Source organism: Dreissena polymorpha, chromosome 5 (genome assembly GCF_020536995.1).
Source record: "Dreissena polymorpha isolate Duluth1 chromosome 5, UMN_Dpol_1.0, whole genome shotgun sequence".
NCBI lineage: Eukaryota > Metazoa > Mollusca > Bivalvia > Myida > Dreissenidae > Dreissena > Dreissena polymorpha.
The window spans coordinates 18,346,696-18,418,784 of record NC_068359.1 but is presented as its reverse complement, the minus strand read 5'-3'; the positions used below and the strand labels follow the sequence as shown (position 1 = coordinate 18,418,784).

Genomic DNA, 72,089 nt, shown 5'->3' with positions numbered 1-72,089 from the left:
TTTACGCATAGTGTGAATTTTGACTTTCATGTCAATTGGTTTTGCTTGCATTTCCTCAGCGGTGTCCGTCAATGAACATTAATAATTTATTTTCGAATATCTCATTTAGACTTGCTTAGAACCGAAACGCCTAGAGGCAGTTGGTCAACGACCCAGATGTCCCAGATGGGACCACAGGACAAGGAGAGATGAATATCTCATTAGTTGTGTCGTATATTTTCTTGTACGGCATACAACCAGTTTTTATTTTAATACGTCGATATCCTTAACTATATTGCATATTAACGTAATTGTTCAAGACATGTCTTTTTTTAATTTAAGAACTGGAACAAAAAGTCGGTTTCATAATTCTGAAAAGAATAATACTGCCAAAATATTTTCACTGTTATATTTTTCAAAACATTTCTCGGCTTTACTGATTATGAATAATTGATGACTCGTGTCAAGTTTTCTTAATTAAAACATTGTTTTGGAACATGAAATGCAAACCAGAGCATGGAAACTATAATATGATACCAAATGCATTAACTACTAGACCTTAAGTAATGATGCTCATCAAGCAGCACACATTCGTTACGGTCGAATAGTTGTTTGTTTGGCTTCTAAACGATACATAAGGTTGTCGTGTTTGTGTAAGTGTATTTGAGATAAGGTTCAAAACCCTTAATGCTAGAAAAGCTAATGTAATTGGTTAACATCGTATCCAAACAATGTTAAGCTTTTCCAACGCTTATCAATAAGTGAAGTAAAAGAAGAAAAAGCAATAATAAAATGGTTTATTTGTACTCGAAGCGTTAACACAAAAACTTTCCGGCATAATCATAACAGTATAGTTGAACAATAACATAACAGCAAAGTAAGGTTTGAACAACTGTAGATTAATTTAAATAACAGAAACATACATAAAATGTCAATATGCGGCTCCTTATCTTTAAATATTTTACATAAAGAACTGTAGTTGTTCATTAAATATTAAAGAACAGTATCTACATGTTAAATTTGTAAGTTGAATATAATTATTGCATATATATATAAAAATTCCGATACATTGAATGACGTGGTGAACTAAATAAAGCTTTGACGTAGATTGTTAACTGAGTTTTGACGTAGATTGTTAACTGTGTTTTCAACGAATTGTAAAAATATAACGTTATAAGTTATAACTACGAAACAATATGTATTTCTGTTCCTGAAAAATAACGAATATTTTTATTTTTCATTATTTATCTTAGGCTATTAGACATTTTTTCTTATATGATTATACCGTATGTTAACTTGCATGCTATTTCTACGCAAAGGGCGTTCTTAATGAAGCGCTCAGGTAATGACATAATTGCATTAAGGAACTGTGCTGTATCGTTTAATCGCATTTTTCAAACAATGCGATAAGGCGTAACACTTATACGGATTTAGGTGAAATAAAACTATTAAAGATATAGACATTGAAGATAAAACGTGAAACTTTGTTTGCTTCAAATACTCTTCTTATTAATCGAAGCCCTTTACTTACGTAGAGTAAAACCTTTCCGAACGGTCTTGCAAATACCACCATACAGAATAAACTAGGGAATAAACGTAATGCAACATGAGCGAAACTCGGATAACAACCATGACATTTAAACTTTAATCTATGTATATTGGGCTTTCAATCCTCACTCGCAGCTTCAGATACATCTGTTTTAAATTCCAATATTCAGAAAGATTGAATCAGTCATCTGAATAATTTAAAAAATAGAAGTAAAATGTGTGTCTTTCTAACATTTAGACAGTTTGTTGATGTTTTTGTTAATTGTCGAAATAAATCTAGATCACAACAAATCTTAGATAGCCGAAAATACATTTAGTAAAATTCCAATAATACCGCTGGACAACACCGGCCGCAATACAGCACTACACGTTTAATTGTAATTTAAGAATCTGTCTAGTTGAAAATTGTCTAAGATCATGAAGATCTTTCAAGCAATTAAAGCTTTCGAATACTCCAAGTAAATGTAGAAATGAACACTTATCCTCTATGTTGTGACAATCAATACATGTGACGTGATGATTTATAAGTCAACTAATTGTGCGACCATCGCCTCATTTGTCCATTAACATTCATTTAGGTTTTAATTATTGTTTATTAGACATAAATATAAAAGAGTAAATTCATTGGCTTGGAGTGTTGATGCATGCAGAAAAATCCAATATGACAAGCGTTTGATTCGACAAATACGACACCAAAAAATAAACACAACCGTTCTCACAGTCTGTAATTATCCTTCCAAATACGAATTCACGTTACTACATATAATCTTTCAAACATCATCCAACTGGTTGTATATTTTTATACTGTTTCATGTTGTTTTCACTGAAATTAATGTTTCAAATCAGTAACAACTTGTTTTCCGTGTCTTTCATTTCATCTTTCGACGTTGTAAGGATCCAATTGTAAGGTCGCTCGACGGGCATAAGATGATATGTATTTTTCAAGTTGGTTTTGTATTTCTGTATTTAATAATAAACACATTCCGATTCGTACTCTTGTAGTTATGTTTTTGGAAATTGTTTTTGGCATGTGCTAACTATAGCATGAACACAACACCATCGCCTAAAATTATGCTCTTCCAAAATATATTTTGACCTTATTGATTACGATTAAACCAAATAACTACCTAGCTGATAATTTACAATTATTAAATATATTTTTTAATGAGTTGCAAAACACGTATGGCAAGACAATAGTATAATATACTAAAAGTCGAATAACGAAAATAAGCGAGGTGAGATTTATGTCGGGCAAGCATACGCCAATTTGTGGCTTTGCTTCACTTCATTCTTGATGACCATTTTGTTTGCCATTCAAACCTATGCAATGAATTCGCTACTTAACAAATTGTGTTACGTAACACGATTCCTCAACCAATTTACATGTCAATTGTTTCAATCGATTACGATGATGGCTCTATTTTTGGTAGATTCAGAGAACCTGATGCTCCATTGGATAAGATTTCCTCATGCTTGTTTATTGTTTCGGGATGCACGGCGGATATTGTTTTTTGTTTAGTAGACACAAGAACGTAAAAGACGTTTTTGCGGTACCAGTTTTGATTAAATGTGCCAATACGGAAACTGAAATCTGAGAAAGGCTGTATTGATTGGACAACCAGGTTCGAAAATAAGTTCCTGTTATTCCATAAAGGATACATGTTTATGATTCATATTTCCTTTCGTTCCATTTCTGATATCAATGGACATCCGGAACGTATAATTTTTCGATCAATCTCGTCAACGATAGAAAATACTCTATGAACACAAATCAATGATCGAGTAGTATTTATTATGCCAATGACAATTCTTGTAAGGTAAGATGAATTCATACGTTAACTCACAAATAATAAGTTTTATAATCATATGACTGTTTTATTTTGAATTGATCCTATTTTATTAATATTTCTATTACATTATCAACTTCACTTACATCAACTTTTAAGTGGGGTAAATATATTCCAGGTAAGTAAACATATGATTAAAAAGGCAATTCCCGATTCTCAAAGAAGAACCTTAATGACATTCAAATCATAGCAAGTCAGATAGGTGATGTATTTTTTTTCTATTATTTTTGTTGTGATAAATCCATTATTTATGTCGTATTATGTTTGATAATACTATAAAATTCATACTATAAACACGTAGAAGCGAATTGGTAATCGAGTTATTAATTGCATAGTACATATTTAATACAGGGTTAAAACTATTTTTCGCTAATATGATGAGTGGCATATAATGAACTTTATCTGACACGCTTAACTATTAGCCCAAGTCGAACAGGACATGTGACCGCTTTTGATACGGCCAAATGTGAATTGTATGTGCTCACTGAAAACAGATCCTAGTTACATTATATACCGTAGGCCTTTGGCAAACATTCAAGTATGGACAAGAAAATATGGTAAGGGTTACTATGGCAAACAATACAAATCTAGAAACTATCAGGTTATGAATTATTGTTCGGAAGGAACTACTACATACCATCAGCTATGAACATTCTAAGATTAAAACTGGCATAGCCGCCATGACGCGATCAATGTAAAAATTTGGTGTTGAAAACCGGTTCAAGGGCTATTAAAACACACACATACACCGTAATTAATAAGAAACAACACGAGCTCAGAACTAATTGTGTAGATAGAATATTAAAACATGTATGAAAAACATGACGCTTGAATCGAAGCCTGCACACATATATAAAGTGTACTTGTGTCAGGAATCAATAAAACTAGTTTTTGAAGTTATTAGTATACAAATAAATGTGACACGTCAATAGCAAATATTAAACTATCAAAATAAGTCATGCATTTAAAGAAAACTGTCAATACAAATAGAAATAAAAATACTGTAAATATGTTTTATCAACATAACATAGCTCTTCTGCTTTCAGTCTCTGAAGGACGGAATATAACAACATCGATGTTATGTACGGAAGTACAACTCAAATTGATAAGCCAGGTAAACTAAGCATGCGGTTAATAAATTGACATTTTATAATTATTCATCATTTGATCGTTAAGTATGAAAAAAAAGAAATCGATTTTCGCATTAATTTGTAATATTAATGTACTACATGTATATTCAGACAAATTCGCTGAACTACTGTACCGATTTACTTGTCTCAAATTGCTAATAATTATCTTAATTCGATATTGAGGTTACCGAGATCGTTTAAAGAGAAATGTACAGCCTTACACATTGGATAAGGAATGACACATTTGAACTATAAAGATTGACTTAACAGCGAGTTATTTTATTTAATACGTACGTCTTTTCTTCGCAAAGTGCATGTTGTCTAAAGTTGTAGTGTAAATATATTAATATTATTTCCGTTACGTGTCTTATACAAGCGTCAATAACAAAGTATAAACGTGATGATTGATGGTTATGTACTGAAGACGGGAGAACATATACGTATTCAGCCAAATACGTAAGTGGTTTCTACACTCGTTTGATATGTGATTTATTTACTTGCCGATCAAAGTGCAGGCAAAAAAAGTCAATACCCATGAGACAAACATTTTAGTAGGAAACAAAAAACGTGGATTTCATAAGTTGACAACACACGCATCATAGCTATTGGGACTATGGTAGTCTGGGCGAGGAGATAAACCTGAATGATGAGTATAGAAAAATCAGAGCGCTGAGTTGAGTGTGCTACTTTATCAATTTTTTAAGTGTCATACCGAAATCAATGTCAGTCTAATTTCTCGATAGACATGCTCATGATTTATGAGTATATACGATATTGTAAAAACGTTCTACTACGTCATTTATGCGAAGAGCAATAAGAGTACGGCTTTCGTCCGAAATAAAAGTAATTGCAAATCCTCGACACTCTGACTAGGTAAAACCCGCCGGATCGCAGTTACCCTTTTATATTCATGAAACATCGGATTTATCGTAACGGAAAACGCCTAGCTGCCGGTGTGCGATTGTAACAATTGCCTGACAGCTAATTCCTTTTTTGCCCGAAAAAAAGTCAAACAGACGTAACAATGCCGCATTTTCTTATTTAAGACTGAGACATAACATATACTATATGTTGTAGATTAAGGAAATGTAGAGTGACCAGGTCAATACGTATTGCGAAAATTAAAGCAACAGTATGCGATGGCAATCCATGAAGCATTGCAGTAAAATCCGATGGAATAAATACGATAGCCTATTGACAAATCCTGTGAATGAACCTATATTGGAACCACTGAACCTTAACATCACTGGTTAATAAAAAGGGTAGCTCAAATGAACAATGCCATTCTTTTTCATTAATGATGATATCGAGTTTTGTACACCTTTTAGCTTTAACTGATTGTTGTTCATTATTTTTATTTAGAATGGTGTATAGTCTCTTTGCACCAGATTCTTTTTTCAGTACAAGTTGAAATAATGGGGCAAAAATGATTTGATAATTTGCTCGGTAGTGCGAGATAAATATGTTTTTTTTTCACAAATGTATCAATTGTTCTTGTCACTCCTGTGTAATGAATTAAATTTATGTTCAAATTTTACAATCTATTTAATTCACCAACAGAGATAATGGTGTCATTTTTGATTATATCACTTATACAATGAATTCTAGCTACAGACCAGGGCTTAAAGAAAAACAAACTTTATTTCTTCGCAATATATTTGGATTATAAAAAAGTGGATACTACAATAAATCTTCTGTGTTTACTTCTTATTTACCACAATAGAGTGGGAAGCTTTTTAAAACATCTACCCAAACAGGGTTAGAAATTCTGTTAGATATATTTAAAGCATAATGATAACTGCAATTACAGTGTTTATATCAAAAGAATTCTATCCAATTTCCACTAAAAGATTGAATAGTTTGTAACCATGTTACTTTCAATGCTGGTATAAAAGCATCCGAATTGATCATTTTTTATCCTCCTGACTCTACTCCTTTAATATTGTTGAAGACTTTATTTTACTATGCCCGTCCCAAATAAAGCTCATAATAGAAGATTTTATTGAATTTGAAATAGTATTATGTGGGTTAAGGCAATGATATGAAAAAATGATTGCATATTGAAACACTAAGTTTCTTTTACAATTGCAATCTTTCCAATTGGTGTTAAAATTCTTGTTTTTCAGTTTTTCAGAATATTTTCCATTTTGCCAATTTTTTCATCATAATTGATTTTAACCATTTTTGAAAGGTGAGCATGGAAATTTATTCCTAACTTTTTAAAGCGGTGTTGCATCCAAAATTAGTTTCCATTTTGGGTTTATGGTGTAACAACAATATTTTTAATCCATACAACATTTGTTTTATCAAAATTTACAGTAGGACTTGAAATATTTGAAAAATCCTGTATAACAGTAAGAGTTTTATTAAGGATTGTTCAGTACCCTCTAATAAATTGTAGTATCGTCCGCAAACTGGGACAATTTATGTTCAGTACCATGTATTGTTATACCTTTTATATTTTGTTATCTCTCAATACAAGTGACAAAACTTCAGCGCAGAGGATGAAACTATAACATTAGAGGATCTCATTTTCTGCAGCCCCTTTCAATAGGGTAATAGTTAGATAAGTAACTGCATTGAGAAACAGCTGATTTAGAATCTAAATATAAAAATTGGAACCAACGCTTTATGTCTGAACCGAAATGTAACAAAGATATTGTATTTTGTACAAACGACCATGACCAAGAATCGAACGCCTTTTTAAAGTCTATTAGGAGAAGTAAACCTGTGATCTCAGTTTTAGTACATAATGTCATAAATTAACCTTTTATTTTCCTCAGGGTATCTCCCTTTAATGAAACCAGTCTGGTCGTTATGAATTAAATTATCCTTGAATACTTTACATCTGTGAGCTATTACTCCAGAGGCAATTTTATGAACAGTATTTATAAGAGTAATTGGGCACAAATTCTGTATAAACAGCTTAGATTTATCACCTTTTGGAATACAGGTGACGATACCTTGTGTTTGTGTAATAGATAAACTTCCACAATAAAAAGCTTCATGTAAGGATCTGACAACAAAAGTACCAATTCTTTTCCAAAACATTTTATAAAAATCTGCATTGAAGCCCGGACTGCCTGGGCTTTTGTTATTTGACATATTTTTTTAACAATGTTGAAGCTTCTTCTACAGTTATGATACCTTCGATTTAAATTTTGGACGGTTTATTTCTTGTACATAGCTATTAAAGTCTTCACTACTTCATTCATTGTTTTGCTTATAAACAGACTGATCGTAAGCTGCTATTGTATCAATGATAAAAATTTGGTCGGTTATTTCACTACCTTCTTCATTTTTTTAATTTATGTATTGTTTTGGCTATTGCATTAGGTTTTTCTAGGCTGCAGAAATATTAAGATGGCTTTACACCTTGTAATGTCCATTGAAATTTGGATCTGAGCATATACCTTCTTTTAAAGATGCATTCTGAATATTATCGTTTTCTTTATTCACATGCAATCATACAATCATAGTGAAAATATATTTGTACTATGATCACGAGTGAATAAAGTCGATGTTCAATCGAATCCAACACTATTTATTTTTATGTTATGCTAACAAATATTTTTTTGTATTCTTGCTGAAATAGTGACGTTGCAACGACATGAAAACGACGTCATTGCACCGTATAACAGCGAACATTATCGATACTTTTCACTTTTAATGTTCATAGTTTGGAACAGTTAATCAGTTTTAATTCACTTATATAATAACGATAAGGCATACAAGTTGGTTTCTAAACCTGTTTTTTTTTCTCCAACAAATAATTATTTATCTCTCCAAATGTAGTACCAATGCGATACCTTATTATCGTGTTATGTTTGCTGTTTCGTTTGAAGTAATAAGTGCGCTTCACAAAGTAAACCCGCTAGTTATTGTGTGCCCTTTTAATATGGAAATGAAATTGTAATAATTAATAAATAACTGATAAAAAAATCAGTGTATATGCTAGCATTATCTTGGTAAACTGCAGTGGCTACATTATACAACTGCTGCGAATACAATGTTTCATATTCTGACCATATGTTTATGCTTATTCAAATACTGGAATGCTAATTTTGTTGTTCGTTTTTAGTTTTATGTTTCAGACGGAGACAGGAACCTGAAGAGATAGAGCATGAGAGAACATATGTTTGTTTCAGTACATGCACGTTTTTTATTCATGAATAACGCAACAAATTTAAGGTTTAATGCAACAAATTTAAGTATTTTTCGCTAGGTTACACAAAGAATTGAGTCGATACATTGCCAGTTTCAATCAATTGGGACCATAATCTGATTATGTTGCCCTTTAATGTTAAGACGTTTGTACTTAATACATTTAGATATATGCTATATTGTGTCTTCTTTTGATATTGGATTCATAATTACGTATTGACCCGTTAATAGAATGCTCTATATTGGCCATTATTTTGCCTTCACATTCGCATTTATAAATGATTGTTATTCATATATTTATAAATACCGGTTAAGGAAATACACACTCGTCGATCTTGATTTGCAATTGAGGAATGCAATTTGTATTTCAAAAGTTATAAACAAGAATATAATTACATTTCATTAATCGAATTTGTTTATAGTTCTGTCTCTTTGTATATTTTGTGTATCAACGTAATAATCATTATCTTTTTAATATACAGAAATACGTTACTTGAATATTATTTTGACATGCTATTCCAGATTTTAACAAACTTTGGATACATTTTAATGATTGAACAGAATAGTTTTGATTTCATCGATCACATAAATATGCAGAACTGTCGTGTTGTTGTTCTTTCAAAGTCAATCTAAATTCTGTGAATTGATTTGTTTCTTGTAGACGAAACATGATATTCAATTCCTTTCGGTAAAACACATTCAACTTAGTTCTATTCTGACACATAAGTATACTGATGTATTTGCTTACTTTAATTAAAATTTATTTAATAGATTCAGTTACAACATGAAATATAAACTGGCACAGTTTGATCATTGTTATTGTTTTGAATAACATATCAGCAATTCTGGATGTATAAAATACATTATTATATAATTATATTATATAATTGTCTTATCTTAATATACGCATCTGTTGCATAATCAATTATTAAAAAGAAAAGAGGTATCTTTTTAGGTACCGCATGCAACCACAAGAATTAAATTCATTCATTAGTCAGAAAACTTTACCGTTTGCTGTTTTATTATCAATCCTCGAAATCCTCGAAACTCTACTGCATGACATATCTGTCATAACCAGTTCTCGGTCGGTCAAACCAGAAAATAAATACCTTAATAACCCTTTATATACAATGTTAATTGAAATTGCTTTATCAACACTTTGTACAATTTGTAACTGTATTGCTGTAATTTCGATATCTGATATGATTGTGTTTTTAAATATCACACTTGTTTTATTTTGAGATAAAGTATAGTTGTTTAACTTCCAAAAACATAACGAACGAAGCGTCGATTAATCGCGGAACAATTAACATTACTACTGTCATAACATGTGTATTCATGAGAGATTATAACTGATTAATATTGTTGTTTATCGACTTACTAACGATGCCTAGTCAGTGTGTTGCTTTCTTTAATTATTAGCATCAAACCCCATTTTCGTTATTAATCGAAACATACACAAATAAACGGAATGCAAGGCATGTGTTTATGGCTCGTCTATTGATTGATAAATTATTTTGTGTGTGGAATACTATTTATGGCTAGTTTTTCAAAAAACGATATGTTTCGAGATTTTAGTTATATATATATATCGTGATAAAGACCAAAGATTCTGTAACAAATCGGAAATAATGCTCAGTAAACCACTTAAATGATCGATGCGCACTATATTCGCTGATTTTCAACGGAAATTGCTTATTTGTTTGATTAATTTCTTTAGCATACATACTAGCTGGAACGGAATACAAGAATTACTCTCTTGTTCTTTGATACATGTAGTAACAGCTATGCGTGTCTTGTATTGACAGACCAGATATGTAAAGCCATACAGTAATTTTACATACGAATTTGAGTAAAATGATAAATTCATTTTGGGTGATATGGACATGTATGGACATACATTAGGTAAACAGAACTATAAATAGACTTACTTTGCGACAATTTTCTTTCCCAACCGTAATTAAATACTATTTATGCAATACATACAAGTTTTTGAATCTTATTTAATAAGTAAACGCATTTAACTGCATTATTTCGTGTTATATATTGCGTTTATAAAGACGTGACATTATGTTTAAAGTAAACATTCTCACCAATACACACATTTTATTAATGTTCCAAGTTAGGAAAACAATGTGGTTGTAAGTAATATATTATAGATATCAGCATATATTTATTGTACCCTTGATAATTGTTACCAGACAGTTGTTTGCACAAAATGAACCATTATCATTCTAAGGAGAGTATTCCAGAGTTCATAAATGATCTGAAAAAGACATGTTGGTAATATTTGATGAATGACTAATATATAGGACCTTTGTTGTTACCCTTTAATTGATGTTGTTACCCATTAAGATAAAATGACGTAAGAAGTAATAAAATACTGAATTAATTTAAAAAAGTGCTATTACAGTATAGATCGCACAAGTGCGGAATTGAGTTTGGCAAGTTTCGAACTGTGGGTCATGGTTTTGAAGTTTCTATGTTAATGAAATTAGACTGATGCCACATAAAAATATATTCAAGGTATTCTCTGAGGTTTCAGATAAGTTATTTGTTAAGTTATTTTGATTAAAGCTTTCCATTGCTCATTAAAATTGAAAACACGTTTAGACGGCTGTTATATTATGTATTACTCATCTTGGGCAAATTTGCTTTATAGAAGACAACTTGTTAAGTTATTAAGTATAAAAGTATTTGTTTATCATGTTAGCCTGGAGCGTGACCAATGTGACCCAATCCGAAAAAGTTGAAACAATTTATCTTCATGTCCCCGTATTAGATGTTACAAACCAATTTAAAAAATGTGGAAATTAGGTTTTACAGTAGATGTTTAAGTTTCCAGTGCTTATTACGGCCTATATGAACCACGTAACCCCTGTAATGTAGTCAGTTTTGATCAATAGTGAAATAAGCTAAACAAACACTACTTATGACCATGTTACTACCCTTAACATCAAATATCAAATCTCTGACCATTGCTGTTGAAGTGGAAAGTAGTTTTTAGTTATTTACTATGTAAGTCTATACAATTGTACCTGCATTCGACATTTGAGCTTAAAACAAAGCAAATACAAATTCGAAACATACATAATAAACAAACAAAACGTTTATGGAAAATTGCTAAACATCCTTAGTATGTTATTTAATATAAATACAAATGAATAATGAACATGAAATATAATTTAAAATGAGTTATGGTTCTCTGGAGGGTACAACATCAGATCATGATGAAAACATTGTAAAGAGTATTAATAGCATTAGCGTCTCCATAGTCATCACACACGTGTATCTCATTTGATCATACTATTTTTATATAATGCATTATAATACCCCGGATATAACTTTTTCGATCGGTTTCCGATTAAACCAGGAGTCGATTCAGACATATTTCCTTTAGATTGTTGGAGAGGAAATTTTCTAAAATCATACGATTCAATCAGTAGCAAAACACGCAAGCAGAACAACAATGCCGATAACAAATAGTTGTTTTACGTAAACATGCCTTATTACCTTATAAGATATGGGTTACAATTTTTCCATTAACAAACATGTAAAAGAGGATAACAATGAGTAATTATCGCAAAACACTTATTGTGTCCTCCTCTCCAGGACACAGCGCATGCAAATAATAATGCTAAATATGAATTAGACAATATGCGTTAACATACATATAGTTGGGCTAGTTTTCAAATTTTGAAAATGTATGTTATTTAACTGTTTTCTCATGAATTTAGCAGGGCAAACATACTTGTGATATATATGCTCCTCATTCGAGGTCTGACATTGGCGATGTATAATGCGCAATTTTGCCGCCCCGATTCCATCCGCGTTTCTCAGACGTGTTCTACCGCGGCGGTTGTTAGCGTTTGTAATACAGCAAAGCGATAACACATCGATATTTATGCACACCATCGCGAAGATACGCGTTTGTCCGCGGCGTTATCGCGGGATATGACGAATCGTGTCGTGCTTAAACAAATGTATTAAAACATTTGATGAATAGGTATTACGGCCTTATAATTAGCAATTATTAGTTTATTTACATTGTAGGTAAATATATGTCTTTAAATAAAACGTATTCAAAATGCATGCATGAAATGAATTTATTGAAAATTGTCAACGACTTTATAATGCGCAAGTTTCAAGATTCAAATGTTTTTTTCGCAACAATCTCAAACATTGATAACGTTTTCTTATTTTTCTTCAGGCAAGTTAATACGACAGTTTACCTAATTACATGTCATTACCTCGTGGAACATTTTACGTTAGCAGCATGATATCCTGTAATTGACGACAAAGACACTGTAGAGGAATGCGTGCATATGTCATGCTCAGCGGTGTGTGCCCTTTCTCCCAACAGCGTACATCGATCTTACTTTAGTAGAGCACGATACTTCTCTGTTCGCAGCCTTGCTCTCGCAAATGTCTCATATATTTACTCGACTGATGGCAGGAGAGTCGTTGGAATACACTTATTGGAATTTGAAAGTAGTCTGCTTAAATATGTAAATTGACAAACAGGACAGTTGAATGTGTATTAGGTTTGCGGGTTTTATGTTTAAATATTTGCTAGTTCTCTCTTAACATTAAAATTGTGTATTGTACATTAATTATATTTTGTTTTCATCTTATGCAATAAGTTAAACAATATTTAAGGGGCATATTGAAGGTTTAAACGGATTTGTCTTTTTTTTAAAAACGTATCGCTGCTAATAACGAATTAATTACATTTTTAAGAAACACTGATAACTATATTTATTGCTATAATTATGAAAAATTGTTCTGAGAATATCTTTAACGGACTCGAAAAGAGTCGAAGTGAAATTTAAATATTTATGAAAATTTTGTTTATGATGAACCGATGTTCGCACTCGTATAAACTATAGTGGGATTAAAGTGTCACAACATTTTCATTTGTGCTTGTAATGCGTTCAAGTTTCGATGGATTTTTTTCACAACGATTGTAAACATAAAACATTTCTACTAACTATAGTTATGCTTGAAAACAGTGGATATTTATAGAGTTTAGACATGTATAATTAAAGACTGGAATACTTTTGATATGCCTCTTCATTATTGCAAAACGAATGTGTATGAGATGACAAAGGTGGTTTTAGTCTCACGACTTGAATATAAATTGTATTTTAATGGAAACCCCTGCTTATGTTCGATACTTATTTGGACTATTATCTAAAGCTCGTTTCCAAAATAATACATCCGCCACCAAAACTATTCCGTACGGTTCCTTTCGAAATGTCGACTACAGGGAAGGCATAGAAGGCTTAGGCATTGATTATGATACAGACCAAATCATTCGGTCTACGTCAACATTGGTTTCAGTCACAAGCTTCGAGATGACAACATCATTACCGACTAAAATATTCAAACAATCAACATCATATTCCTATAATATCAGCGAGCGCACGGATTATTTGTCAACAAAAGCACCGTTTAAACCTGAATCGTATCATCATAGACTTAAAGAAATCATTGACGGACTAACAGCCGATTGTCTTCACGAGCATCATAGACAACCACCACTCAATACAGGTAAACCATATTATAAATGTGTTCGCTCATTTATTGATATCAATTTTGTTCATTTACCGAGAAGGTGATTATTTCATTTAATCAGTAAATACAAGTATTTTACATAATTATTTTTTCAATTTAGCATTGGTTTAACCTACCTGATACATATATGGCTGCATTCAACGCATTGAATTATCAAAATAGACACCATTCTACCTCGAACATTTGTCTAGAATCACGATACATGATTGAAAGCCTGCGTGTTCAGAACTACGAGAATTTATTAGAATAACTATAAAAGTGAATGCAATATGCCTCAGTTGGAAAAACATACAAGTACGTGGTTCTTTATTAATTGCAAGAAATCTATTGTCTGTCGAATGATACACGGCATACGCAATAGAAATTATTTGAAATTTTTAAACAACACACACATACATGAATACAAATGGAGCCATGGTATTATAATTGTCAATGTAAACCAAATAGCGTTTAAACAGGATTAAAGGAGCTAAAACATGACACTTGGCTTAAAATTAGTCACACGACATTTACATTTAAGCATAAATAGACCCTATAGAATCATAACAATTCTTATTAAAATCCAATAAAACAGAATACATTTCAAGTTTATAATATATTGAACTACTGAATGGTTGTTGCAAACCAGAGCAACATTATAGCAACCTTTTAAAGTAAGATACAATACAAATTACACAAGTGTTACCTAAGTCTCATCTTGTATTGAGGGTTTTAAAGAAGAAAGCCAGGTGTGTTTGCAACATATAAATATTTATTTATTATCGGATTTTAAAATGTTTCAGGCATATTGAGCGGTGGGCATCTTGACATTATTTTATTAGCATCTATCGGTATGAAAAATAAAAATGTAAGACTTGTTTTATTATAAGTTAATTGTCATCTCAATTCGTAAGAATTTTCAATAAATACCATACCGATGCTGTTAGTTGTAACAGAGTTTACAAGTTTTATGTCTTTCTATTTAAAGCACATTTATTTAAGTCATCACTAGTTGCAAACAAATCCACAAACAAGTAATAGCATGTCTTGGTATTGTTTTTGACATATTAAGGAAATCGGAGTCCATGGGTTTATATTGTAAATGGAAATATTTGCATATTTCGTCAATTATAACGCGCGTATAATATCACTTATGATGATAAAATCGTTACACTTAAACAATGGTTTCTCCACCGAATCCCAATCGGAAGGGTTTTGTCGAGAACTGTTTGCAAAACGTATAAGCAAATTATCGTCGTTTGCTTGTTAAATCTTAAATGTTAAACAACTACAAATCCTTCATGCGTAAGTTCTTATATAATACACAACAAAAGAATGCTTATTTACTTAGGCTAAACTCAAAAAATCACGGCGGTCAAAAAAGTGTTAAACATTTCAACTCGAGTTGAACGCTCGCATTTTAAATGTCGTATTATTTCAGATTGACAAAGACTCAAAACTAAATTTAATACGCCGGCATAACGCAATTCCAAACACTTAAATCGCAAGTAAATCGCTGTTCTAACAAATTTGCAATAATAAATATAATATCTTATTTTCTAATTTTTCATTTACTGAAGTCGATTTCAAAAAGGTTTTGCCGACGGTTCAAACATCCTCAACTATTAATCAAAGTGAATCACTTGCTAAACATCTTTACTATCACAATGATAAGCCGGAATACCACATTTTAAAAACCTTTTAACTGATACTTATTCACTAGCATTACACATTTTATATGAATTAAAATTTACAGAAGCCAAACGCAAAATGAATCGTCCGCCTTACCAATTTCATGACATTTTACATTGTTATGATGTTCTTTTTTAACATGATCAAGTTGATTATTTAACAAGATCAATGCTCTCATGTATTGTTTGTAAAAAATCAAAAAAGCATTTGGCGTCGTTTGATTAAAATCCGGACATATTTTTATATTTTATCTTCATCAGTGTTATTACATTTTGTTAACATGTTATTTTATTCATTATTGCATTTAAAGAGTGACGTAGAAGTTGCAAAAAATATGTTTTGGAAACATAGATTTTATGTGTACGGCTGTGACTTTGTCACAAAAGGTTTGATATACCGATGTGTATGGTGCACTAAAAATAAAAGAACAAATTGACACACATAATTTTCATATTTTTCAAATACCCCGTTTTCATTAAGTTTGTTTCGGCACAACTACAGTAGTTGTTTTAGTGTCTTATCCAATGATATTAGTAAGTTTAGTGAGAATAAGTTATATGACTCTACAAAAATAAAGCAAACATATGAAATACTTAAATGTCATCCTGCAAAAGAAACTGGAAAATACATATAAGAATGTAACGATTTTTTGCTTTTAATATATACACTGTATCCCAGCGTAAGTTGTTGTATTTATTGTTATAGGGGAGCTGTAAACAGAGTGTAATTATTAAACTATTAAATTATGTCGTACATATATATCGAGTATGTACAACAATTAATTAAAATGTCAAATTAAAATTACAGACAACCATTGTAGAAGTGGTTATTAAATAATATTTAAAACAAAAATGACAAAAAAATACAATCACGCAATAGAAAAATAAAACGTATATACGACACGAAGACGTCTTATTTGCTACTGGTCAAGACGCATCGCCATATTTGCAGACTACCTCTTTTGTTTTGTTCTTCCAGATGTGTAACAAAAACTTATTTACAAAAAATAAAAGATTGCGAACATTTATCGCCACACATGTCCCTAAATTCAATCAAGTACTCGATTATTTTAAAAAGTACTCCCACTATACTGAGCATATAGGTACAATATATCCAACACGCGTTTATGGCAATACAATTAATTTGAAGGTTTTTGACTTTCGAATTGAAGAGAATATTATTTAAAGCGCATTCAAAACAGCAAAGTTTCTTTTAAGTACCAAGTTCTCGCTTTCAAAGAACAATCGAAACATAAATTCAATTTAAATTTGTTTATATATGGCCACATGGTCGTTTTCTAAAAATTACCGAACAGGACACCAAACCCGAAAAATAACACACCCTAACGGCCATTATTATAAATATTTTTTTAAAGGGATCTTTTCACGCTTTGGTAAATTGACAAAATTGAAAAAAGTTGTTTCAGATTCGCAAATTTTCGTTTTAGTTATGATATTTGTGAGGAAACAGTAATACTGAACATTTACCATGGTCTAATATAGCCATTATATGCATCTTTTGACGATTTAAAATCCTAAAAATTATTAAGCGTTGCAACGCGAAACGATTGAATAATTTGGAGAGTTCTGTTTTTGTCGTTAAATTTTGTGAAACTACGAAGATAGCTTATATTAGGTATAAAATACTTCATGTATATGTACTCGGCGGAATAGCTCAGTAGACTAATGCGTTTTTACTTCAGGACTCTGGCAGGACTCCAGGGGTCACTGGTTCGAAACCTGGTCCGGGCAATGTTCTTTTCCTTTTTTTAATTTTATTCTTGATTTTTTACTGGAGCTTTTACGATCCAATGTTTACATTTATCGATATAAAGCATTTAATGAATAAGTTAAAAAATGCCAAAATCTGTGAAAAGGCCCCTTTAATATTCAAAAATAAAATAAAGACAGTGTGTGAAGTGTACAACATCGCGCTTCTGCTCGAATAGCAATAACGAATTGTGATGCTGTGCGTTACATATATTCTTAACCATACATCATAACAATTTTTTTCCATGCTTTTGTGTTAATGATATTCTTGTCTCTTTTGTACCTGCAATTTTGTGAATGGTATTGTGTGCTACGCTCATCAGTTATATTTTTTCTTTAGTAAATTCGGCAACAACAGAACAGAACAGAACAGAATAGTTTATTTTTGACTTAAGCATGTAAAGCTCATCGTCATTAACATTCATATAAATAACAGCATGCGTTGAAGTACACACAAAAACACACATCATTTTAAAGAATAAATAATCTAAATAAACACGAAATAAACATATTTCCAGAACATATTTAGTGAGAATGGAACATGGATGGGTTTAATACACAGTGGTCACACAATGTTATGCATATAGGTTTACAAATATAGGTATAATTACATATTTCCTACCTTATTGTTTTGTAAAAAATGTATTTCTATTTAACACTACATATATATGACATTTTCTCTTATTTTAAAGCATGTTAAACAATACATGGCTAGCTTTCTTAATACAGTTTTGTTTGAGCTATTAAGTAGTTTAATAAACTTGAACATATTTGGTCGGATTCTATAATATTTAGGAATTAATGCATTCCTAACATCATTATAATAAGGACATTTAAGAACAAAGTGAAATTCATTCTCGATGTCATTTATGTTACATAATATACATTTGCGTTGATCTCTGTCAATATTCTGGTGTCTGCCCGTTTCTATGAATAATTTGTAAGAGGACAAACGTAATTTTGCAATAATGTTCCTATGTTTTTTGTTGTCAACAATATCAAGATACGATGATCTTTCAAAAACCGGTTTGAGTTCCTTATATAGGAATATTGAGCTACACGACGTCGCACTGACATCCCAGTTGGTAATATACTGGTCTCGTAATCTGTTTTTGAATAACGGGATAAAGTGATCATTGTTAACAGATTCGGGGAATAGCCATACATCGGTGAAACCGGTTTGGTTAAGAATGTCCCGGCAACAACTTATTTCTTTACATTTAAACAAATAGAAACACATGATGTTTTGGATATTAGGAATTTGACACTTATATTAATAGATTATGTTTCTTACTTCAGGAAACTAGAATAATTAATTATACTTATTGCGTCTCTAATCTTGCAAGATTTATATTTTCATAACGATTTATGCTATATTTGCTTAGTGCAAACTGTAGTGACAGAGTATCAATGAAGTCAAATAACACGGTTGCAGGTCTGACATCGCCATAAGGTTGCTTCATCAACAGGCTCGTAAAAAGCAGCAGGAGTTCCCTGTATACAATACGTATATGTGACAGATTCTTTGACGTGTTTGATGGCTGAAATAAACATGATATGTAAAGCTATTTGGCCAAATAAAGTTTATAGTGTACCGGTTCATGTTAAACAAATTTGTAATGATAAGTTCTTAAATACAGATTCAGTGCTTCACTGTTTTATATTTATATTTCAATTTTATTGTGAGAATATAAAAACACAACAAAAGGAAAAAAAACGGCTTGTATTATCTTCATGTGGTTCTTCATCTAGGATAATTAATCTTTTCCTAAATCAATGTATTAATTGGATGTGCAATCAATTACGCCCGTCCCTTACAAACATTGCTAAGGCAAACCATTGAGAATTAAAACTGATGCATGAGTTCTCAAACCGGAAAAAAACATCATTAGAAAGGATAATAAAACAGCAAAAAACATAACATTACTCAATGTTAACATTTGTTATAGATGACGATATAATTTTCTGTTCATATTATTGTAATGCAATAGCTAAAAAATGTTTGCGTCCAATTGCGGATCAGGCTCATTTCTTATTAAATTCCCCGAAAGTAAGGATTGTAAAGCTTGAGTAATATAAGCCCCGTTAGAAGCTGCAACATACCATTCTATTTTAAATTACTTAAATACTATCAACGGTTATTTCTGCATATACTCATCTAAGGTTCATTGTTTGAAAACTAAGAAAACGTCGACACCACCTAATGCCGTCTTGCAATTAAATAACCTACCAGCCAGTCTTTAAACATATGGCTGTCTTAGCCAAGGCTTGAGATCCGCAAAATTACTTTATTTGCACTCTATATATTATTATTTATGTGTAGCTGTTGGATAGACCAAGAGATTAGTGTCAGATATATCATCGAAGTGAGTTTGATAAATGCCTTAAACAGTGATAATAAATTGCAACTGTACCGAACTAATATAGGATAACAATGAAAATTAAACATTGCCCGATACCTATTGTATAACAATACTTTACCTTTCGAGACCTTGCCGCCGACATATCTTCCGGTCTTGAATCTGAAACAAAGTTTATATAATGCATTTTAGCTCATTCATTACACATTAATGGTAACTAAAGGTCTTATTGAATGGATTGTTGTTGCATGTCATCCTACCAAAATAACTGAATCCGATCATGTTGTAAGATATTGGTTAAGAAAAAAAATCTTCCTAGTTTCAAGTAGAATTAAAACAGATGCGTGTTAACTGAAGGCTTTTTTTAAATGGCTTGGTGTTGCATGTCATCCTTCTAAGATTAAGAATTATGTTTAATTAAACTATTTAAGTAGAAATAAAAACGATACAATAGTCAAAGTAATTAACCTTTTGAATTAATTAGCACACTCAATTTACATGTAGTTCATATTATCTTTATGTTTCGTCGTTTTAAAATTTTAAAGAGATAAAACATACCGATGCGATGAAAACATTTCATGGCAAACATAATCATATTTACACACGTACGCCTTTAAATAAAAATCTATCGACATTTCCTCGGTTAATAAAGTCAAAACGAGTACACATACTTTAAGAGAAGATAGCAATTTTAGAAACTGGATGAGATATGCTAATTTATTCGTTTATTTATTTATATAAAACAACTCCGCCATTTAATAAGCATGCAATTAAAAATCATTTCAATTTCAATATAAATACATAGCGACTGTTTTGAATATTCCACATTGCAAATGGATACGGGTTTGCACTTCTGTATACCGTTAATTGTTAGCTTATACTTTCATAACACACTTGTGTAAGTCACCATCAGAATGTTTAACGTCAGATAAATTATATGTATTTTGAGCAAATCACTCATGCTAAAGATATCTGAATGTAATAACCTATCAGTAGCCATAAAAATCTCTCGTATTTGCCGACAATAATTATTGATTGATGAGTTGAATACGAATGCGATTGCTTTGTCAACACTGATTGGGTTGTTGATTTTTCGACGGAAGAGCTTTGATAATAAACTCAATTAAATGCTGTACTATAACTGTATTTTTTCCCGGAAAACACCGTTTGCTCGAAAACGTTTCCTGAAATATACAGGCATTAATGCTTTAATTAATTAATCAATATTAACAGGACCTATCACGAATATTGCAATTATTTATTTAGTAATGTTTTACATTATACACGCTCTCAGCGTTAAATCATGCATTGTGATTTTCACAATAATAAACGGATAACGTATTTCAAACCTTTCAAATAGTTAAGAAATAACTAATTCAATGCGAATTTAACAATAACAAAAAAGTACGTCCGGTTATCTCAGCATATGAGAGAAACTTCGTGCTTCCGACGCTGCTTAAGCCAATTCCACGTTTGCTCGTATATGTTCGGAAATCGTCGCGGGAAATTCACATGGAATATATTGTGACACAAAAAATAAAAAAGAGAATTTTGTTATCTCGTAAAAGTAATGTTACATTGCCAAATCATGCGTTGAAATGTTGGCTATTGTATAAGGAATGCTGATTTTTACGGGTAACGAAATATTTAACGAAATGTTTTCATTTTGAGTAGTTATGTGACTTTAATTTACAGATATGTACTCAGATTCTTTTAAAACGCACACAAACCTTATGCAAACACTTAATAAATACTAGAAAGGAAGTCCGATTAAATACAGTTTTTTCTGTTACATATTTTGTTGATTTTCGGCAAAGTTGACGAAGTAAGTCAGGCTTCTTTTTAAGATTCTATTCTTGCAGCTTGACATCATGGTCAAAAACAATTTTATAGACACAAACAGCTTCAAACGTTCAATTGTGTAAGTGCTATTTATCATGACAAGTGGAGACAATCCGATTTCGCGGATTGTGTTGGTAAGCGGCACTTCATCAAATATAAAACGACTATGTCTTGAGTTATGACGAAGTTTATTAGATCTTAGATGCATATCAAACTTATCTTGCGATGTTGTCTAAGGCAAATGCTCTTGTGCAGTATGAAGGCTCTTAACCCTTTGCATGCTGGGAAATTTGTCTTCTGCTAAAATGTCGTCTGCTGAATTTTTAAAATAAGCATATTCTTCGATTTTTGTTTCAAAGAATACTATCAGAATAGCAAACAATTTGGATCCTGATGAGACGCTACGTTCTGTGGCGTCTCATCTGGATCCAAACTGTTTGCAAAGGCTTTTAAAATTTGGTTCCAGCAATGAAAGTGTTAACTGATATGAAAAGATATGCACTTTTCAACGATACAACTTCACATAATTTTGAAACGCAAACTCTTGTTCACAATTGTTTTCTGTTTTGTTATATGAATTTAATCATTTTTCAGATATATTTGACTTTCTATTTGTGAAATAAGTGAAGTAACGTGAATTCAGATATTGAAAGTGAAAACGTTTCTGAAAGAGGAAAGTAGCATATATTCTTCCTTTCTTTCTCCTGTTAATAACGAAAAAAGCCATATGCATAGGTTTCTCTGTTTTCTCTCTTTATCTCCGCGTTGAACCCAGTATATTGACAGCCTGGTATTAAAAGTCATATGACATGGTTCTAGGTCTGAAATTAACGTCTTCTTCAATTATAGTAGGCATATATGGCGTCAGAAAGCTTTAGTATACGGAATTCACAATTGGGATGCAAGAGATATTTCTTTTGAAGCGTAAAATGGTTAAAGTGGACAGTCATTCTCACATCGTTCTCGAAATAAGTATTTGTGTGAAAACACATTTTCTAAAATGACACGGAGCACAATTATATAATTTTATCCCATCATCAGACGTGCATTGTCGAAATAAACCACTGTGGAATATGTTTTGCTTTATTTCGGCAATGCTGAAATATAGCTGTCACGCGCGGCGAACTCTTATATCAGTCATGTGCGGAGAATGGTCATATTACTCGGAATCAACTATAAAGAAATCATTTTTAGTAGAATCGAATCAGATTCAACAAAACAAACAATTTGATACCAAGATAAAATATATTTTATACACAAAATGCAACAGACAAAGCAAAAACACATTATTTTACAAATATTAAGTGCGCGTACTCATGCCATCATTATAAACACGTCAAACGACACAAGTCATATTCTTTCCTGCTAAAGCTGCAGTTTTTAAGTATGTTTTTTTAATTATTTCTTTAAATCGGAGACGAAGATGTATGATAAACAGAAAAACAGGTTAGTGCCTGATCTTTTTGTAATATATTAGGCTCGGCACGAATAAAATAATAAAAAAAATTTTGCTAAAAATAACTTTGGGATTTTCCCTGTAGTTCTTTTTTCCTATTCTATTTTTAAAGAAATAATTTACGACTAAGAAAATTGATTGGGTAAATCGAATCCTAGGTCGGTGTCGAATAAAGCGAAGTTTATTTTACATAAATGATATGGTATTTACTGTGTTTGTATAAAAATCCCATGATACTGTTCAGATAGCTTCAGTCTTTTTTTAAATTACCTGCTAATCACTTCATAAAATTTATTTGGTATTTGTCAGTGGTGGATTGATTGAGATATTATCTGAAACTTGAAAATCAATGTAAATTTATATAAACCAAACATAGTGTGACATGAAACTTGGAAACAAATACGCGAGGGATTGCGAGTTGCGCTGTAATGGATGTAAACTTAATTGCACGTGAATTATGTACGGTGATAAATTAATCGTCTACTCAAACCACAATGTTGATCAGCGTTGGTATGTTAAACTAACCAAAATATATGTTTGTAAACCTTGACAATTTAAAAACTACTATCATGATCGCATTACAATTTTAATTACACAGTTATTAAAGAGAAAACACTGCACCACCATGTAGCACCCACTGGTTAAAAGCCGGGATACAGCATGGTGCTATTTCGCGTAGTACACCTGTCATCATCCATTCTGCAGCTCATTCACTAATTAACAAAAATTTGATTGGAAATGAACAGTGTAATGCCCTGATTGGAATATGAATGCTGTAATTGTCTTTATGACAAACCCATTAAAATAGACATGTACTCGTTTGTATTATGCAATGGTATGTAAATGACATATTTAGTTCGAAATAAATCCGATCACATTACTTATCATGTTACTCACATAGTTTCCTGAATGCTCTTCTAATACCAAAATGGATATGAAGGATATCCTAAAACAAATAGCAAATGACATAACGGACGCGTTTTAGTTGAACAAAGTGTTTAGCAATTCACCCTTAAAAAAAAGAACCGTACAGCATGTGATTAAAGCATATCATAGAACCACATGCATATTTACATAAGAATTGATGGATTCATTGCAATGACTCTTGTTAAAGTCAACAGAAGTACTCTCATGTTCAAGTATATTGCTTGTACCTCACCGCGCAACGACATAAACAATTAGGATCGGTTGTTTTGGAAATAATGTGAATAAACATGTGTAAATGTTTTCAGATACTTACTCCGGAATCGGCAAGAATTTGAAAACAACACACACGCACATTATAATGTAGACAAAAATCATTTTGCACATTTAAAGCCCATTCAAAATTAAAATCAAAATTAGAAAAAGCGTCAACTTGAATGAATCAATTCTTGTTGTAGAATATGATTTAGCGTTATTTGTCCCTTTTTATAACATAATGTTTTTTGTTTTTACAAGTTGTGGATATGAGGATGAATGTACAATTATTGTAGCGATCCTTGTTAACAAATAGGTTGTCGGTTGGTTGTGTCTATGAATAGTGTGTGTATGCGTAGGTTGTCGGTTGGTTGTGTCTATGAATAGTGTGTGTATGCGTAGGTTGTCGGTTGGTTGTGTCTATGAATAGTGTGTGTATGCGTGTTGCTTAGGTTGGTTCGATAACAATGTTTTGATATCGACCTTATTAATGCGTTTATGCCAATCCCCGCGGAGTACTTCAGCATCGTGACATCCTGTCATTACCGACAAAGACGGTGAGAGTACCGCGTGCATTTGTCATGGTGAGCGGTGTTTGCTTGGCTCTCAATAGCGTACATTGATCTTACTTCAGTAGAGTCCAATATTCTTCTGTTTCCGATAGTGGTTGATTTATTAAGTCGAACTTTGGATGGGACGTTTGAAAATAAGTTCTACTTACAAATAACTTTTTTTGAATTTTGTTCTCTTTTAAAATATCTTGTATGACATTATAATCGTTAAATGTTAAATATAAAAATATGAAAATTGTAAAGTTTATTAGATTTTGGTGTATTTAGTTTTTCACAAATTAAACTAACTTATAATTAAGTGATTTTTCTTTTTATTTCAAAATTTTATAAAAAAAGTAAAATCACTTGCGCTTCCAGTGTAATATATATACAATGCCCATATAAATACTAGGAAACGCCTGTGTTTGACGTACCTTTTTTTTTACCTAGATACCCTTACGTTATAGACACGGTTTTGTTTTGCGATATTTGACATTGAAGAGCTCAGTTTTAAATTTAGCTCCACCTTATACAATATCTTGTTTGGACTTTTATTCAAGATTCGCTTTATAACACAACATTTGCTCCCATAACTATTCTGTAAATTAAGCTACAACGAAGGCATATATGAAGACAATAATTATTATATACCAGAACCAATGTCGAAAGAATTAACCACAGCAAATCTATATAATATTAGTAAGGGAACGGACTTTATTTCTCTGCATGCAAGCATAAAACTCGAGTCATACCATCCGACAGTCTGAAAGAACAATGTCTAAAAGAACATAAAAAAGATAACCATTGTATTTAGGTATACATTTGTCTACTTTGTTGTATAACGCATTCGTTTGCACGTTCGTTATGTAACTTATTATTTCGTTCGTGTACTTAATTCTTTAATACATTTACGTTCTTAGTATTTTGATTTTGCTTTATTTTCCTGAGTGCTTACGCACATTCATGCATTAAACACATGTTTTCATAACCGATATTAATACAGTATTCATTCATGTATCGATTTATACTTTTTAAATATGTATTATGTCCCATATGCCCATTCACCTATTAACATCTTTATTTATTTATTTTCTAATTGTTAAAATGTAATATTATTTTCTCGAATATACCGTTAATCTCACGATTTGGTCTACCATAAAAGATTACGCATCCATGAGATCTCCATTTATGTGTTCAGCAAAATAAACAAAACTTTTTGCATATTTCCTATGCCGAATATATATGTGCAAATTATAACTAATCAGTCACTTCTCGTCTTGAGCGATAACAATAATGGATGTTGATTTGAATACAAATCAATTGATTTGCCGTCGTTGATTGTCGGCTTTTTTGCGACAAATACCCCATGAATACAACCAATTTTTTTGCTGCATGATATCGGTATTTTTCTAGAGGACGGTATTAGTTCTCGAATGGAGTGTGTGTACGATAACTGAAATGATGAAATGATTGAAGATATCAAATATTAATACACCATTATAAAATACACGCCGAAAATTGTATTTCAAACTTCATTGCTTCGGTTGTATATATATATATATATATATATATATATATATATATATATATATATAATGCGAGACCCCTCAACAAGACAGATGCCTTTAAGTAAACATTTAGATGAATGTTCACATAATGAACCAAAATTTAAAATATTTCCATTTTATAAGCTATTTTCGAACAATATTTCAGCTAGGTTAGCAAAAGAACAACATTTTATACATGTATTTAAACCCAAATTAAATTTCATTTAATATTTATTGACGTTATGACGTCATAATTGATATGACGTTATCTCCATGACATTTTGACGTTGTAATATATTGTATTATGCCCTGATGAGCTATGCGAAACGCGTTGGCTAAATCAATATATATTTAAAATCCCAGACACGTGTTTTTACTTTTATTATATATATATATATATATATATATATATATATATATATATATATATATATATGGACTATTATACTATATATGTTATTAGCTTTTAGGGCCTTTAAATCGAATACAATACTCGTGTATCATATATTCGGCATTTCCTAGATATCTGTCTTTACATGTGTTCCCCAACTCCATGTGTGTGTGTGTGTCTGTGATTTTAACTGCACTAATCCTGAATAAATGAACGATACTATAAAGAATCTTAAGTTCGTAAACTGGTTGATGTGTTTGAAAGAGTTTTCACTCTAGCAGCAATATATGTTCAGATCAGTGAAATTTAGGTACGTATTATTTATGCTAAAAAGACATTAATTTTATATAGGCATGGTCTTTAGTACTTTTGCCTTAGTTTAATTACTCTTACGCGAATGACGTCACGCTACCCCAACCCTCCCTAAGTGGGAACATCAACAAGTGTTTCGTGTAACCTCAAAGTGTCCATACTGTGTATTATTCTATTGCGGTATTCGATTTTTTTCGCGTTAAAAACTCAACGACTAAACTCAAATTTATGCAGCATTATACAAGTAGTTTTCCAAAGGACGGTTTCCTCCTCCTCCTCTTCCTCCTCCTCCCCCTCCCCATCCTCCTCCTCATCATAATCACCATCATCATCCTCGTCGTCTTTGTCGTCGTGGTCGTCGTCTTTGTCGTCGTAGTCGTCGTCATCATCATCATCATCATCATCATCATCATCATCATCATTTGATAAGTACGTTACGCTTTTGTTCTCCACTATTGTACCAACAACTTTATGTCCGTATATTAGCCTACCAGTATTATGTACATTTTAAACATACTTTAAACGAATATCAACTTTGATGAATAATAATACATGCACGCAAACGTGTTTTTGTATAGTGTTTCTAAAATAATTTAATTAACAAATATACATGCTTATGTCTGAACTTTGATTTTGAACAACACACTAAAATACAAAACACGGTTGAAATTATACATAGATTAACACGCGCCGTCATTTACAGACATTTCTGACCAAAAAGGAATCTGGTTTTGGTACAAGCACGGGTGTATATGATATAATATAAAATATCATGTAGATATACCTGTATGTGTCAAGATTAGTAGAATAAATCACATTTAGCTAAACAGAAAACAATACATGTCAATTATTTAAATTGACTGAATGCATAGAGCTTCTCTGCATGTATTCCGAGTCTTTTTAAAGACATGGTTATGAGTCGAGAAAATTAACATAACATAGGACACATAATCAATACTTGTTTTATTAAAATCAAACGTGATTGCCTAAATGCCGGTCATACCTGCGTGAGAAAAATATAAAAGGAGTCGTAACTTCAAAGAAAGTACAGTAATTGTATTTTCGTCTGGTATGTAAGGTGTACGATAAATGTGTGGCATTCGTATAAATGGCTCCAAACAATTGTTTCGTACAGATGACGAGTCCATCAGGAAGGGCATAAGGGTCTTCTATAGTTTTCCTATCTTTAAAATGCGAATTATGTAAAAGAAGCGTCTTTGCATGCATACAGAACATTTGAATTATGTATTGAAAGGACCATACTTTGTGTGTTTCTTATGAAGTTGTCATTGTTATTATTGTTGATCGTTGGTATTTGCAAACGACATCGATATCAGTTTGTTATCGTTTGTATACAATACAATAAATTAACTTGCGTTTATTTCTGTTTTTGTACGTTTTGCATGCATTACTTGTCACTAAAAAACCCGAATATATATGCCATTTTTAAACAGCGGGAATGCAAATTGTATGCAGTAAATTACATTTCCATTTTTATTGTTGGATTGATAGAGTCAATCCTTTATGATTGCATATTAATAACTTCTTTTTACTGTGAAATTACTGTAATATTTAACCGTAAGATACAGGCATCAATCCGGGAAAGCGCAGTATGCGATATTTTGCAATGAAATCTCTACATGGTTGCTGTATATGAACTGCACTGACATAAGTGATCATATTATGACAATTTTTTTTTCATAAATGTTAAAACTTTTTAATCGGAATAGCTGTAATTACTTGTGTTTTATTGTTACCCTTATGAATTGAAATACTTCTTTAATTAATCATTACAACACTGTGCCCTATACCAATCAAGGTGTTGACTGGAAATGCAACGTGTACCCAAATTCACGCTAATATCAATCTGTTATCGGAGTGTCTTTTGCCTTAGTTGTGTTTTCAGTAATTGCTGCACAATTTATTTTATTGCACATATTTATATTACTAACAATTGGTATTAATAAGCTTGTTTTTGTGAACGTTAGACTGATACGTATTAACTTTGGCTAGCATTTAAATATTTTGAACTGATTGGATTCTTTTGTATCGCATATGCTCATTTATAATGTATGATAACTCCATATAATTAAAAGTTATTTCTTAACAAACTCAAATTAAAATAAATTCGTAATATAACATAACAAAAATTTATGAAACATTCAAATTATAACATAAAACCACTGAAGGCAAATAGTGTATATATTTCATTCGCAACAACTATTAATTACACATATATTAAAGCTGGTCATGTTCACAAAGTCATCGTCCTTTGCGCCTCGTTTTTGTTTTGTTTATAGGTATGACAACCCATGATCTGGTTATATGTACAGTACTTTTAAAGTGGATTATACATTAATAATAATTCTGACAAAAATATTATCCTGCATTTATGTAGAATGCAAATAGTTTAATTTCAATATTAAGTGTACTAAATTACGTTACACTTCTACGAGGAATCATACTGTTCTATCAGCATTTTATCACCATTTTGGCAATGCCCGTTTTTTGTACAGTTGCGGTATGTAAGTAAACCAACCAATACATAACCATGTAGCCAAATAGAGCGACTAAATTGGGGAAGTTTGAATTATATACCCTTCACCACACTGTCCAGAATATATAAAAAAATTGAATGATTGTAAACTATGCGTTTAATGATCACCTTGTAGTGATATTTCTATACGAATATCACAAAATCTCGCACATATATAGTACAATTTAGAATGACGATGATGTTTTCGTTTGAGGAATATCATCTGTAACATTGCATGTGGTAATTTTACAAACGTATGTTTGCAGACTTGAATACATAAAACGACAAATAGAGAAGTGCATGTATATTTTTTGTGGTATTGAATTTCTTTTAAAAATATTCAAATTAACAACAATATTATGTGTTTAACTGGCATCCTTTCGTTTTAGTCGAGCTTTACTGTTATCGAACAGTTGACAATTTTGGTGGATGCTGGCCTGATACTTCAGCTGGACAAAGGGCTCAAATACCGTGCCCTAAATTACCTAGCTTTAATGTCCATGGTAAGTACCACTTTATCAGAGTATATGGCTAAAATAGCTTTGCCTAAATTACCGGTCTTAAATTACCATGGTATTGGCGCTTGGCAGAAAAGAGGCATCTATACCGTGCTCATGGTTACCGGCCTTTAAGTCCTTTGATAGGTGACACTGTTACAGGTATTAGAGCTCTTATACCATTTCCTTAGTTACCTTCCTTTAATATTCGTGGCGAGAGAGACCCTGGCGGGAAATAGAGCTGTATCATCGTATCCTATCCTTTTTTGACCGATAAGTACCATGGGAAGGTGCAAACAAACGTGACCTCACCTTGCATATACAAATTTTATGATATTTGTCCAGTGAATTCTGAGATAAGGTAATTGGTATGAACTATCTTATTTTCGAAACTAAACTTCAACCATAAGAATGAAACGATTTATTCATATATGTTAACAAATGATTGCTCACTACAAGCGCATCGATGTAAACATATAGTTACTCAAGTGATTCCACGTAAAGTTGCACAGGCAAATCAGTTATATTCCATCGTTGGATAAGTGTATTACATTATAATGAAAAGTCTTGCTCATGGACAAGTCATTTTGAAGACATCCTATGGGCTAAGATCACAACAGCCCAATAATATATATGCCATTTATACCTTGTTTTGCTGATTTCTATGCAACTTGTAACTTATACAAATACACATGTTAATGAACGTGAATGGTGTCAATAAATAAGTTTATCCTTGGCATCACTGAACAGAGAAATGTTTAACATTTGAACCAATTGAATACCCTTGTGTAGCGGTATGAAACGGTTTAAAAGATCTTTTAGGAACTGTGTAAACACATTTTTGTGATAAATAAACTCGACAAAGTATTAAATCAATTAATGTATTTCAAACGACAAATTGTGAGATGAACTGCATCATCTTTGTCAATTTTATTATATTCTATGATGTTAATGTTTTGTACTAAGCCTTCGCCTACCGAGATTGTACAGATGATGGTACCTGGTTTGTGCATCCAAATACTTCCCAAAGATGGGCAAATTACAGCGAATGTCGGCAGGTAATTTCAAAAACACATATTCACATATGGGAAATGTGCATCAATTCTTGAATTAATTATGAAATGAATTGGTAAATTTTATTTGTAATATTATGCACATGTAATATGAATTATATAATCGAATCAGCAAACGATATATCATAATGTTTATGTCAAATCTGGTGGTTACATATGAATAACTTGTAACAAGTACAGCACAATATGTGTTTGTAGTTTCATGCTAATGAACTTTAAATTAGAGTACCCTAAAAAAGTATCCGCCGTCTCCAAAGCTTAAACACTTAAATATGCCAAATAGGTAGTATATACACAATATGGATTATTCAATCTCGATGAAACTTGCATATATTGTGTATGACCATAAAATGTTAAACATCTTGGAAACTTTCCCAATGGCACTTGCGATTATTTCCACTGTTCTTCAAAATAGCCAAAATTGAACTTAACTTTGCTGGAGCCTAGCGTTTCATCATCATCATCATCATCATCATCATCATCATCATCATCATCATCATCATCATCATCATCATCATCATCATCATCATCATCATCATCATCATCATCATCATCATCATCATCATCATCATCAATGATCATCATCAATGATCATCATCATCATCATCATCATCATCATCATCATCATCATCATCATCATCATCATCATCATCATCATCATCATCATCATCATCATCATCATCATCATCATAATCATCATCATCATCATCATCATCATCATCATCATCATCATCATCATCATCATCATATCAGCATCATCATCATCATCATCATCATCATCATCATCATCATATCATCATCATCATCATCATCATCATCATCATCATCATCATCATCATCATCATCATCATCATCATCATCATCATCATCATCATCATCATCATCATCATCATCATCATCATCATCATCATCATCATCATCATCGTCATCATCATCATCATCATTATCATCATCATCATCATCACTATCATCATTGCATTGATCGGTATTGCCGTTGGGGAAATTGAGGGATACAGATATCCTCCAGTCTGGCCTGTTTTGTGCTGATGAGAGTAATTCATCCATGGGAAGAGGTGTCCACTCTTTTATCTAGTTCATCCAGCGTTTTGTTTGGCGGCTTTGACGTTGACCTCTATAGCGTGCCCTAGAGAACAGTTTCTGGTGACGTGTCCAAACCAATCCCGATCTCGTCGTTTGACGGTCACCAGTAGGGGCTCTTGTGGACTAACATGTTTTGCAGTCATGTTCCGGACATACTCGTTGGTCTTGCGCTCCGTGAAGGAGATACGGAGCATTTTTCTTAGACATATATCTTCAAATGTATGTTTCCTGCGTTTTGTATCCGCATAGAGCGTCCAGGTCTCGCAGACGTAGAGTAGATCGGAGACTTCGAGGGACTTGGTTTTGAAGCAGATGGTACTGCTTGTCCACAACCTGGCTGTCAACCACTGCGTTCGCCATGGCAATTTTATTAAGGCCTTAGCTGTTAATATCCTTGGAGGGATGCACCCATGAACTTGAAGACGGTCACTAACTTCTCGCCGTTGATGGTCATCAACCTCAATCATGTAAGCTCCTGCTCTGTAATGGGGTCTTTTAGTGAGATCTTGAAGTTCGATGCTGTTACCACCCATGAAGTCAATATCATCAGCGATTCTCAAGTCGGAGATGTACCTTCAACCGATAGAGAAAGAGGTGTGATGGTCATGGAGAGTCATCTGAATTATCTTCTCAAGAAAAATGTTAAACGGGTCGGGAGAGAAAATACATCCCTAAAGGACGTCCGATGATGCCCCGAAGAAGCCCCCCCCCCCCCTTGATGTCAATTGAGAAGTTCTGTGCTGCTGTTGTTCCCGTAGAGTTCTTGGATGACTTGCACTGTCCTTCGTCAGTTTTGAATCCTCTCAAAACATGCCATTGACCACCATGCCACACGCGGTCGAAAGCTTCCTTAAAGTCGATGAAGTTGTGGAGGAGCTTACGTTGGTGTTGCAAGTGGTTCGCATGTATGATTATGCTGCTGAAGATCGGTTACACTATGCTCCGCCCAGCTCTGAATCCAGCTTGCTCTTTGGCCTTACTTTTCAATCGAGTAAGAATGATGTGTAGCATGACTTTCCTTGGATAACCGATGAGGCTGCTGGTGCGGTAATTTTCGCACAACTTTTGGTTGCCCTTTTTCGGCAGGGATATTACTAGTGACTTGGTCCACTCCTTGGGCTACTTCTTCTCATCCCAGATCTTTTGGCACAGTGGCGTCAATGCTGCAGTCGTTTGTTCTCCTCTTTGCTTAATCATCTCGGAAGGAACGTTGTCCACTCCCGGAGCTTTTCCTGCCTCCACAACATCTGCACATATTACATAGCAATCAATTAATTTGAACATATCAATATACAAGGAGCTTTGTAGGTTTACATTCATACTATATTATTGCCCATTTCATGATAAAGTGCTGTCTTTAAATACATTTCGATTTTGGAAATGTTTTATTTTTCAGTTACATTATATATTTGTGCTAAAGCATAGTGCACGCAAATTCAAAGAATGTTCTATTGTCAACTTAAGTCAACTAGTGAAATAATCTTAAGAAATGCACACTTTTCTGCAGTCAGTAATCTGCGAAGTTATTTTTTGCCTTGAAGTATTACCGCGAAATGAAAGTAGAACACAAACATATATTTTAATTCAATAAATGTTTTGAATAATATGTTGATCATTCTTGAATTGAAATAACGCATGTCGCTGGCGTGTTCTTACGCCGATAGAGACATTATTTGCATCAACGATGTATTTTGAAATTCCATGGAATATATTTTCATATGCAGAAAGAAATACCAGAAGTGGAACACATCTACATTTTTGTCGGAGGCTTTGTGGTGTCCCTAGTGATGCTGATAGCATCTCTGATCATCTTCTTCCGTTTCCGGTATGCTTATGCCCATACGACAAACAAGAAACAACGTGTTTCTGTAGACGTGTAGACAATTGATTAGTTGACGTTCGTTTATATCTGTCATATTTGAAATTACATTTTTATTTTATTTTTTAAATCATGCCACTATGTCGTTGATATTATTTCAGTACTTATTTTTAATAAAAATGTTTTGTATACTACTTTATACGTGCAAGCAAGCTTATTTACCGTGCGATTGAAGTTACGTATAATGAGAGGACATCCGTATTTTACTTTACATGACTTGATGCATGTAAATACAAATATCCGCAAAACGATTACGTTAGAATTCTGGTCCTTGCATCAAAAGTCGTAATAATGTTATTTAGATGAAGCATAGAACTGTAACCAACTCAAGTTTGTATCTCAATAAGCCAGATACATTCGCTACAAACTTTCACTTATTTGTCGGGTTTATTCATATTGAATATTAAATGCTTGGTTTTATATGCAGACAGCTGCGTTGCGACCGTATTACGATCCACAAAAACCTCTTCATCTCGTATGTCTTTACTGGCATAGCTTGGACATTGTACTACTGTTTGGCTGCCATGAATGGAGATGTGATTTCTACAAATCCGGTAAGACGCAAAGCATTTGTTAATAGTATCAACTACAAACAGTTGCTTCCAGACTTTTTTTTACCCCACAAACCAATTCACAAGCACGAAATCTATTAACAGCCATGTATTTCTTTAATAGTTATGATAAATTGTAAATTTATTTTGATGGACTTATAAACCAGACATACAAGACATAATTTGAAAACACCTGTGAACTGTACTGCGGAATAGTCTTCACAACTAAGCTCACAAAATAATCATTTTCATTCTTATAAAAATACTAAATCATGTGTTGTATTTGTTTGTATCACGTTGCTTAGAAATAAATCATTTAGCAATATTGCATCTAAATATTACCAATAAGATTTCGTATTGAAGTGGGATTAGAAAGTATTGAATAATAGATGGGGCGTGTTTGGATGCAATCTGATAAGACGCTAGCCAGGAACAGAGAAAATATAATTACGTTTATTTATTAATTGTATTCCGGGAACTTCCTTGACTACCGATCAGTTGCATGTTAAGTGAAATGTATCGTATATGCAAACTGGATTGACTGTTCAGACTGCAAAATAATATTTTTAATCAGTTTTCAGGAATTATGTGATTGCACACGACACTCATTCGCATCTCTGAAATCGTGTTTGTGCAGCTACAATGTTTGTTTGTTCGTTCAAATAATCACAAATTCTTGACGGCATGCAATCGAATGAGTTCAAGAAATACATGTAATACGCGATTCTATACATCAATTCACATCTTACATATCAATTCCGTCGTCTCTCTATATATTTTGACGAAATTGCTAAGTCGCATTCAAAATATTTAATATGCTATATTTAATAACAGAAAACGTTCTGAAAAGCTTAGTCATGTCTTTGCGTCTTATGTATTAAGAGTAAATGCGTTTTTAATAACTCATTAATTATATGCACAAATGCCTCGCTGTTGAAATGCAATAACTGCATTGGTTAAAATTGTCATGTCATGCGCAACTGGGGTTCTATCATTTTGCACTATAGTGAGGATATATTAATACAACATTACTTATTCTCGTCATCATGGTCACAACAGTGGCAACTATAAGTAGTTTGTTTCCAGATTTGGTGTCAGGTTCTCCACGTGTTGTGCCAGTACTTTATCGTGTGCAATTTTATGTGGATGTTTTGTGAAGGACTCTACTTGAACATCATCATGATTTACGCCTTCAATTCTGGCAAAGCATTGCTTATAACCTGTTATATCCTTGGATGGGGTAAGTTACAAAATCGTACATTGTTTCGTTTGTATTTTGAGTGTATATGCTTTGCCTTAGAAATTCAAAACAGTATATAAAACAGTTTGTTAGGTAGGACAAAAGTCAGACATTGTGGGTTGTGGCAAATTTAACAAGTAATCTTACCTGCGTAGTCTCTGAGAACTTTTCAAAGATAAAAATAAGTGTATGAATTCATGTTATATTATGTTTATTATATATGAACAACGAGGAACGTGCTTTACCCGCCTTTGCACGAATCCTCCAATGATGTGTTTTTTGTCAAGTATCCAAGTAAATAGTTCAAGCAAATTAAACTGAGTAATCAAAAGCGTATCTTGGTTAAGGGTGATCAATTGATATTTGGATGAATTGTCATAGAAAATGTCCTTTATGGTGACGCATACAGTTTCGATATGTATAAGCTCCATTGTATACATGGTAATTTATAATTATGTTAGCTAATAACCATATAATATACGTATTTGCCAAAAAATAAGTAAAGCGAAGAGATATCTTAAAATTTCTTAAACGTATCGTTGCGATCCAAATACAGGCGCCTTTGTGAGTGACATGCGTGTTTCAAAACATAACATTGAGTATTATTAATAGAGCATTTTATAATTAATAGGGTATTAAATATGATTGCATTCGATTGTATCCAAAGTTTTATTATGGTTAAATTACTTTTAATGCAAAACCACCAAACTATAGGGCTGGTGAAAAAGGTAATGCGTTCCATTTGTTTAGTCCTGTGAAAACACGTTTGACACCTATCAATTTGTTACACTGTTAGTTCTTAACTCACTATACTCCCTATGAGTGGACGATCCAATCATTATTTCTAAATTGTGTTCGATGTTTCGGTATATGCTAAATAATCATTTTAAAGTTGTTGGTTCTTCTTTTTCTGGCAATGCATTTTTAACTACAAAATGATAGACAGTTGCGTTTATCACAGATTTATTGTAAATTTCGACATGTTGTTTTCAGGATTGCCCGTTTTATTAACAGTCGTTTACGCCGTTGTTAGAGGCAGCAACTCATCAATGACCACTGAGTAAGTGATTATAGTAAAACATTGACTATTCCCATTCGGATCAATATGAATCCAATATCGTTTCTTTAACAACATATGGTACTTAAGATCAAATAAAAGACAACCCCCATGATCAAAACATGTAGTATAGAACCTGTCACCTGTCCTTAGTATTATAGGAGAAACACGACAGAAGTAAAACAATATAAGGCTTGAGACATTGCCCCCAGTTAATGCGGGTTGCCGTACTCATTATGGGCAATCCTACTGAAGGCAGTTGTAGTAAAAGTTATTATCCAAAAGTCAATATAAAAATAAATATTAAATAAATATTTATAATAGTATACTGAATGAAAATATCATGATAAAGAACAAGTTTTGGTATTACATTTTTTGAAAACATCTTTATAATTGTTTGCATATCCTTTTTAACGACCCTATTGTAGGCTTTAAACGCGAAGTGATGACATTATAATGTAAGAGTTATGGAAGATGTATACCATTACTTCGAGAAAAGCCAATGGTAACATGATTTTGTAATGTCAATTGTGTTGCAGAATGTCACATATGTTGTTGCCTTTCAGAAATGGTCTAAGAATGTCTGATCCTATGTCAAACATCACTTTGGAATAAAAAAATTCCTTAATAACTCTTCCTTTGTCCTTCCACATATGCAGTCAAACATATTTTAATAACATAAAATAAAAATAAAATATTATTATCATTTACTGATTTTAAGACTAATTTTAATTGTAAAGATGTTATAAATTGAAATATGTAATCATAAATTGATTGTTTTGTAGTTATTTTAATTATTATTAGTGATACATGCTCAGTTTTATTCTTTAAATCTATTTGATACTTCATTGCAATTCGATTTTCCTTTAAGACGTCTAATGCAGGATATATGGAACTAGTAATTATGTTGAGTATTCTTGTTAACGTATACGGGCTCGATATTGCATTACCCATTGCATGCTTTGAAACCAAATTATTTATTAATTATTATTTATGTTTTCGGTGTGACTTTTGACACATAAATAACATTTCATGAGGATCCTTGAAAGAAAAATATGAATGAGGTCTCAAGTATTTCGTCTATCAAAATAATATAATATATTTTCTCCAAACTAATATGCAGCACATATTTTTTATTGTTCGCAAAGGGTTTGGTTATGAAAGACTGTACCACAAATAACCATGTATCGATTATTTATTTTTGAAAATCCAAACTTATCTTAAATTTGTTGAACGATTTAATAAAGACATTTACAGGCAGTTTGAATCATATTATATTTTAATTTACATAAAGGCTGCCTTTTTCTTCAAGAAAAAGAGCATCACCTCGTCACGTAAACTGCTATGACCTTTGAAGTTGTTTTTCAAGGAAAAATAATAACACCTAGTTACGCATTCGCAGTGCTAACGAGTATTTTAATTAGCACTAATTTAATAAGCATTATTTCATAAGTAAAATGTTTAATTATATTAATATGTATTTTCCAGTTGCTGGATTGGCGACAGTGCCCTTATATGGATTGTTTATGGACCGATAGTGGTATCAATCGGGGTCTGTATACAGCATTTATATAATATGTTGCTATGATTTATTATATTCCTAATGCAAACATTATTTATAAACCACGTGTGTTACAATAAACACTGCAACTAAATGGTTAATTTTGTTATGGTCATGCCAGACGCGATTTGAAAATAATGATGTTTTACTTGGCACCAATACGCAATAACGTCACATAACTTCACATGACGTTAATTAAGAGGCACGTGGCAGGCTGAATTCACGAAATGTCACTAGTAACGCTCTCAATTCCCGATGGTTCTGAACTTGTTAATATCGTTGGCTGTCTAGCGCACTCAGAATTTCTCATATTTCCAAATCTTTATTTAAGAGATAACTCAACGTGGGAAAACTTCTGCCCAGAGCTTACTAACTTATTTCTATGACTGTTTCTCTGTAGGTCAATGTTCTCTTCCTGATCAACATCGTACGTTTGTTGATCACAAAGCTGAGACAGATGCCAGAAGCGGACCAATCCAGGTTTGATTTGTGTTTATTAACATTATTAACAATTCTACGCGCAAGTCAGACAGCACCTTTCCTTTTACACTAGCGTCATTAATTAACAAATGTATCGATGTTTTGTATTGCCGAGACGCACGTTTCTTTAATACAAAACATGAAAAATTATGTGCATCTTCTTATAAAGCTAACATGCGCGTCAACTCACTGTTGAAATATATCGTGTAGACACTTAGGCATTCAGTGATCATTTATTTATAGATGAATATTGATTAAAAACTGTGTTATCAATTATTAAATTTGTTCGCGGACAAATTTCATACAATTTACAAATTAACATCGTATTTTATTAACTCTAGTTTAAAATGTTTATGAGTGCTTTGTTTCGCCTTGTCAGACACGTTGCATTTCTTATGCTTTGAATCTCTGACACTTTGTGTTGATTTTTCTTATATGTAAACAACTCACGTGAAAAAATGTTGATATTTATTTAAATAAGTTTACAACTGTCTCTAGGTATTTTCGTTTTGTAGTTGCAAACATAAGAAAAAACATAATGTAAACATATTGCTACACAATATATCAACATCACGAAAAGAATATACACATGCACAATCTGACCCACGCAAAGCAAAATTAGCATTAACTAAGTTGTTCTGTTGTATACAGTGGTCTTCATTGTCTGACCAGTATGTCACATTTTATACATGACGGAATGTCATGTATCACTTGCGGAAATATTTGGTAGATGATATAATATGCCATAATGCATACTTTAGAAAGGCTACTCGTGCCACTCTTATACTGGTACCACTACTTGGGTTACAATACCTCTTAATTCCCATTCGACCGGAGGAGGGAACCAATCTACACGAGGCCTATCACATCGCAGTTGCTCTGTTCACGTCATTACAGGTACATTTTTTCCTTAAATACTACTTTAGAAAATAAGTTATATAAAATGGTCAATGTAAATTTCGAAACCTTGCTTTTCTTTATCGCAGTCTCATATTTTTACACAAAGTTTGCTGTTTGAATTATTGAATTATTCGTGGCCATTTATTTGTGACTGGAAAAAGATAATAAGGTTATTAAGCAGCGTTATATACAACACAGTAAACGAGTGATGAACTGAAATAAAATATATAAATCACATTTTACATCTTATGTTGTAATACATAATATAAGATTTGTTAATGCAATTGAAACGTTTATTATTTGTAAAAGGTAATATATAAAGCTTGAAACGCCTTTTGTAAGTACCATAATGCGTTGTTAAACCCCTTCATTTGTATTTTCTGCAGGGCGCGTTCGTTTCTATGATGTACTGCTTTTGTAACAGTGAGGTTTGTATACGTCAGTTTTAATTCTTTAAAAGCAAAACGAGAAGTATAAGTGGATAGACATGTGTTTACATTGTTGATCAGCAGACGTACTTAGTTATGTTCTTTGGTAATAAATACAGGCGTTATCTAAAATGCATCTAGGATGGTTCTAATCTCTAAATAAGTAATGAGCCTTTGTTTGATTTTTAAGTAAGGTATTTCGTAGTTTTATTTATTGGCTTGTACATATCCAAACAAAGTAATTGGACATTTTACCCATTAATTTACGTTAGATTCATTACGATAATTATGATTAATTACTAAATTGTGATTAGTTTTAGCTGATATTTGTCTTTACTTCATTCGAGTGTGCAACAGACAGTTCGATTTTTTGATGCTCTACCTAGTGGATATTAAACCACCGAGAAGGAATTCAAAAATGTAATCGAAACAATATTCGTCTTATTGCTTTATAATTTGAATGTAGATAATATGATGATAATGTTTATTTAGCATAAGCTTGTTTAGCGAATAGTTATTATACCAAAAATAGTTAGTCGATTTGAACATGTAATTCAATGATGGGTCCATGTTATGTTATCGAATATGCCGTTCTACAAACTTAAAGGCACTTGTATCTGAATCTTTGTAGATAGTATAAGGAAAGTGCCGAGTGCACCTACGTGCATTGAGCGATATTGCAAATCGAACTTTTGTGAGAAGTTCACGTGTTCCTGCAAAGCAAACACAAGTTAAATCATTGCCTTGCGAATTAAATCTTTATCCCGATGTTACTGACATTTAAATACATTGAATTATATGTAATGGGTTCAGGTCAATATTTCATGTGCGGTAATGTGATAAAAACTAGTTTTACATGGTAAAATGCATATACCTGTGAGGGTATTCTTAAAACCGTGAAGATAATTTACAACAGGTCATACAAGTGCTACGTCGCCGCTGGAACCAGCACAAGCTGATGTACCGCAGCTCCGCTCGAGCCTCGAACACACACGCCAACACGTACACGACCACGGAACCTGTGACGCAGGCCAACGCAACCTACTTCAGCACCTCAGACAACAAAGTAAATGTTTATAGGATCATACATAGTCCTGTATTCTATGTTCTCGTATTATAATACATTCAAAACAAAAACTTATATACGTAGAACAAAGTAATTATAACCGGATCTCATACTGTCATGTGAATTGATCCACATTGAACATAATAAAAGAATGCATTAAAATGTCACAAATATTCATAAATCTGAATTGAACATTACTTCGCATAGTGATTTTATGCAACATAATTATATGTGGATATTGTTTCGTGGATATAAGCGTCCACAAATGCTATTTTCACTTCTGATATTTGCAAATATTTTATTTGTAAACGCCTCGTTTATTTATAATAAATAAGAAATGATACATAAGTAGAGGTATTCACCGTTAAAGCGAAACGCAATACTAAATATTTAGCAATAATGACGACCCTTACACATTGTTTTCTATTGCACAGTATATGTCGAGATCCTCTACTCTAACTACAAAACAGCGTAAAAACGTATTTCATTCATATATTAAATGTACGTGATGCACACTATAGACATCATTATTTGGACCACACAATAATCAACAGAGCAATAAAGTTGTCTTTAATGTTTATGTCCAGGAGCCACCACTGGAGATGTCGAAGATTGGATCCTAAATCTACTTATCGTGGGACTTGAAGGCATTACACTGTAAAGTGCATGTGTAAATGAACACCTTGTTTAAATATATATGGCTTATGAACATGCATATTAATTTGTAATTTTACAAGCATTTATAATTACTTAAAGAGGCCTTTTCACAGATTTTGGCATATTTTGAAGTATGTCATTAAAGCTTTATATTGATAAATGTAAACATTGGATCCTAAAAGCTACAGTAAAAAATCAAGAATAAAATTTAAACAAGGAAAAAAAATAGCCGGTACCAGGGCTCGAACCAGTGACCCCCGGAGTCCTGGAGTTAGTCTGAAGTAAAAACGCATTAGCCCTCTCGGCTATTCCGCCGAGTGTACACAGAAGAAGTATTTTATAACAACCATAACCCTACCATCTTAAGTTCCTGTAGGTTGATTTTCCGTGGTGAATTGCAGATGCAATTTCACTTATTTAATATGCATGTATTTTATTTGTTTTGTGGTATATTTAAAAATATTGATAAACATACAAATCTGATCAACTGTGTAAGTTGGTTTTATTGTGGAAATACCTTTGTCGACCGACATGTAAACACCCGGGTGCGATTAAAAACTGAATTCTAGTATTATATTCAAAATGACAAATAAAACATAACAACAATCCTCTCCACGATCATCTCATATGCATGCATTAATGTTTATAAAAGACACAAGATGACATTTAACACTACAGATACTGTTAATGACGTGTTTTGCTTTACCTAAGGGTGTTCATTTACAAGGACGTATTGATGTTTGTGTTTATCTGCCGACAATCAGTAGTCGTCTTTCATTTCTGTGTTAACCGTTAAAATAGTTGTTGTATCATGCCGGTGTTAAGTGTTGTAAGCTGAGAATATCGTTTGTAATAAATGGATTCAGTTTATGTAAACTTTGTTTTTACTTAAGGGCAAACAAATATAAGAAAAGCAATCGTATCATTTAGAAATATATTCGGAAAAAACACATTTACAATATTGTAAGCATATTTCACAACAACATTTAGTTTTGAGACATTTGATCAAGCATGGGCCTCAAGACACAGCACGGACTCCATATTCACAACGCAAGTGTCGTTTTTCACACAGAATCAAAACATGTTAAAATAAAACCACAGTGGTTTCATTTCATTATATTTCAAGGTGGCATCTAAGTCATGTTGTTTTTTTTCGTTTATAATTACGTCCTCTTACTTAGTTCCGAGCATCATTTCATCGAAATTCACAATAATGTCTACATGGGAAAATCGTGTAAGGAAATTAAACAATTATATTATGTACTATTGAACATTTTGTGTAATAAATCATCACTTATAAATTTAGCATCGATTTTAAATAATTGACATTCTGATGAAGTGTTAGAGGATTGCGATTTTTAATATTGTATTTTGCATTAACTTGGCATAGCTATTTCGAAGAGAAAAAGGCAAGTCCATTAATAAATATTTTTCAGTCTCTTATAAAGATTAAACATGTTTATGGTGATCACATCTAGGTGAAGAATCAATATGATTTATCAAGTCTTGTTCAAAGCAATCTGATACTCTAGGCCTAAAACTATGCATAAAACTATCAATATCTCCGATGTCTTGAGCAAGCCAAACAAGTCCAAAACCGTACTTACAAAGGGTTACTCTTACTTCTGATGCCAATGTATGCCTACCTACTGAGTCAATATCGTATAACATAATAAAGGTTTGTTTAGGATACCTGTTTGAACTCATTTGGACTTTTATACAACAATATTTGATAAAACGACTTCCATAAACGACATAAAAAGGTAATCTGCCACATTAAACTAAGACCATATCTGTGTTTGTCGAGCGTGAAACACCCAGAAATAATTTACAATAGTTCGTTTGAACACGTTCAATTACAGGCGAAAATTTAAACCCCCCTATCTCTGAACCATAGAGTGAAATAGGTTTAACCATAGAATCAAACAATTCAACACACTCATTAAAATGAAAATAACCATATTGTTTTTTATAATGTCTAATACAGACTATAGACTGTGTTGCTTGACATGCAATTTTTCTTTGCGATCGTGACCATGACAATTTAGGTGTACAAATTAGACCCATATATTTGTAAAATGAGGCTATGCTAATAGGACTTGTTCCATATTTCCACTGTTCTATGCATTTAACTGATCCACCATTTCTGAAGACAACAATTTCAGTTTTGTCAATATTCAGAGCCATCCCAGAATTTTCACAAAATATCTTAATCACATTAATCTGTCGTTGTAATTTGATAACTGTATCGACAGGATTAGCAACGTCATCTGCGTACATAAGAGTCACTATTTCAGGGATGTCTTAAGTTACAAATATGCCGTTTTCACATGTGTTCCTGAGAAGTGTATTAAGGTCATCAATAAAGAGAATGAACAGCAATGGACTGATTATATCACATTGACGGGAACCTTTAAGACATGGAAAGCTCTCTGTTATACCACCATTAGGTTTCACAGCTGCCCTCATATTAGAGTACATAGATCTCAAAGCATTGAGCCATTTTTTTCCATTAATCACCATTATTCATGAGACATGCGAAGAGTTTATTGTGAAGTAAATAACCAAAAGCCTTAGTAAAATCCACATATTATACATACATTCGACCCCGCTTTTTGTTAAATATGTTTGAATAATACCATTACGGGTGAATAGATTATCTATCGTTTAATAACCCTTACGAAAACCCGCCTGGGATTCGTCTATCTTATCGTTTGCTTCTACCAACGTGTACCGCCTAGCATTGAATACAGAGGAATAAACCGTACATACTATATTTATAAGGGATGTACCGCGGTAATTGTTGGAATCGGAGCGGGATCCTGACTTATGGAGTGGACATATGACACTATCTGCCCAGTCATCAAGAAATTTAATTTATAATGGGTAAATACTACTTTTTTTCAACGTATGTGAAACCTAGATAAAAGCATTTTTTTTTTTAACTTGTTAAGATGTACGATGCAAAACTCGCGAAAATCACCCAAAATGTGGTGCTACGAACTTAATTGCCTGAAGTCCTTTCTTTGGTCTATAAGATAATGAAAACGATAGCGATGTTTATGTGCCTAAAAACTAACCTTTGCTTCATACGTATACGTGTTTTATGATTGGTGATTGCAATCGCAAAACACGGATACACGTACCGTTAGTTCATTATATTGTCAAATAAGTAATTTATTGAAATATGTCCAATGGTTTCCGGCAGTAATAAGTCAGAACTTGCTTGATTGATAATTTGGATAATACAGATAAAAAATCAAATAATTAAATTCGAGATGAACGCTCGTTTATTTTTGTGCTGTTTTGTTTAATGTGTACATCGACCACATCTTGCGACATGACTACCATAAAGAGTAATCAGGTAACAACACGCACCACGCTATTACTTTTAGCCGCTGGATAGCATCACATCGTAGTAAAGGTCGGGGTCCCATCATATGAGCCGTTTTCTCGAGGTGTTCTTTTAGCTTTTATGACACTCAAGCAATGGTTGTGTTTTAGGGTCAAATTAGTAGTATTATTTTGAGTATTTTTATTAAAATGTATCGTATGTAAACGAATGTAGTCAGTCTTAAGTAAGATTTAAAGGCTTAACTAAGAACGTATAAAAATATACTGTTGAAATAAAAGCTTAATTAAGACATTAGAGATAACAATTTAAGTACTTCACTTTTTTAATAAATTAAATGTTTTACACATATTAGACATAGCAATTGTGTGAAAGAAAAGGAATTACTATACTAATTTTTGCATTTTGAACATAAGGTACAATAGTATTATACGTGTATGTTTTATCAGATACACACCTACTTAATACACACAACACAGTTCAATTTATTTGAGAGATTGGTGGTAAAATGGTATCGAAACCGCGGACTTGCAGTTTTGACGGGTACTCTCGATTGTTACTTATAGGAATATTGAGTATTAGGCTTAATTGACAATCCTCCAGATATCGAATTACGTATTTACTTTAACGCGACAGTGCTAACATTCAGACGTTACCCACTTAATTGCATACCGTATAATTAATGTTTACATGATTGGGAAAAAAAGCAAAAAGGTTGCTATTTACGTTTATAGTAGGACGTGCTTTTAAACGTAGAATGAGAACAGACTTCTAACAGTATAGACAAAAATGTATCACATTTCGCCATTAAGTTACCGATATATCATAATAAATTGGACTTACATATCAATAACTGTTTTTCAAGATGGGTTATTAAAGATAATGATAACCATAAATCTTCTCCATCTAAATAAAATTAGTTTCGAACGTCATTGGCTTTTAATTTTTTTTATATAAATAATCAAACAGTTAGAAAAAACTCTGTATGAACCTGATATTTTATATAACTTTGTTGACATAGCTTAAAGAAGAAAAGATACATAGTCGCTCATGTATGCAGCATTTAATAAACAGAGTGTATATTTCTTTGATGGATCATGTTGTTCATGTTTTACGATATGTTAAGTACACGATAATATTACACATAAGGCGGCAAGGAATCCAACACGTTAGTCATTATGATTTTAATACCACAAATAGTAAACGGCATGTACGAGTATCACAGCTCAAAACAGATCAGCAGTTGGGTAAGTGTTATTACCGTTCCCTATACTTTTATTACATAAACCGTAGTATTTCTATTGAAAATTCTACATCAACAGTTCTCGTAAAATAATCACACAAATACGACACTAAACTTAAAGTTACTCTTCTAGGTTGCAACATGTGCGTAGGCATTGACAGCATTTATATAAACTCAATCATATCACGTTTCATCAATCATTTCAAATAAAGTGTGCTTTTGAAGAAATAAATAAATAAATAAATAAATGCAAAGATCATTTTTAGAATTGTGGAAAGAAAGATTGAATTAAACTGTAAAATAATTTTTACTCTATGTATAACGTACGTTAACACTGATGATATGCATTTCAACCTTTTTAAAATCATATTATTACCATTTAGACACTTAACAAAACTTCTAAGCGTCCACGTTATAATTTTGATAATGGAATTACATCATAGTATCTTTGTCTAAAATTTGACATTGTTTTTTATCGAGTTTGAATTATTATATGATGTGATGTCAACTAGTGTTCCCACTTGAACGAAGGTCACAATTTCGATTTTAGAAGACGAGTAGCACTTGCAATATTTGACACTTTATAGAAATTGTGGAAATTCATTGATCAATATATGTTAATTAAACCGAAACAAAAAAATGGCAGGATGAGCGAACCGCAACCTGGTCGAGCTCTCGGATTTATCTTTTCTCGCTCTGTGATTTTCACAAATATCGTCATCGACATAGATATTTTCTGTACGTTTTGTCACAGATTATATTTAGTCTATCTAAATGTTGTTTTCCCTATATTCTTTATCAAACGTTTAAATATTAGCCTACTGAAATTGTGAAATTGCAAACTGACGGCTTTTTGACAGAGGTACGTTGCTATATTTTTTGCAAAATGCCGCTTAAGTAACATGTTTGTCAAATTTTGATACTTATGTTATAGAAAAATAGAAAGTATGATCTTTACGAAAATGTATTGATTTGTTCGTGCTTCGAACGCCGGTCAAAATGACAATAAAGATATTCTCACTTGTTTCTAAATTGATTATACGACTTACTTATTTTTTGTTGATAGACCGTTATAGCATACTGCGATATGTTGGATTGATGTATGCAAGTGTTTAGGAACTGCAAGCAATTTGCTGTAGAAATTGTGCACAAGAATAAACTTTATTTGACTTCATATGATTCGCTTTTTAAACAAATAGCATACGGACGTTTAGAAATCGTGTTCGAAGTATATGTAAGAGAAGGTATCATGTGACACAAAGTGGCCTTCCGATGAGAAGTAATTAAATTGTTCCGGTAAGAAACAAAACTTATTTCAAAATTGCCTTTGGTTTAAATAACGTCAAAGTAAACAACCAGCAAACACAATCAACAATGCAAAACATGTTGCTGCACATAAGCATTGCATATTATTTATATATAAGCAAACTACAACTATGATTTTCAAACAGTATTTTGGACAGTAATTCTGTTTGTATGTTGTGAATATGTTTGTTTTATCTACTTGTTCTTTACTTGTTCTTTAACATCTTAGTGCTTTTCCAAATGGCATGGTCAAATAATCTTATAAGTTTAAGCCACACGTCAACCGGTATTTAAGAAGATTATGTTAAGCATCTGAAGAAACTTTACAGTGTACTTCACGATCTCAGGATATACATCATATGTTATAGTAATTGAAGTAAATGGATTAGTCGGATGTACATACTTCTGTTTCTATACGTTTTAACACGAGGCTTTACATTTATCTCATCTGTCAATTAAACATACACATAACAGCATGATGATTTAATTAAGAGTATATCTAATAAACATGGCACACAAAACATGGTTGGTGTGTTATTGCAAATATAAAACAAAAACAAACAAACTCGAATAATAGGTTCCGACAAGGTAAAATTATATTTTCAATTCAGATTAAGTAATCAAGGTCATCAAGAAGACGCCTTACATTAAGTTCTTGAAACTGTAAACCAAAATTCATAATTTTAGAGTATTTATAATATACATACTAACTCAACAAAAACAGCTTTTGTTTGATAACTTTCTTGCAGCTTCTTTACCTACGAAATGAATACCACCGTGTGATATATAATTTATAATCCTAAACTGAATTATGATATGTTTAACTGTTTTAAAATCTAAGTGGGTGACGTTATCACAAAAATAAGTCTTCACAATTTAACTTCACTTCCATTTTACATGTCAGTATTAATTCAGGCCAAGGGTATTATTGAATCGCCATGGGTTTATTTTGTTTGACATTTAGTACGCGGAATCGCCATGTATTTTATTTTGTCTGACATTTAGTACGCGGAATCTGCTTTATAAGGATTGTAAATGTAAGAACTATGTTATCTATTTTTAACACTTCGATGGACGTTTGAAGAGCGTAGGCTTGTTTACAACAATGTAAGAAAAAAAAGACATTATTAACGTTTTTAGATTTTTAAGCGAGATGTTAACAAACGGTACATCTAAGTTAAATGGTGAAGTATATTTTCATAAAACATGTGTTTCTCACCGCCCGAATTTGTTTTTTGTTTAGACCTGTGTGTCTATTTTTCTCATACATAAATTGTAATTGAAAATGTATCACAAATCTCATTTTCCTATTTAAAAAAGGAATTGTCTTATTTAAAGTATCGGTATTTTTAATAAATCGTACCTACATAAATTAGCGAATAGAAAATGAATGCGTAATATTTATACAATCGTGTGTTTAACGTCATAAATATGACGTCATTTTGATAACACAAATTGTCTTTTCTATTGTGTTTTCTACTATTTTTAATTTGCATTGATTTATATATTACAAATTGTGTTTTAATGTTAATCTTAAAGGTTTATCATTCAGTTTTGCACTTGCCTATCGAGCAGATATGGAAAAGCCTTCTTCGAGATTTTAAAGTATTTTACATCACTAAGTCACTGGTGAAATGATCCCAAGCATATTTGTTCGTGTTCCCCTATGGTTTAACAGTTGATCCTAAGTCGTAGTCATTGGTGTGTAAAGATTACTATTGACCGCATGAACACACAGTTTACAATAATAGTTTTCAAAGTATATCTATGCAATGTGTGAACGCAATTGTTCAAACTCACAAATGGAATATTTTATAAGTCAAGACTATTGAACTCAGATTAGCGTTGTATATAATGGACCTTCTACTCATTATTATATGTTGAATCAACATACATGAAACATTTACATAATTCCTTAAAAACAACACAAAACAACCGTGCGTAACTGTCAACGATAGGATAGTGATTTGTATGCACTAATGCAAAGGGTGGAAAGAGACAAACTGTGGAACAATCGTTTGCCTATTATGCTTTGTTTTACCATTCGAATGTTTTATTAATCGTTTACATTTTGGCGATATAATACGGATATCCTATTTGACACATGTTGACATTCAAGCATACTTAATCTTGTTTTTAACGCATATGTTTTCATTCTGTTGTCCGCTATAAAAATATACAACAGTTCCCTTTCCTGATTGCATGTTATACTTTTGATTTGAATGCATCTATAAATGGTTCCGTACGCAATATCTATTTTTTATTGTATTAAAGTAAGGTCGATGGAAATAAATACAAAATACAGTTTCCGTCATACGTATTTCCGGATAATGTCTCAAATGGGAAAACACAGGTGCCGTAGAACTAGTATGTTGTCTTTCATTACAGTGCCTGACATTTATTATGTCATAGGGACATTTCATTCAATAATGAGCATTCATACAATACTTCGCAGTCCATATGCATACTTATCGAGGAAGATCTTGATCAGAAAGGAAATATTTATGGCATGTTGTTAATGTATTCTTAACAAGTGTTGTCGAAGAAGTAATTGAACAGCTTCGTTGTGTTCGCTTAGGTTAAAACTTAAAAAAAAACACAATTCAGTTCAGTAGTATGCCTGATTTATGTGGACGATATTGCAAAATGTTTATTGAATAATAACTTGAAAGGAATACATAAAATGTTTCAAAACTTATTCTTTGATGTATCCGTGCGGGACACATGGCTTTATTTAAAAAAAAACAGAATCTTGCGTGCATTCACATGTTATCCTCATTATTGTAACTGATTAACGTTACCAAATAGAGATTTTCAATACATTTACCTCAATGAGATATTTTTTTCACCTATAGGATCCATTTTCCAAAAAGGTTTTAAGTATTTCTGGATAATCCTTTAAAGCTATTTGAGACCATAAAAGTCCAAGTTTGTATACAGTTACAATGTCCCAAAAGTAAGACGATTATTTTTATATCAGGTACATGATTTTGATGAAAATACCATTCGAGAATCATGTAAATCGTGTATATGGCAAAATGGTCTTACTAGAAGATTGTGTATTAACGTATGTGTGGTCATTCCAATGAGTTTGAGATGTTGCCATATTTTTGATGTTTTGAAAACCAGAGTTGCACATTCTTCGAGGTTTTCAAATATTTTACGTCACTCATTCACAAGTGAAATGATCGCGTTGATATTTAGTTGTGTTCCCCTATGTTTAACAGTTGATTCTTATGCGTAGTTATTGGTCTATACAGATATCTATTGATTTCTGAACTACGGTAGACAAGTAGAAGGTAAGCGCATGTATTGTTATAAGAGTTTAACCCATTTATGCCTCATGGACTCTCCCATCCTCTTAAATTGGATCAATTTATTTCCAAAATTAGGGATGTTTAGTATATTTGTTTCTATATTTAGAATATTTCTTACGGAAATTCCTTTAAGCAAACAACGCAGTTCTACGCTGTTTGCCAAGGCATTTCTTCTAGACGCTATGCATACATGGGTTAAATTCAAATCATATTTATTTTTATTTAAATAAAATATTAGTATTGTGAATAAACCATCCCTTATGTCTATCTATAAAGCGTTGGAAATAAGAGTGCCTTTCTACCTTATATAACTTACTCTTGGCTGAATTCTAAATAGACCACCCTGTCTATGTCTGACTCCGCTGGGAAACACCTTAATGTTGTTTGATTATATGACATGTGGTCACTATAAGGATCTAGTTTTGTTCGATTTATATTTTCCGTATTAAATCAACTCTTCGTTTAATTAATCATTATATAGAGAATACTTGGTAAGTGTTGAATACAGAAACGTTTAAGTTGCGAGGCTTAGAACGTCAACGCCGGGAGCGCGAGCCTTTGTCATCCTTAACACTAATTTTAATTCATTCTTAAAAGTGCTTAAAATCTAACGAATACAACCATGCGTAGTGATATAGAATGTATTTGTTTTGTTACGCAAAGTAAAAAATCACACAAAAACTGTACATCGAGAAAAAACATCACCATAGGCCTCGATTCAATTCTACGCAGCATGCAAATTTTAATACATTACGACCGCGAAAAGAAGATTTTATTCATTTTATTTTCGAAAGAAAATGATCAAAATCAAATATGGCGGCGATTGCTACTGACAAAATGATGTCGATGTCAACATACATGTACATGTAGATTTACACACAGACTCGTTCTAAACATACATTTAAAAAAAAACTATACTCGCCTTATTTGTTCATGGACGCTGAAGATTTTGATGGCCTAGATCTAGCCTTCACATTCTTTAGTTTGCGATCCAAACACAAGATAATCCGTAAAAATTCTATATTACGCTTCGAAACACTTGTTCCAAACGGGTTATTCTTACTGAATAGACTTTCTTTGATAACATCACAAAGACGAAGTTTATTCACCAAAGAAATTCACCTTACGTTTACTTACAGTTACATCCAAAAGCAAAACAATTCAAATAGACGACTGAACCAAAATATACACCCATCAGTATGTTCTACACACACAAATTCACATCCAAATAGGCACGCACATTCTGAAAATCAATAACACGAATAAGCTAGATCTACATGTAGATCTAAATTATCATTCGTCTCACCGGTTCCATCCGAGGTAAGTAGTCCAAAGAATATGCACTTTTTCATAATTAAATCCACGATGCATAAACACGAAAAAAATGCGCGTCGTCAATGTTTTATTCCCAGACATCGCATACTTGCTTCGTGTACACCTAAAGATGACATGACAAAAATGACGCAATAAGTATGTCATTTTATTACGCCATCAATCAGCTGATTCATTTTACGGATGGCGAAAAATTACGTCCCTCGACTAGATCTAAAGGTTGTAGGTAGTATTTATGATTTTAAAGCCAAAGTGTTCTGAACTCTAGAGATTTCTTATGAAAAATCATTCAGTGGTTGAATAAAACGTAGTCCGTGCACGCGACAGGTACATTCAACTAGGTGGGAGACAGGATAGTTTATTCCATATGGTGTTATACCGTCAATGTCGGTATAAAAATGGGATAAAACTGTTTGTGTAATGCTGGGAATATTTCCTATAGTAACACTCTTTTAACTGTAAACTGTACAATTAATTAGCCGCAAATAATTAGTATCACTTCCATAATGTGTTAGAAACACCAATATTTGCATGCCTGCTCAATTGTTACAATTAAGTTTGAGAAACTTAAGTTCAAGTACATAATTTCACATTTCTGCAATAAGTGGACACACAGTGCAATCGAAATACATTTTGATAGGGGCCGCAAGGGAAGTCCATTTCTCTTGTTCGTGTAACGAAAATGGAAGACATGTTTGTGGTTATATTTCATCACAGTACTTTACGGATTTAAAATCAAAGAGTAAATTAATGCTATACATTTGTATTTGATGCAGCAGGTATCTGTATACATTCAATAAAGCACAAATCACTACTACAACTACAACTCTTGTTTACTGTACAGCTTAACATTAAGCTTCTGTGTCGCAAACATAATCAACTGTAAGCGCATTTTTCTCTCGCATAGCAACCTCCAGTGATTTAAAATTTACGACTCATAGAAGGTACAGCAGTTTAATCGTTTAATCGTGTTTTTTGCAAATATGATTTATGTCATACTGTTTGGCACTTGATTCATTGTCATAAATAAAGGAACGCATTTTGTTATGTTTGTTTTCTGATGCTGGAATTTCATTTCGTATTTATTATAATACATTTACTAATGAGCGATAATGGTGACGTAGCATTAATGTTTTGTTCTTCTCTAATTGTTTATTGGCAGTGTTTTTCCATAAGGGATCCACGAATAGAAGTAACAAAACTCCATAAACCCTATTAGGTGAGTAATTATAGTACAACTCTACTACATAACTCTATGCAGGCATTAACAATAATATAATACAAAAAGATTAAAACTCGGATCGCCGCATTAGGATGGTAAAAGCAAAACATTCGGAGTATAAAACGGTTTAATTGCTTACCGCACTTATCTCAGAGGTAATCACAAACAACGCGATTCTGTTAACGACTGGAATCAAATCTACCTCTGCATGTCAATGAAAACATAAATGCCAAAACGCGACGCTTGAATCAAATACTACACACAGAGTGTACTCGTATTGTATGTATTTATTAGTATTTGGGGATAATGATATGAACAATGGGCATTCAAGATTAATTGTTCATCCATTTCACGACGATGATGCGTTTTTAGGCAATATGTTGTGTTTCTGAATTATCTTCAATAACTTTTGCACGTTTATTCAATGGCCATGTCTAACACATATTTAGACCTCGGAAAACAAAGCAACAACAAGCTCTTAACCTAAATCTCTGAATTATAATCTTAAACACTGTCTGAAGCTATCAGTAATTTAGTAACTACTTATTTTAAATCAAGCTTATTACACGGTGCCTATACCACGTGACTTTTTAAGATCTGTGTGGGGACTAAAATGTCAACAAATGCGCGACGAAGGTAAGATTTGTATGGATAACTTTTTTAATATGTCAACATTTTCAATGGGATAAAGTGGAGAGCCCGCTCATTCATGAGAGCTTTCTATAGGTATCATGATTTTATAAAACGAATAAGTATTTTTTCAGTAAAGTGCAACCGCGCGTTTGAACGGTTAGAAAAAGGTTGGATCAGTGTGGGGACATTAATTTATTATGACACAGAAACATCACCTCTGGTGAAATTAAGCAATAAACTTTATGGGCGGAGTTTACACTATATCATTTTGCATTCATTTTCAGGTTTCTGTTATGCATTTACGAAACAAAATACAAAAAAAATATTCTTACAGTAATATGATCTGTGTGGTATACGTAGGTATTTCATCTTACCTGAAATGCTTTCCCACAGCAGTAATAGTTTCCAGAGTTAGCGTGTCAAATAATGTGGCGCATTAATCCAGCTCTGGTCTTCAACATTTTTCCGCAGTCGGAGCATTGGACCATACCTTAAAGCAAATATAATATTTAAAATAATATATAGAATACATCACTTCACATAACGATGGAATTTAATACAATAACATAAAGTGTACACTTATTTAAGGAAGGCATGGGACTGTCATCGATTTAAGATGCTCCGTTGTAAGATTTGAATATTATGATGGGGATTGTATAGCATGCCTGTATATCATAGTTATGTATTAGTTCAGCAAGCGGTGCAAGCGTGAATAGCCATTATGTGTTTTACTTACTATCGCATTTAAAAATCCAGTTTCAAATACATTTTTGATAAGCGTTTTTTTTAAACAACTGAATAGAACTGAAAAACTTTAAAACAGTATACCACACAGATCCTTCTGAAAACGTATACCACACAGATCATATTACTGTAAGAATATTTTTCTTGAATTTTGTTTCGTAAATACGTAACAGAAACCTGAAAATGAATGCAAAATGATATAGTGTAAACTCCGCCCATAAAGTTTATTGCTTAATTTCACCAGAGGTGATGTTTCTGTGTCATAATAAATTAATGTCCCCACACTGATCCAACCTTTTTCTAACCGTTCAAACGCGCGGTTGCACTTTACTGAAAAAATACTTATTCGTTTTATAAAATCATGATACCTATAGAAAGCTCTCATGAATGAGCGGGCTCTCCACTTTATCCCATTGAAAATGTTGACATATTAAAAAAGTTATCCATAAAAATCTTACCTTCGTCGCGCATTTGTTGACATTTTACTCCCCACACAGATCTTAAAAAGTCACGTGGTATAGGCACCGTGTTATTATCAATTGTTTAATTCTAACTTAAAATAATTGAGTAATTTGCACCAAGGTTTTGAGATTAAAATTACATTAGTTTTCCAAGTATTTCTTACCTTCATTAACAAAAGAATTGTTACAACAACGCATGATGCCATAACATAGTTTTATTATAATCTTTAAGATTTCTGAAACTCTCCGTATTTATAGTAACTACACAAGTTAACCAAACTCAAACTCTTTGTAATTAAAAACCTATGCTAGCAAGAATAGAATACCTCTGCATGTTATATATGTATGTTCATTGGTAACAAATATCGTCATATTGTTTGTGCGTGTGTGTGTGAAATAACGACAGATAAAAACAAAGACATTACAAAAAAGTACAACACCATAGATAAATGTTTGCTTCCATCCGCTAGTCTTTTATTAAAAAAGTCACCAATGGCTTTCCTTTAGCGGTATACCTGTACAGATCAAAGTTTTGTTTATTCGGAAAAGATATTACAATTGACTTGCAATTCTTGAACGATATATCTTCGAGTCGGAAACATAATGGTAATACTTTTTCGATATTGTTTAGTATTAATGTTTATAAGTACATTTTTCATTAAGAATAATTCAGGCATATATTTTTCAAAGCGTATTGTTTGTTCTTAAAAGAAAATATTATTTTCTTCGACGTAAAAACATGATTATCCGATGGTTTTGGTGCTTTATTTCTCAAGAGCGCGACATAAATAAGATTATCGGCGCCTCTTCTGTCTCAGCTGTGGCGGTTTGGACAGAGTAGTTTCCAGCAAACAATTTTTGCAAGGCGCATGTCTTATTTTCTGTAACAGAACGGATAGATTGCGATATCAATTATTCAGTCATGTCAAAGCAATTACAATGATTGCATACCCGAAATGTAGTTAAAGTTTTGTCGTGTGGGAAGTTAAAACTGCATTATACAGATTCAAATAAGTGATAGGAAACTTTGTTTTCTTTCCTTTGGAAGACTTAGTTTGCAGTCATAGCAACAATTACTTACACTTGCTGATTTGTTAAAATTCGCATCGACAAAATTAGCATTTCATTGATAAAACAAAGTCGTATTGTATGTATGGTATATGAATGTCAGTAATTGCTTGAATAGTTATTTGTTTTGTTTTTTGTATAAACATTCTTTTCAACTTTTAATAAATATTTCAGTTTTGAATAAAAATTAGCGTTCATGACGGCAAACGTTTTATAAGGAAGGTATATAGCTTCAAATAACTTAACGGCATTGAAGTTTGCGAAAAAAGACTAATTTTACATGCATACGACTTATAGACCATTGTAACAACATCATTGCACGTACGTCCTGTCATCACGAAATAATTATAGTCAACATGCTAAAGATAAGTTTTTTTTAAACCTAACTACTATCGTAATTTATGGCTGCTTGGATAATTAAAGCTGTGTTATGTGTTGTATCAATCTTGATTGAATGCTGTTCTTTTTACTTCGAAGCAATTGCTATTATTGTGCCACCGCACAAAAAAAAAAGCTGTGAATATTACATAAGTTTTGGTCGATACTTTTATCTGCATGTTCCAAACAAAACCTTCCCGATGTATAATTATCCATGTATATATTATAAGATAGGCCATTACTGACCAGTAATCAGACTTGGTAAGTCTTTGTAAAGTAACGAAAAAAATAATAATGACGTATCTGCCAAACAAAATGTAGGTATTACATAGAAATATTATTAATTTATGTTCCAATAGGCCAAAAGACCCATTAGGACAACAAATTCACAAGCAGAGATATTGGAATATACATCGTTAAAGGGACTGTCAACCACGACGACGAAGAAAAGAAAATTTGTAAAATACCGTATTTATTTTTAACTATTAGTTTATATTGATTAAAATATCACGACTTGTATATTACATTACTTGAAAAAATTTCATAATTTCAGTATATTCGGTAATAAAATTTCGGGATGTGAAATCGAAAGTACATCGCGAAAATAGGTTACAAAACGATATACACACTATAAATAACGCAAGTAGGTTGATAAAATGCTATACATACCCGGGAATATGAAATAAATTGTACAAAATATAGACCAGTTTATCACTATAACTATTGAAGGGGACAATAAGATCACAAATCCGCAAACAGGGTAAGAATAAGCGAATGTAACATACATTGTAAAAGAATAAGTGAAAATGCTATAATATTCAAAAACAGTTAAAAAATTCAATATATGCAGGCACATACAAAGGGCAAAAACCCGTAGATATCGGAGGAAAGGTTGAAGAGCGAAAATTGTACACGTGTCTTTATTTAAAAAAATTGAAGTATTCTTTTAGTAAGTAGGGTTATTCATATAAGAACAGACACAAGTAAATGTAAACAAACGTCTAATATTAGTGGTAAATTTCGTACAAACAGTTAATTGTCAGTAATTAAAGTTGCATATGCTTTACAAGTATTTCTTTTTCTTGAAAAGTTGCTTAATTATTTGATGTACGCACCAAATTAAATGTGCAATATGGTCATAAATATTATTTATACTTGTTTAAGAATATATTACTTTTACAAAGTCTATGTACATAAAACTCGAAATAAACGCAAGATGTAAACAATATGTATTAAATATCCCACAAAGTCCAATACAATTGGGATGCAAACTTAACGGGTAACACTGTTCTTTGAGAACATTGCCGCAATGAATGGATTTGCAATAAATTGTGATTTTAGCTTCGTTGTTTTAATAAATAGACGCTAAAAGAAACTTTTGGAACATACAGCACGCTAAATAAAACAACATGGTAATTCTATGCCCGATGCTAACCTATAAAATGATGTATTAATATTCTAATAGTTTTCCCAGATATAGAGCGTAACTTGTACATCGTGTTAAACTTGTATACGATATTGAGGGATTGTTATTTGACAACTGCAAAAAAACGTAGGTAAGTTTGTTCTAAATCTTTTAGATACACGGGGACAGGACCAAAAATCCTCTGTCGTTGACATCGATTAAATGTGTTCATTTAATTATCGTTTTGTATTACCTATCTGTAGCAGAATTTGATATATTAAGCATACATATCATGCCAGTTTTATTGTAGTCTTTGCAAAGATCATATAATAAGATATGTGCATATGTAACTTGTGTGAGTATTTATATCATCGATGTCAAATCTGATGCATTACTGTTTATTTTAAACTATATAACCTAATATCATCAATGCTGATATGTTTCTAAACTATATATCCTAATATCATCAATGCTGATATGTTTCAAAAAGCCAACAGCATTAACGTTACATCACTTCATAGTTTGTTCTTTGCACGCAACGTTTTTGTTTTCGCTGAAATCGTGTCCAGGAAATTATCACTTTAGAAAGTCAGCGAAAATATGATATATTTGAAAACATAAATCGTATTTTTATAATTTAAGTTGTGATTGTCACATTAAAAAGACGCCTTATCATTAAATAAAACAGAACATGAAAATAAAAAATATATCGTCTTAATCTCTGTTTGAATACACAGTCATTTGTTATTTTATATGTTTACACTTTACATGTTGTTATATCATTTATGAAAAGAACCGTTAAATGAGATTTTTACATTGATTGATTGCTGAATTTGTTACCGGCGTGTATCTTAACTATAAAATGATATGTCTTTCGTGAAGATCTCAAAAGCTCTTGCACAACATGAAACATTGCTTCCATAAGGAATTGTTTACACACGAAATTTGCACACTCATTTAACTTGATATTGTGTTCGTATCTATTTTTTTGATCGTGTAATATATTCAAATACTTATGTTTGCCGACTTATATTGTTGTATTTATCAACATTTTATCAATGAAGGGCTCGAAACTATGGCACGTCCAAACGACATATTCTGACTGTACCAAGGTCCGGGCTAGCCAATGCCCCAGGAATATGCCCGACCGGTCGTGTGTTTTCTGGGCGGGATTAAATGTTTTTATCAATAAACTGCATTTTAAATAAACTTTTCAGAGATGTTAAAATCGTATTGTAGTACAATCAGATGACAATTAAATCCCAGAGTGAAGTCGGAGACAACAATCGCTTTTTACGGATCATTTCTCGAAAAAGATTTGGAACGTATTTTAATCGAGAAAACAGCTACATATGTTTAAACGGAATTACGCTTGATACGGTTTTTGATTGGTTTCCTCGAAGTGACGCGTTTTCTCGATAAATATACGTTTTAAACTTAAAGCCGGGATCGCCAAGGATGGTGTGGGATCGATTAAGGTATGATATCAAACTAGACATTAACAAAAAGTTATATAAAAATTATTAATTATTTATAAATTTTCAATAACTTTAATTTGTTTAATCGAAAAGAAGTGTTTTGACAATATTTTTTACGCAATTCAATTTGCAAAACTAATATCAAAGGTCAATTCCGGCTTTTAGTATACAACTTAAAGGGATTTAATCCTGTACAATTGTACGACTACAGTTACATGCTATTTTGCGAGATTTAAAATCACTTACACAGTTGTAACGCAAGCTTATAAGAATGATTGAATCAAAATTGTGCATCTCCACGCACACAAAAATACAAGTTGAATGATAAATATAAATGTCTTGATAATATTTGTGTCAGGGCACATGAAAGATTGGTCAGGGCTAGTAGGTTCTGCATTTACTAGCCCAAATGGGCTAGTTGAAAAACAAGTTAGTGTCGAGGCCTGCAATGTATATATTGCTAAGAAAAATACACTTGCTTAATTAATGAACATGATCAAAAGTATTCATTATTCTTAAAGTCTGAAGATTCGGTAAGCAAAAACATGCGTAGACGTGCTTTATCACATTTTGAATTTTGCGCCCGATGTATGTGTTCGCATAACACTACATATGAATGACAGTTGTAAGCAAGGAACATAATAAAAAATGCGATATATTTGTATTAACATATTGATTACTGGCTACATCGACTAAAGTCTGGGACAAAGCATACAGATAGGTTCATTACACCAAGACGTTTATTAAGGGATTGCAATACATATCCGATAGTGAATCAGACTATTTTATAAGCGTTGACACTCTTACAATTTGTGTCGTTGAAGTAGTTTGTGAAATTGTTTACATTCTAAAACAAAAATGTTATATGAGAATGATATGATTGAGCATGGAGACAAACATAATGCTTTAAATATGGAGGTTGGACGATAAACAATAATATACTGCATTTTAGGAAATATAATATTCTATGATTACAAACAATGGCGAAATTACTTCAAATAATTGTATGACGTCATGCTGAAGATACAGGCTATGTTATTCTAATGTAATGTAAATAATTACCTTATGGACGAAAAATTTAGCGATAGGGCACTTAACCTTATGGTATATTATTAATAGTAAAGCATAGTCTTATTGTAAAATAATCATGTTACGATATATGCTGATGTTCTCGCCTCCTAATATGAACCCTTACCATACAATTGCTATGTTTATAAGTTTAGTTTAAAAAAATGAAATGAGACTGCGCTTTTTCTCATAGTGCTGTACATAATAATACTTTTAAATGATTTCAGTCAAAAGTTCGTTCGTGTTATGATTTTGATATGATTTATATGTAGAATGAGCACACATGCAATGGAACACATCAACTTCTATTCGAAAAAAATATTTATACTTTTATTAAAAAAATTTAAGAACAAAAGCCATGAACTACTTTTAAAATGAAAAGGATTAACTATAGAACTAATAAGGAGTCAAACATTTCAATTTTGAAATTGCCATCACCTTTCAGCAGAATAAGGCCTTAAGTTATAAAATGTGTGTGATTTGTTTTAATTTTTCTAATTCGAAACTGTCAATATATATTAATGTGTTTGTATATTGTTTGTTGATAGGACATTATTACATTTTATTAACAGTAAATTTAAATGCATAATGTCATACCTTACGGTTACCATATGGTACCAGTCCGTGTAAAGTACATATATACATGCAAGCACAAATTCATCTTCTTTGAATTACAAATAATGCACGTTTGCCAAATCTAAGGCGAAAAGCCGATAGTGAATCACATTTATTGATACGCCTTGCATTTTGCGACTCTCTCCAAATACTGGTGCAGTTAGCGAAAGTTTAATTGTTTTTAAAACAAAGCGTTTATCCAAGAACGGTAAATATAAGCATGCAGACAAAACTAACGCTTCCAATGGGTAAGTTAGAACGATAAACAAGTGTACGCCATGCTGCATTTTTAGTAAATATGATATTCTATGATTACTCACGCTGTCATGAAATACATACAGTGTTTGCATTGCTTAATGCTGATAAGGCGGTCTTGTAAAATGTCTTGTAAAATGTTCAGTAAGGTAAATAATTCCTCATGGATGCCAACTCTTGTGATAGGGTACTTATCCTTAGACTAAAGGTGCATACTTATTTCTATGAAATTAACCAGATAATAACATATCAGTGTATACATAATTGGCACGATACAATTTATAACCAACCGAAATAAGAATACTACAGACTTTTTAAGACTGAATTCGCTTATGAAATTTTTTAGATTGCATTAATAATAGGAAAAGTAAATAACAGTTATCCAGATTTAGACTTAGCGCTTATAAATAAGAAAAAGAGACTGGTAGATATAATAACATACCTAGAGATGAACGTTAATGTAAACTATGTAACGCAAACAATGTTGAATCGGAATATCACTTCTTTCTTTCTTGCTCCATTTATAAAGATATACGAACCAAATATCATATTCAATCTTACTGTCAAAACTTAGTTCCATTGACAGCGGGTATATACGATTATTTATATGTGTTTAATTGTAATATATTGATAAAATATGTTACAATAACACAAAATGGGCAAGAAAATTATACATTAAAGCCGAATTTCATAAAAAGACAAATAAGCGCCCCGAGCCGATAGTGACGTACATATTTTCCTACAATAACCGAAGCATTCGTCTTTGTATTAGGATCGGAGATAGTGTTCGTGTGTCGTATGAATAGATATCGTTGCAGGAATTCAAATAAACCGTTAAACTAAGTTTAGATGCACATCGTACATGTATGGTATACATGCTGGCGAATTCGGCTGTGCAGCCGTTTTCAATTTCAGAATTAAATATCTGGCTTATTTCGCATTTTTCGACACATGTTCTTCTCAACTTTTATTTTAATTTATATTGAAATATACATATAATAAGTTTTTTACACAGTTTATATAAATTCATAAATATTTGACAAAATCGTATATACAAGCTTTAAAAATATACTATATTGTGGAAATACTACAGTTATAAACAATGTTACCAGATTAATTACTTATGCAATGATGATAAATTAGAATTATTTGCTGCTTCTTTAATTCATATTGTATGAAATCGTCAATATAGTGTTTATTTATTACAAGTTTCTTCTTGCAAAGCTGTCAATACGTTTACTTTTTAAAATGTTTTTGAATACTTTACATAGAAAATTCATGTGCATAATTATGCCTGTTTTCTTGTATTGTACTGATGCACTTTGACTATAATTTGTTAACTTGTATGTAAATGGTCAAAGGCATTTTGCAGATGTTCCAATTAAAAACTTGGACGAAAAACTTTTGAAAGCATAATCTTATTGTAAAAGCCCCTGTTCATCCTGATTTTATTCATAGCGATCTTTTCCGCTACCCATATCAGTTGTTATAATACAAACATTTCGTTTTAGATTTAAGTTAAAAAAAACGATATTAGACCGCGATTCTCCTCATGGTGATAATAATGATAATAACTTTGTCGTGCCAAAATCGTACTTCATATGATTGTGAGACGACCTCTGGGTGGAATAAGCAATTTTGTAACGACAAAAAACCCAAATACTATTAGGCAGAAATATATTTTTAATTCTATTTAATAAATTTAAAGAACAAAAACACAAGAAATATATTAAATTGCAAACTGATTGAACGTTATAGTTTGTTAGGATTTGTGCATTACAATTTTGACAAGACAATGCGATCATCTTTCAATCGATAAATGCCTGATGTTTTTAAGGACAGTAAAATTAAAATACACTTTGTTCCGAATACCGTTATTTGGACGCCTTACGATGCTGCTGCATAAACTTTGTATATAAATCTATATAGTCTACCCATACTGTTGAGATTGCAGAATCTTTGTTTTACATTTTACACACCCGTGAAAATTTTAGTGTATACACAATATTACAGGAATTGTTTTAATAAATATTCCCTTTACTTAATCACAAATTTTTGTTCCTTCTGGGTAGGATATATTTACATTATAAATTATGTCTTTGTAGTTTTGTTCGCGATTTGAAGCTACACAATATAGAAATATTTGGCAGCTGATTAGTTTAAGAAAACGTTTTTATTTAAACGAACTGGCATAAGGTACGTCACAAACAATTTGACGCACGTCTGTCTGATCAAAATAAACTACCACCAGGAGCAGAGGCAATACATTCTCTTTAATGAGTTGTCTACCGGATAATTCATTGCATATTGAGTTTAAGAAAATGATTGCAATAAAAACAAACTGGTATTTAGTATGCCAAAAACAACATGACGCACGTCTGTCTAATCAAAATTTAACTACCACCAGGGATGGAGACAAAACATTTACTTTAATGAGTACTGCCGGATACTATCTTGCTTATTTGCGACTTGCGAGTGTATTAGCGTTTATCGTCTTGTATCACTGCATTTTCCCTAGCTGTATGTCGTCGCTAATCATGTGTGTGAAATAAGAACACCGTACATATATTTCCAATGAATTATCAGAAAAACAAAAACATGTTCTCCGAACTCAAGAAGTTCACAAGCGTTTCAATGTTAAGCATTATTGCCTATTAACCTAAATCATTTCAGACATATTGATCTTAAACGGGTACACCTTTCTTTGATGTTACAGCTATGTATTCTGCATTGATCTGGTAAAATATTATTGAATGAGATTGTTTAACAAACATTTATAACCAAATAAAAATCATTCTGTCGTTTTAACCGTTCCTAGCCGGAGTTTTACGTTCCCATTTTTTATGTTTTGAGGTTTGATTTTTAATGTCTTTGATTATTATAGCTCACGATACTAAACACCACATTTAAATCACGTGTTTAGTTTATTTAATTATGTCTGTTGTTTTTCTGCCCTATATGGGTTTGTGGTGTTGCTATTCCATTGATATGTATGTATCTTCATTCAATGAGAATAATGTTAAACTTGGCATAACTTGCTCAATAGTTATTTGGTATGTATGCCGGTTTGGTCTGTCCGTCTAGCGCACTGGTTGGAACACTCGCTTCACAGCTAGGCGATCAAAGGCCGTTCCCGGCAGCATGTTAGTTTGGTCGGTGGTCACCATACCGTACAGATGAGTTTTTTTTCGGGTAATCCGGATGCCCCACAAAACAATACTACACCAACATTTTAAATCTTTTAGTAACAACGAAATAGCTGGAAATGCAGCTGTAAATCAAAAGGAGTCCCAATGTTATTGAGTCTAGTACGTTAATTAGGTAGGAGTGCTTGGGCACACTTCGGGTCCGCACATAATGTAGCCTAGGAAAGGACTTCCTATACCTAGAAATGCACAAACACTTTTACCTGTGTAAGTATAGCAAACTTAAAAAATTAAGTGTCTTAAAGTATTTGCTATTACCGATTGCCTGCTTAATATTAAGAAGTTATCAAAGATCGAACAAGAAGATCAAAATACACATTAACTGTAATTGACATCCGCGGTAGTCTCTTAATTTATTTGTGTTATTGAAACACTTCCCATTAAATGTTTATCGGTCTGTCTTTAGTGATTAAGTTTTGACCTAGTGTGAACTTCTGCGAGTTTGTCAACACATTTTAATCCCATGCTTAACATCGACAATGTCGAGTCGATGACTACATCTTTGTTCAAGCTTGCATCAGTGTGTTCAATTTCGCTGTATATGTATTGTAAATTACTGCACTCGATATTGTTGTCTGAAATTTAATGCAAGCCTATTGTTTTTCAATATTGTTTTTCTGTCCATGTAATATTTCGTGAGTTCTTTTTTTTCCTTTTTATTTTTTTTATTGTTATTCAAGTTTTTGAATTCGTTTCCTGATTTAATTTTGAACATGTTCACGGCGTCTTTGAGAATATGTGTGGTCATCGCTTTGACCAAACTCGAGACATAACTGACACCATATCCTCTACAATGTCGAAATAAGAATCGAAGTAAATACTTTGAAACCGAAAACTGTTTATGCTTTTTTTAAAGTTATCGTATGATACGGCAGTATTAGGGTTAACTTTTCCTTTCAACACAATGTGGAGCCTTTCGAGTTTACATTAGGATTTAATAATAATATACCTTACGAAGTACAACGTGAGTCTCCTTAAACGTTATTTATATCATTTTATAGTTATATCATATTTGCAACCATTGTACACGTAGTTTCGTCTTGTACGATGAAGCTATTATGGTGTTCATTTTCCTCTTGATTGGCAGACTAATTCAACAGTTGATGACCAATTCTAGCTGTGGGGTTAGCAATTTCCTTTAGAGTGTGTTATTAAAGGTCTCACAATTATTTGATAATGCTTCGCATTTTCTTTGAAACAAAAGGGATAATGAAACTCAATCAAGATTATTATAAGCTTAACACGTTTATGCTATACCATACACATCGTCGGATGCTATTTTGTAACAATCAATTAGCCATTCGTGTACCTTAAGGGAAAATGGCTATGCATCTTAACGAGCCTTATTAAAATAATTGATACTATCAGTTCAATTGTTCAACAGTATTTACTGTTTTAATATTGACACAATTTTAACGAACGTGATAGTCTTGTATTGCTATTGAATTTGAAAAACAAGCTACGAGGTAAATGTGTATTTACATGTGCGTGTTTCGTAATTAAATCTTGGCTTCGTGTGAGGTTATATTTGCAAACAAAACGGTTTGATTCCATCCAAAATGTTTTGCACCGATTGTTCAAAAGCGGTGACCATTTATCATTTTATATTGGTCACTTGCATTTAATAAATGATAAGTAGATGCTTAAGACAAATGCAATGCGGATAATACATTACTGATTAACGAAGGGATAAAATATATAATGAACTACACACGAGAACATTGCTAATTTGTTACATATATTTTATATTCATTAAAGTTTAATTAATATCACTGATAATAATACTATGCATGGTTTATTTCCACCTCCAGTATTGGCTTATTTGAACTTGCTTTTAATAAGATGCTCTTTCCAGAATTGAATAATAAAACATCAGCATTTACAGTTGTAATCACGCAAACCAATTAGTTATGTATCATAAAAGAAGACGCGATGATCATTAAAACAAATCGAAACAGTGTGTCGGTTGCTGTCCCTCATTCTGTAAACTCAATGTGTGTTTTGTTCAAACAGTAATTACCGACAAACACATTTTGTTTTATGATAGTTATTTCCGTCGGTTTTAGCCTCAATAGACAACCATTGTTTTCATTCATTATGTATTGTTTTGTTAAAAGGACTAACACACTCAATGGTATACGCGGGTATTCATCTCTCTTCAGGATGATTATATTTTACACTTGTTTCGCTAAAGCTAACCTGCTTAGTTAACAAGCATGATAATGCGTGAACAATTAATTTTTGCAATGACTGACGACAAGACAATTATTACATGACAATAACACGTTAGTTGTCTATAATACAAGCTTTGAGTTTAATTACCGTTCTTTCATATGTTGCCGGAATAACGAACATTCCTTTCGATGACTTGTTTATGGACCAGCAGTTTTATCAGGCGGAAAACGTATACTGCGTTATTTGTCAGTCATAATGAAGAATATGCATACAATAAAAGTAATAACGGTTCCATTTTTCTGATGTTTTATTCTTGTTTGGTAATAATCAACGTTTAAAAAATAAAAGAAAAAGAAATAACAGTTCCATTTTTCTGATGTTTTATTATTGTTTTGTAATTATCATTCTTTTGAAATATTTACAGGTGCATTCTGGCTTGTTATATTAATGCTTTAGATGAATAATTTTCAATTGTATGTTCAAGATGAGTTTGTGATATGTTGTGATCGTTACGGTTACGGTTTCGGTTATAATTATACCAGCCGTTCATTTAACAAAACATTTTGGTTCAGTCCAGATTTCAAAATACTGGTCGGTATGCATTTCAGGGTGCCTTTTAATGAGTAAGTCCTATCGAACCTGTTGGTGTTTCAATATAGAAAAACTTGACGTTTACAAAATGCGTAAATGGTTCCTTGTCTTCTATTAAGAATCGCACTCTTAAAAAAGGTTTCTCTTCCATTTGCGCGTTATAGTTTCGGCCTGTCTATATACATATCTCACACCGGAAGTACACGATCGCGATTGGAACTGTCAGTGCTTATATTATTTTGTATTTAGGAATAAGAAATTCGTATACATTGTTCACAAGCTTGTTAAAAACAAGCTGATTACCTTGATACGATTTCAAGTTGAACGTCAATAAAGACTTTGTGAAAAATGGCATGTCTTAATAGTCGTCTCCCCTTACATTATACGAATTTGAATGATCAATAATCTTTACTCTTTGGTCATTTATCAGACAACATATTTCGTATTCATGAGCGGAAAATTTTCGTTAGTTGCATTACATTTATAAGTTCGAATTGGGTGATTATATTTAAGTTTCAAAATATGTCTTATATCATTATTACTGTTTAATTAAAACTACTTTTTCAATATGAAGTTGACAGCTATACATTTCGTGTATTAGTAGAAGCAGGACGTGCAATTGCAAAGCTATTATATTCGGTTTTTAATAATTGACGGAACAATTATGATTGATCATGATATTTGCTTAAGCATAAAAAGAAAGAAATTATGCTTAAAAAGCAAAACATGAGAAAGAAACACACACAAAAACAACACCAAAATACATAATCAACAAGCAATAACAACGTTAAGTTTGTTCGATAAGCGCAGTGCAATCTAAAAATGATAAGTATAATTAAAAATGAGGTAAATGCACATTATGTTGCAGATGCTAGCATCATGATGGTGTGTTCAATATTTTATAAATTCGCCGTTCAAGGGCCCTGGCTATAGCGTTAATAATGTTTCGGTGTATTAGTGTCTCTAATTCTATATATATTGTTAAATAAGTTGTATAGAATATATAGCATACATAGTCACTATTTACAAAAAAAAACTTATTACTTAGTAATGTGCACATGTAGTGTGTTATCAAATATTGTTCAAAGTTGTACCAGAGTTCGTGCTATATGTGTATGCAAAATCAAAGTAAGCGCGACAATGATTATTTTCATAATGTATTGGGTCCTTGATTGTTTTGTCGTTCATAAATGTCAGAATTTATCGATGGTCTTGGAAGATGCGTAAAACATACAAGCAATGCTTAAACCATTGCCGGTTTCAAAAAGTTATTTCTACGACGGTGTAAATTAATTTACAAAAGCTGATTTCAATTGCATTAAAATGGTAATAATTTTCCGTAAGGATTGTTAGTGCATAATAAACACAGGTCATATTGGAATAATTCGGAAATGATGTTGCATTTGTAAAGGATGTATACATAATTGGTTAGTGAGGAGATTTAAAAATAACTTTTGTGTTGTGCTACGTTTCAAAAACTAAACTTCTACAATTTGGTCTGGCTACACCATCAATGAAATCAAACATCATGTGTGCATAAACATGAACGTCAAGATGTTATTTTCATGCGCTTCGTTATTTTCTTGAACCACACACATACAAATTAAAGAAAATGTGCATCAGCATATTGTGGTTACTATAATCACGTATTTAATCAAATACGCAATATTGAGAAGCTCGCAAACTTCTACAAAATATATAAAAATGGTTAAAACGTATGTTATTGCTATGTTTCTGTGACCAAAAACTGTGTTTTGTAGTTATCTTATTAAATAGACAAAACGCTTTAAGGACTATTGGGTCTTCATGATATATTTAGTACATACACAAACCACCATAAACCACACTACTCGTCTCATGGGAAACTGCAAGTGTATGCCATACACTTACTAGACAATTGTCCACTTGAGAACAGTGAGAAGTAATAAAGTTTTGGTTAGTTGCGAAATCAATTGCAGTATCTATTGTAAATCAACAGTCAACTTACACAACGTTTGCCACATCGCTTGCATCATTTTTTGTCACTTTCAATGCGCCTTTGTTCTGTGCTTTGTCTGAAAATATCAAGTCGGAAGTAATGGTCTCATAGCCCAATGAGTTGAAATATAAATGTAAGGAACTTTTTCTTTACTAGTTTCTAGGCATCCAGCTTTTTTTCTATGCATTTATTATGCCCTGGTGACACAGGATACAATAATGAGCATTCCCAAAAATGTGCGCAGTGCATTCGAATTATTATCTTAACAATTGTATGTAAACGAGATCGACATGCGTATTATGCCTAATTAACAAGACTACTCGACGACGCCATTCTGTTTTGTGTTCGTGGAGTCATACATAACCAAGAAATAAGTTAAAACGATATATATTAAGCTATTCATGGAAGAAAGCAAATATATTGCATGCATATTCCATCGAACGGCAAAATAATAAATTGAACTGGACACTTATATTGTGTCACATCACAAATATGATGTTAGTATAAACACAGCTAAAAATAATACAGCAGGCAAATTATTATTATGTATAGTTAACAATCGAACACAAACACAAGAGTTGGTTATATAATCGGATATAGCTTTACTTGTATAGTATGTATAACTTGACGCACATGTTCGAAACAAGCACGTGCTATTTTGTAATATTTTCTGCCTTCAATTTAATACATGTGGATGTTTAAACTTGCGTTCTTTATTATGTTTCTTGAGTTGTTTATTTTACCGATATGAAATTTAATATTATTGCTCATGTACGCGACTTTGCAGGACAGAGGTTAACGTATCCGAATAAAAATTGTATCGACTTAAAATAAAATCATATTTTGAAGTGAGTGTTCTTTTTCAGAAAAGTGTTCTGTTAACAATGAGCAGACCCAATAATTACTCCCCCCCCCTCCTCTCGCGGAAAAATATTTAAAGGCTGCTTTTAGCATCGCGTTTGTTGGTTCGCAAGATATTTTTAATTAAAGGGCTTGCTCATGCTATACTGAGATAATAAGTTAGTTTATGGTAAGAAAAATCATTTGTTGACATAGTTGAGTGTCTTTGTCAATAAAATAATTGAACTTCAGGGACATTATCAGGAGATACAAAAATACATACAATACGGCATGATATATAAACTAGTGGAGAGGTCATTGACTGGTTCGAAAGGGTGATAAAGACCGAACGTGTATCATCAACGTGCATTTATAAATAGCAGCTTTGTGTTATTTGAAGGTCGTTTTTTATCGAATGCTATTATTCCTTCACAATGAACGTAATGCAAGGCCCGTTCATAAACTTGAAATCTTAAAACTGCTCATTATTACTAAATCATTTGTTTCTTTTAATGTATAAGTATGATTACAACAAACAAAAACGAAGTCTTTTTCTTAACGGATAACCGTTGTTTGAAAAGGCTTTTTGTTTTATCATTTGGAAATTCGTGTGTAAAAATTACATGTCGTAAGTTAGATAATTGCAAACCTGATTTTTAATTAACACGGTTAATGTGTCCACAAATTATCTTACCAATACGGTTGCCATTTTATGTCTGATGATTTTAAAACAATCCCCAAAATATGTTTAAGGATTTATTTGACAAATGCAAGTTGTCTAAATGAGAATTCTTTGTACGCTGAACGTTTTGAAACCATTTAACCGATAACAATACAAAACACTGTGCGTTTTCTTCGAAACTCAAAATAAACCCAACGGAAAATAATCACGAATTTACATTAAATATGAATTACTAGTTTGAAGTATGTATGTCGAAATAATGAAAACCATATATGTTCAATTTTTTATTTAAATATATAAATTAAAGAGCAAAATGTAAAACAGAATGCAATTAATTTATTTTGTTTGCCATTCCTCGCTTGTACTTGTAATAACAATATAATCTGATGTTG

At 32.2% G+C, this 72,089-nt stretch overlaps 1 protein-coding gene across 1 annotated transcript; it reads left to right on the top strand.

The window, feature by feature from the left end:
* Positions 1-13,659: 13,659 nt before the first annotated feature.
* Positions 13,660-43,188, top strand: LOC127882439 (calcitonin gene-related peptide type 1 receptor-like). The gene is made up of 13 exons (XM_052431077.1): positions 13,660-14,221; positions 30,249-30,362; positions 31,323-31,414; positions 34,255-34,355; positions 34,837-34,963; positions 36,047-36,200; positions 37,194-37,260; positions 38,746-38,809; positions 39,219-39,298; positions 40,060-40,195; positions 40,585-40,626; positions 41,543-41,692; positions 42,280-43,188. Exons 1-13 carry the CDS (start codon positions 13,819-13,821, stop codon positions 42,313-42,315), a joined length of 1,566 nt encoding a protein of 521 aa, XP_052287037.1. The 5' UTR covers positions 13,660-13,818; the 3' UTR covers positions 42,316-43,188.
* Positions 43,189-72,089: the final 28,901 nt, after the last annotated feature.

Excerpts from the sequence above, each read along its gene's own strand:
- LOC127882439 (XM_052431077.1), top strand. The coding sequence starts at position 13,819 with ATGGAAACCCCTGCTTATGTTCGATACTTATTTGGACTATTATCTAAA. Across the intron at positions 30,363-31,322 it reads ACCTAGCTTTAATGTCCATG|CCTTCGCCTACCGAGATTGT; the intron begins GTAAGTACCACT and ends TTTTGTACTAAG. Across the intron at positions 34,356-34,836 it reads ATCATCTTCTTCCGTTTCCG|ACAGCTGCGTTGCGACCGTA; the intron begins GTATGCTTATGC and ends TTTTATATGCAG.